The sequence below is a fragment of the Aquarana catesbeiana genome, linkage group LG12, assembly GCF_042186555.1.
Source record: "Aquarana catesbeiana isolate 2022-GZ linkage group LG12, ASM4218655v1, whole genome shotgun sequence".
NCBI lineage: Eukaryota > Metazoa > Chordata > Amphibia > Anura > Ranidae > Aquarana > Aquarana catesbeiana.
The window spans coordinates 78,011,611-78,083,699 of record NC_133335.1 but is presented as its reverse complement, the minus strand read 5'-3'; the positions used below and the strand labels follow the sequence as shown (position 1 = coordinate 78,083,699).

General features: G+C 44.9%; 1 protein-coding gene across 1 annotated transcript; it reads left to right on the top strand.

The window, feature by feature from the left end:
• The first annotated feature begins 33,480 nt into the window (after positions 1-33,480).
• Positions 33,481-66,060, top strand: PGAP3 (post-GPI attachment to proteins phospholipase 3). Its single transcript, XM_073608096.1, has 8 exons — positions 33,481-33,751; positions 45,083-45,180; positions 45,477-45,629; positions 45,711-45,773; positions 45,879-45,940; positions 46,733-46,869; positions 46,961-47,165; positions 57,658-66,060. The coding sequence occupies exons 1-8, from the start codon at positions 33,586-33,588 to the stop codon at positions 57,719-57,721; spliced, it is 948 nt and encodes a 315-aa protein (XP_073464197.1). The 5' UTR covers positions 33,481-33,585; the 3' UTR covers positions 57,722-66,060.
• The last annotated feature ends 6,029 nt before the right edge of the window (positions 66,061-72,089 follow it).

The window sequence follows — 72,089 nt, the reverse complement described above, 5'->3', positions numbered from 1 at the left end:
ATTTAGTGCAGTGCGTCCTGCTCACAGTGTTCAGCTAGATCCGTTCCTGCTATTTACATTTAGTGCAGTGCGTCCTGCTCACAGTGTTCAGCTAGATCCGTTCCTGTTATCTTCTAGACTATTTACATTTAGTGCAGTGCGTCCTGCTCACAGTGTTCAGCTAGATCCGTTCCTGTTATTTACATTTAGTGCAGTGCGTCCTGCTCACAGTGTTCAGCTAGATCCGTTCCTGCTATTTACATTTAGTGCAGTGCGTCCTGCTCACAGTGTTCAGCTAGAGCCGTTCCTGCTATTTACATTTAGTGCAGTGCGTCCTGCTCACAGTGTTCAGCTAGATCCGTTCCTGTTATCTTCTAGACTATTTACATTTAGTGCAGTGCGTCCTGCTCACAGTGTTCAGCTAGATCCGTTCCTGCTATTTACATTTAGTGCAGTGCGTCCTGCTCACAGTGTTCAGCTAGATCCGTTCCTGTTATCTTCTAGACTATTTACATTTAGTGCAGTGCGTCCTGCTCACAGTGTTCAGCTAGATCCGTTCCTGTTATCTTCTAGACTATTTACATTTAGTGCAGTGCGTCCTGCTCACAGTGTTCAGCTAGATCCGTTCCTGTTATCTTCCTACTGACAGGCAGGCTTGTCTGGTTACAGTATATAAAGCTACCTGAAGAAAATTACAGGTGTTCTATTTGATCCTATTAGTACCACGGTCAGGCAGCTAGACTATTTACATTTAGTACAGTGCGTCCTGCTCACAGTGTTCAGCTAGATCCGTTCCTGTTATCTTCCTACTGACAGGCAGGCTTGTCTGGTTACAGTATATAAAGCTACCTGAAGAAAATTACAGGTGTTCTATTTGATCCTATTAGTACCACGGTCAGGCAGCTAGACTATTTACATTTAGTACAGTGCGTCCTGCTCACAGTGTACAGCTAGATCCGTTCCTGTTATCTTCCTACTGACAGGCAGGCTTGTCTGGTTACAGTATATAAAGCTACCTGAAGAAAATTACAGGTGTTCTATTTGATCCTATTAGTACCACGGTCAGGCAGCTAGACTATTTACATTTAGTACAGTGCGTCCTGCTCACAGTGTTCAGCTAGATCCGTTCCTGTTATCTTCCTACTGACAGGCAGGCTTGTCTGGTTACAGTATATAAAGCTACCTGAAGAAAATTACAGGTGTTCTATCCCAGCTTAGTGCAGCTACAGGCCATTAGTATGTCTGGAAGGCCAAGAAGGAGAGGCAGACAGTCACAAGCCAATAAGAGAGGGCAAGCAGGCTCTGTGTCTAGTGCTGGTCGTGGAGACGGTGCATCCTCATCAGCACGTGGCCATGGGACACGCTTGGCCTTTTTTTCGGCAGCTGGCCGTGTTGAGCCGCAACATGCGGAAGACTTGGTCGAGTGGATGACCAAGCCGTCCTCATCCTCCTCATCCTCTCTCACCCATGCCCAGGGTGCTTTGTCTGGCAAAGCAGCGGCCTCTTCCCTCAGCTCAATGTCATCAGTGACTCCTTCCCTAGCTCCACCATGTCCTCATGAGAATTCCCTCGAACTGTTTGACCACAGTGTTGGGTACATGCTCCAGGAGGATGCCCAGCGTTTGGAAGGCTCTGATGACGATACTGAGCTCGATGAAGGCAGTAACATGAGCACGGACAGAGGGGGTGCCCAAGAAGGACAGCAATCTGGCAGTCATGCTCCCCCTGCTGCAGCATACTGCCAGGTTTGCTCCAGTGATGAGGAGGGAGGGGATGATGAGGTCACTGACTCAACGTGGATGCCTGATAGGAGAGAGGAGGAGGAGGAGGAGGAGGCGGCGGCACATCACCAACGAGGCAGGATGCCCTCCAGGTGCCAGCCTAAGGGTAGCACATTGACTGCATCACACCCCAAAGCTCCACATGTGCAGGGCGCTGCAGTCTCTGCGCGTTATTCAAAAAGTTCTTTGGTGTGGGCCTTTTTTGAGACGAGTGCATCAGATCGCACCGCTGCTATTTGCAACATATGTCTCAAGCGTATCTCGCGTGGCCAAAACATCTCCCGCTTGGGTACCACATGCTTGACCAGACATATGTTGACCTGCCATGCAGTTCGTTGGCAAGCGTATCTAAAAGACCCACACCAAAGAACAAAGATGCTCCTCATCAGCTGAGATTTCCAACCCCACTAGACCTTCAGTCCTCTCTGAGACCTGCAGTGAGAGGAATGAAGGTGTAGAATTAGGTGTGTCACAGCCAAGTACTTGTGGGCAATCTGCTTTTGGTACACCGACGTCAGATTGTACCAGGCAAATTTCCCTGCCCCAGCTGCTCACCGCCGAAAGAAGTTTGCTCCCAGCCATCCACATGCCCAGCGGTTGAATGCTAGCTTGGCAAAATTGCTAGCACTTCAACTGCTGCCTTTTCAGTTGGTAGACTCTGCCCCCTTCCGTGAGTTTGTGGAATGTGCGGTTCCTCAGTGGCAGGTACCCAAACGCCACTTTTTCTCACGGAAGGCGATTCCGGCTCTCTACCGGCATGTGGAAGGCAATGTCCATGCCTCGCTGGACAGGGCGGTCAGCGGTAAGGTGCATATTACCGCTGATTCATGGTCCAGCAGGCATGGACAGGGACGTTACCTAAGTTTCACGGCGCATTGGGTGACTCTGCTGGCAGCTGGGAAGGATGCAGGACAAGGTGCAGTAGTATTGGAGGTTGTTCCGCCACCACGCCTCCAAAATGCTGATTGTGACACACCTCTCTCCTCCACCCCCTCCTCTTCTTCTTCCTCCATGGCCTCTTCCTCGGAACCAGCGGTGCTCCGTAGGCGTTCAAGGGGCTACGCAAGTACGCAGGCAAAAAGATGCCATGCGGTGCCTGAGCTGGTGTGCTTGGGGGACAGGAGCCACACTGGGGCAGAGGTTCTGTCAGCTCTGCAGGGGCAGGTTCAGAGGTGGTTGACGCCACGCCAACTTAAGGCAGGAATGGTGGTTTGCGACAATGCAACCAACCTCCTCTCTGCCCTCCGACAGGGACAAATGACCCATGTGCCCTGTTTGGCTCACGTCCTTAACTTGGTGGTGCAGCGGTTCTTGGGCAGGTACCCGGGCTTACAGGATGTCCTGAGGCAGGCCAGGAAAGTCTGTGTGCATTTCCGCCGGTCATATAATGCCAGCGCTCGGCTGACGGACCTCCAAAAGGAGTTTAACCTGCCCAAGAACCGCCTAATCTGTGACATGCCCACCAGGTGGAACTCAACGTTGGCCATGCTGCAGCGGCTGCACACGCAGCAGAGGGCCATCAATGAGTACCTGTGCGACTATGGCACCAGGACAGGGTCAGGGGAGCTTGGTTTTTTTTCCCCATGCCAGTGGGCCATGATCAGGGATGCATGCACTGTCCTGTCACCATTCGAGGAGGCCACGAGGATGGTGAGCAGTGACAGTGCATGCATCAGTGACACTGTCCCCCTTGTCCACCTGTTGGAGCACACGCTGCGTGGAATAATGGACAGGGCACTTGAGGCAGAACAGAGGCAGGAAGAGGAGGACTTCCTTAGCTCTCAAGGCCCCCTTTATCCAGACAGTGTTCCTGCGTGCCCGCCGATCACACAGGAAGAGGAGGAGGAGGAAGATTGTGTCAGTATGGAGGTGGAGCCTGGCACTCAGCATCAGCAGCAGTCTTTAAGGGATCAGTCCCAAGAAACACATGGACTTGTACGTGGCTGGGAGGAGGTGGCTGCGGACCATGTCGTTCTTAGTGACCCAGAGGACTCCGGACCGAATGCCTCAGCAAACCTACGCTGCATGGCCTCCCTGATCCTGCAAAGCCTGCGTAAGGATCCTCGTATTCGTGGTATCAAGGAGAAGGACCAATACTGGCTGGCAACCCTCCTTGATCCACGTTACAAGGGTAAGGTTGCGGACCTTATCTTGCCATCGCAGAGGGAGCAGAGGATGAAACATCTTCGGGAGGCCTTGCAGAAAGGTCTGTGCAACGCGTTCCCAGAGACTGGGAGGTTACAAACTCCTGTTTCTGGACAACGTGTTGCTGAGGCTTCGGTCAGTCAAAGAAGGAGCGGTGGAGAAGGTGGCCGTCTGACCGATGCGTTCAGACAATTTTTTGGTCCGCAGCCCCAAGGTATGATCGGTTCCAGCAACCATCGCCAGCGTCTGTTTTACATGGTGCAGGAATACCTAGGGGCAAGATCAGACTTGGACACCTTTCCCACCGAAAATCCTCTGGGTTACTGGGTCTTGAGGATGGATCACTGGCCAGAGCTTGCACAGTATGCAATTGAGCTACTGGCCTGTCCTGCATCCAGCGTTCTTTCGGAACGCACATTCAGTGCTGCTGGAGGCGTGGTAACCGATCACAGGGTGCGTCTGTCCACCGACTCGGTCGATCGGCTGACCTTCATAAAAATGAATGAGTCTTGGATCACCACCAGCTACCAAGCACCTGATGCTGATGTAACCGAATAATTTTTTTTGAAATCTCAGATCCCTTCAAAGACTGCCTATGCTGATGCTGAGTGACTATCCCTGAGTAATTATCCTCTTCCTCCTCAATCATCACGCTGATAGCTTGTAAGAACATTTTTGGTTCTGGGCGCCACCACCAGTGCCTAAGGCACAATTTTTCAGCCCCTGTTTAACAGGGGCGTGTAATTACAATTTTTGATGTAATACTTTGCAGCAGGGCTCGTTCCTGCATTCCAACTAGAGTGTCTATGAGGGGTTGCAGTGTTGTGGCACCAGCACCAGTGCCTAAGGCCCAATTTTTCTGCCCCTGTCTAACAGGGGCGTGTATTTACAATTTTTGATGCAATACTTTGCAGCAGGGCTCGTTCCTGCGTTCCAACTAGAGTGTCTGTGAGGGGTTGCAGTGTTGTGGCACCAGCACCAGTGCCTAAGGCCCAATTTTTCTGCCCCTGTCTAACAGGGGCGTGTAATTACAATTTTTGAAGCAATACTTTGCAGCAGGGCTCGTTCCTGCGTTCCAACTAGAGTGTCTGTGAGGGGTTGCAGTGTTGTGGCACCAGCACCAGTGCCTAAGGCCTAATTTTTCAGCTCCTGTTCAACAGGGGCATGTAATTACAATTCTTGATCTAATATTTCACAGCAGGGCCCTGTGAGGGCTTACAGTGTTGTGGCCACAGCAACACCTAAGGCCCAAATTTCTGCTGAGTATATAGGGCAGGACCCTACTTTCAAACATCTAACTTACAAACGACTCCTACTTGCAAACGGAAGGAGACAACAGGAAGTGAGATGAAATCTACCCCTAGGAAGGGAAATTCTCTCCTGTAAGAGTTAATATGGGAAAACAATTTCTCCTTTCCACTGATGCTTTCCAATCCTTGTTCCACAAAAAAACCCAAATTTTCAAAAAACATTTTTCATTGGGACAAAAAAGTGAGGTGAAATCTTCTGAAGAGGAGGAAAGACAGCAAAACAAATGTCACAGGGGTGATAACCCTTCCCTATGTTTTCCAAAAAGCTTAGAAAAGATTTTTTGGCTGGAGCTAAACACGTTAAAAATGTTCAAAATTACAAACAGATTCTACTTAACAACAAACCTACAGTCCCTGTCTTGTTTGCACCGCCTGTATACTGTTGTTCAGAGTATATAGGGCCTGGTGGCCCCACACCTTTCCTTATTTTAATTTGGGTGCGGGGTTCCCCTTAATATCCATACAGGACCCAAAGGGCCTGGTAATGGACTGGGGGGTACCCATGCCGTTTGTCTCACTGATTTTCATCCATATTGCCATGACCCGACATGACATTAAACCCGCAAGCAGTTTTAAATGAGATTTTTTCCTTTAAAAATGACATTTGGTGCAGGGACTGTTCTAAACATGGGAAACACGCGTCACTTTACAGGCATACTATAGACACCCCCCAGGTACGATATTTAAAGGAATATTTCACTTTTTTTTTTTTTACTTTAAGCATCATTAAAATCACTGCTCCCGAAAAAACGGCCGTTTTTAAAAGTTTTTTTTGCATTGATACATGTCCCCTGGGGTAGGACCCGGGTCCCCAAACCCTTTTTAGGACAATACCATGCAAATTAGCCTTTAAAATGAGCACTTTTGATTTCGAACGTTCGAGTCCCATAGACGTCAATGGGGTTCTAACGTTCGTGCGAACTTTCGGTCCGTTCGCGGGTTCTGGTGCGAACCGAACTGGGGGGTGTTCGGCTCATCCCTATTCACAATCCTTCACCCAGAGTTGATCCAGAGGAAGGTGACAAACCCACAGAAAAGCATGATCCAATTTGCTCCAGCAGGGGAAAAAATTGCTTCCTGATCCCCTGAGAGGCAATCGGATTTTCCCTGGATCAACGTTACCTATAAATGTCAGTACCCAGTTATATTATGTACATTTAGGAAAGAATCCAGGCCTTTTTTAAAGCAATCTACTGAGCTGGCCAGAACCACCTCTGGAGGGAGTCTATTCCACATTTTCACAGCTCTCACTGTGAAGAAACCTTTCCGTATTTAGAGATTAAATTTTTTTTCCTCCAGACATAAAGAGTGTCCCCTTGTCCTCTGTGATGACCTTAAAGTGAATAACTCAACACCAAGTTCACTATATGGACCACTTATGTATTTGTACACGGTGATCACATCCCACTTTAATCTCCTCTTCTCAAGAGAGTATAAATTCAGTTCCTCTAATCTTTCCTCATAGCGGATCTTCTTCATGCCTCTTATCAGTTTGGTTGCCCTTCTCTGCACTTTCTCCAGTTCCCCGATATCCTTTTTGAGAACTGGAGCCCAAAACTGAGCTGCATATTCCAGATGAGGTCTTACTAATGATTTGTACATGGGCAAAATGATATTTCTCCAGGGCTTTTTTTCTGGCGGAACGCACCACCACCACCTCTGGCAAAGGTAGTGAGAGAGAACTTTTTCTCGTTCTCATTTACCTTACTAGGAAAAGCTGGAAGCCGCATAAGCCGAAACGGCTTCTGTAGCGCCGGCTGCAGCCCTTACAAGAGTGGAAGGCAGAGTGATATCACCTGCACTCCGCCTTTCTCTGCAGACTGGATCGCTTGCTCCTTTTTGTCGCCAATCGCAGCTGTCAGGAAGAGCTGCAGTACAATGTGCTAGCCTGGTAAGTTAATTATTCAGTGTTGCTGGATGGAGGCAGTCTATTAACGCTGCTTGTATATGGTTGCTACCTGGATGTCTCTTTGCTGTATAAGGAATGTCTCATGCTGCATATGGGCTGTCTATTGCTGGATAGGGAATGTCTCATGCTGCATATGGGCTGTCTATTGCTGGATAAGGAATGTCTCATGCTGCATATGGGCTGTCTATTGCTGGATAAGGTATGTCTCTTGCTGGATAAGGGCAGTCTTTTGCTGGATAAGGGCTGTTTATTGCTGAATAAGGGCTGTTTATTGCTGAATAAGGGCTGTCTATTGCTGGATATGGACTGTCTATTGCTGGATATGGACTGTCTATTGCTGGATATGGGCTGTCTATTGCTGGATATGGGCTGTCTATTGCTGGATAAGGGCTGTCCATTGCTGGATAAGGGCTGTCTACTGCTGGATATGGGCTGTCTCTTGCTGGATAAGGAATGTCTCTTGCTGGATAAGGAATGTCTCTTGCTGGATATGGGCTGTCTATTGCTGGATAAGGAATGTCTCCTGCTGGATAAGGAATGTCTCTTGCTGGATATGGGCTGTCTATTGCTGGATAAGGAATGTCTCCTGCTGGATAAGGAATGTCTCTTGCTGGATAAGGGCTGTCTATTGCTGGATAAGGGCTGTCTATTGCTGGATATGGGCTGTCTATTGCTGGATATGGGCTGTCTCTTGCTGGATAAGGATTGTCTCTTGTTGGATAAGGAATGTCTCTTGTTGGATAAGGAATGTCTCTTGCTGGATGAGGGCTGTCTATTGCTGGATGAGGGCTGTGTATGGCTGGATGAGGGCTGTCTATGGCTGGATGAGGGATGTCTATGGCTGGATGAGGGCTGTCTATTGCTGGATATGGGCTGTCTATTGCTGGATATGGGCTGTCTCTTTCTGGATAAGGAATGTCTCTTGCTGGATAAGGGCTGTCTCTTGCTGGATATGGGCTGCCTCTTGCTGGATATGGGATGTCTCTTACTGGATAAGGGCTGTCTCTTGCTGGATAAGGGCTGTCTCTTGCTGGATAAGGGCTGTCTCTTGCTGGATATGGGCTATTGCTGGATTTGGGGTGCTGGATATGGGATGTCTATTGCTGGATATGGGGTGCTGGATATGGGATGTCTCTTGCTGGATATGGGATGTCTCTTGCTGGATAATGGATGTCTCTTGCTGGATAAGGGCCGTCTCTCTCTGGATATGGGATGTCTCTTGCTGGATAAGAGATGTCTTTTTTTGGATAAGGGATTTCTCTTGCTGGATAAGGGCTGTCTCTTTCTGGATATGGGATGTCTCTTGCTGGATAAGGGCTGTCTCCTTCTGGATAAGGGATGTCTTGCTGGATAAGGGCTGTCTCTTTCTGGATAATGGATTTCTCTTGCTCGATAAGGGATGTCTCTTGCTGGATATGGGCTGCCTCTTCCTGGATAAGGGCTGTCTCTTGCTGGATATGGGCTGTCTATTGCTGGATTTGGGGTGCTGGATATGGGCTGTCTCTTGCTGCATAAGGGCTGTCTATTGCTGGATATGGGCTGTCTATTGCTGGATATGGGCTGTCTATTGCTGGATATGGGCTGTCTATTGCTGGATATGGGCTGTCTCTTGCTGGATATGGGCTGTCTCTTGCTGGATATGGGCTGTCTCTTGCTGGATATGGGCTGTCTCTTGCTGGATATGGGCTGTCTCTTTCTGGATAAGGGATGTCTCTTGCTGGATAAGGGATTTCTATTTCTGGATAAGGGATGTCTCTTTCTGGATATGGGATGTCGCTTTCTGGATAAGGTATGTCTCTTGCTGAAAATGGGATTTCTCTTTCTGGAATAGGGATGTCTCTTGCTGGATATGGATATGGGACACTGTTGAAAGTGTCTGCAAGAGCCTTTGAGCTTACTTTGCTAATTGCTGGATATTTCCAATGTTTTGTAAATTTTACTACATTGCTTTTGTATTAACAAATTATATACAAGTTACTTGTATAGCACTCCCCCCCCCCCCCCCCAATATAGTTGGTTCCCTGTTCTCTAAAGGGGGCGGTGCTAGGTGTGTAGGGGTGGAGAAAAGGGGTGGTCCTAGGGGGCGGGTAGGGGCGGAGACAGCCGTGACCTAGGGGAGAAAGGTGAGTTCCTACACCTTTTCTCTGAGAAAAAAAGCCCTGTATCTCTCTCTCGGGAGTCCATGCTTCTCTTAATACAAGAAAGGACTTTGCTCGCTTTGGAAACCGTAGCTTGGCATTGCATTCTATTATTGATCTTATGATCTACCAAAACCCCCAGATCCTCCTCCACCATTGATTCCCCCAGTTGTACTCCCTCTAGTATGTATGATGCATGCATATTCTTAGCCCCCAAGTGCATAACTTTCCATTTATCAACATTAAACCTCATTTGCCACATAGTAGCCCAATTAGACAGTGCACTGAGGCTGGTAAATTGGAGACCTCCTGTAAGGATGTTATTCCACTGCATAGCTTGGTGTCATCTGCAAACACTGAAATGGTACCCTTCTACAGTTAGATACCAAATGGATCCACAATTTAAACACTACCAGATACCCCAGACTTAATGAATACATTTGTTTCAAATCATTTCTTTAATTCATATATCATTGCTGCACTTGTCACATGATGTTACTGTTGTAACAATTCATGTGTCATATTCAAAATTTTTTTTTTGTAATGTTTGATTGACCATGATTGAATTTTGGCTGACCATTGAGTCAGTATGAATATAGTACATGATTCTTTCTTTATTCAGCACTAGTTTTATTGGTCTTTCTCTAATCCCTCTCCTCTATATCGCCATGTAATGTGTCTGGTTGATTGATGCTGTCATCTTTTATGGATTAAACATATTTAACTTAGTTATACCTTTGTGGATGATTCCTATGTAATATTACAAATCACAAGGTTGTTTTCCGTTATCTGATGTTACTGTATATCCTTGATTACGTATCTATCATTATTTTGATTGGAAATCTATGTATAAGCTGTATATACTATTTATTATTTAATTTATAATATTTCTTCATATAATTGTCATGGCCTACGAGATACGTGTCTGTGCCCTCCTATGGTAGGTTCACCCCTGGTAGGGTGCACACTGCCCACGGTACCTGCCTCCAAGGCAAGGTGCCAAGACAGCCCAATGGGCCCAGCAGGACCCATGGTAGGCCCAGCCCTGGGCTCTCTACCTCTGCTCCAGCTCATGGTGCACCTGCCTAGGATTGGCCCTGCAAAGTGGGGACAAAATTGGGCCCAGATTTGGTCCGGGGACAGTGTCCTTAGTCCGGGGACTGTCCCCGGAAATCGGGGACGTCTGGTCACCCTAGGCTGGTGGCCAGCAGATCCAGATGGCCATGGCCAGCAGGACCCACAAGCCAGCAGGACCCACAGGTCAGCGGCCAGCAGGACCCACAGGTCCGTGGGCAGCTCTCAGCAGGACCACAGCCTGTGGGTCCTGCTGGGAGCTGGCTACTAACCTTTGGGTCCTACTGGCCGCTGACCTGTAGGTCCAGCTGGCCGCTGACCTGTGGGTCCTGCTGGCCTGTAGGTTCTGCTGGCCACTGGCCTGAAGGTCCTGCTGGGAGCTGGCCGCTGGCTTGTGGGTCCTACTGGCCGCTGACCTGTGGGTCCAGCTGGCCGCTGACCTGTGGGTCCAGCTGGTTGCTGACCTGTGGGTCCAGCTGGCCTGTAGGTTCTGCTGGCCACTGTCTTGTAGGTCCTGCTGGGAGCTGGCCATGACCATGGCCAGCTCCCAGCAGGTCCTACAGGCCAGTGGCCAGCAGGACCCATAGACAAGCAGGACCCATAGGCTATGGCCAGCTTCCAGCAGGAAAGTGATGAGGGCTATTTTGAGATTACTGGGTGGGCACTGGGGCAGGGTAAATAGGGTATATGGGGGGGGGGAGATAGATGGGATGTGGGGTTCAGCTGGGAGTGTCAGGGTCTCTCACCTCAGCTCAGCAGGTCCTTGCACGGCCTCCTCTAATCCTGGGGGAGTGATGCTGCTATCCTCGGGTTAAGTAAAGTTGCAGCCAAAGCCAGTTCTCTACTCACCCAGAGCTTGGGCACGTGTGGACTACAACTCCCAGAATTCCACAGCATGCGGCTGGCCGCCGTGGCCATGCCCCTGACCAATCCTAGGGACACAGATGGCAGGGTGCAGAAATATTTCTGGCGCCCCCACATGGAAGTGGTCATCTTACTAACTTCTCCCATTTATAAATGTTTCTATGGCCACGACTCCATCTCTCATACATGTGGCTTTTTAGAGTTGTTTTATATTTATACATGGCTAGGAGGCGAAAGACATTCTATGGGTCCCCTTTTTTGACAACAAACAGCAGCATCACTTGGCTCATTAACGTATGTGAACGCATACGTAAGTCGCCCCCGCAAATGTAAACGGTGTTCAAACCACACGTGAGGTATCACCGTGATCGTTAGAGCGAGAGCAATAATTCTAGTACAAGACCTCCTCTGTAACACCAAACGTAACTGTAAAAAAATTTTGGAGATTTTTACCCACTTGCTTACTGGCCACTTAAACCTCCTTCCTGCCCAGGCCAATTTTCAGCTTTCAGGGATGTCGTACTTTGAATGGCAATTGTGTGGTCATGCAACACTGTAAAAATTGGTTTGGAATGATGGACTTTATAGGCATAACACAAAGGATTAAAAAAGAGTTTCAAAATTTATTACAAAAAATGTGATTAGAAAACATGTACATAGACTTACAGATGTTATCCAATGCGGCCAGGTAAAAGCTAGGTCTAAGTTTAGGGCATCCCAAATGGTATACTCCCTGACAGGTGCCTTGGACGCACAAGGTTGAGGAAATCCCTGCTTGGTGACAGCACAAACACCGAGTGTGGACAACTGTTTTGGGATGCCCTAAAGTAACCTAGCTTTTACCTGGCCGCATTGGATAACATTATTCCTGGTACAAACTCATTACCAAATTTCTTGCTGGACTTGGCTGATTTGGACTTGCTGGATCGTATTATCCGATTTGAAGACCTTCTTTTATGGACGCCCATTAAGGTGGAGGCCAGCACATCCCATTCATTTTATCTTATTATTTCCTTTTTATCCCTTTGTGGAAAATAATATGCCCAAAGCTCCTGAGGAAGCGTAATTGAACGCGTAACATGTAGAGCAAGTAGAGCTATTTTTTACACTCCTTTGAAACCTGTTACGATTGAACAAGTAAAATGACTGAATATCTTGTATAAACATATAATATGTAGATGGTGTATTCAATATGCTCCTAGGCAGGGGCGTTGCTAGGTCTGCAAAAGAAAAGATCTGGGGCTAGAGCCCATAGCAGCGGTCACCAACTTTTTTGCATGCCCGCGGGGGGGGCAGTGGTAAGCAATTTTTCAGGGGCGATGGCTGGTGTTGGCGCTTCAATCATCATGGCATAATGGTTGATATGGTGTCAGGGTGATTGAAGTGCATTATTTCTATTGTTACATTCTAATATATAATGAAGTGGTTCAACTCACTATACTGCAGAATCAGTGGGAGCCCTGGGCGTGTCACTTGCCACATCTCCTGCCACCAGATGCAGCGTGTCACTTGCCACCGTCACCTGTCACCAGATGCAGCGTGTTACTTGCCACCGTCACATGCCACTAGATGTGGATTGTCACTTGCCACATCTCCTGCCACCATTTGCAGATTGTCACTTGCCACATCTCTTGCCACCATTAGTAGATTGTCACTTGCCACGTCAACGGCCACCAGATGTGGGTTGTCACTTGCCAACTGATGTGGATTGTCACTTGCCATGCCAGCGCCACCAAATGTGCATTGACGCTGCATTGGTGGCAGGCTGACAGCACTGGTCCATTTAGTAAAAGCAGGAGAGCGGTGATGCGGGTTGGGCAGTGAGAGATGATGTCATCTCAATGCTCCCCACCGCACCTCTGACATTGAAGCAAGGGGGTCTGGCTGCAAAGTGGAGCTCCACGATGACCCTGCTGCGAGGGCAGAAGAGCGCAGATTTGTGGCGGACAGTGAGAGATTATGTCATCTCTCTGCTGCTCGCCGCACCTCACTCCTAAATTTAAAAGGCCCGGCTGTAAAGAGCTCGCTTCTTTCCTCTCCTCCGCCTCTCTCATGCAGCCAGCCCGCCTGCCACAGCAGCTGCAACCCGCTGGTTAGGCAAGGACCCTGCGGCAAGAGACTCGGTGCTATGGGCCCCAGATTTAGGGCTATATCCCCAATAGCCACCCCCTAGCAACGCCCCTGCTCCTAGGTATTATTTGTGAATATATGTAAGTCTATGTACATGTTTTCTAATCACATTTTTGTAATAAATATTGAAACTCTTTTTTAATCCTTTGTGTTATGCCTATAAAGTCCATCATTCCAAACCAATTTTTAATGATTTCTAATATCTAATATCCACAGTACCACTCTGTGGTGATACGATCTCTCCTAGAACATGCATCACTGTAACCATATGAAATGTTTCTTGTTTTTTTTTCACACAAGTAGAGCTTTCTTTTGGTTGTATTTAATCACCCCTGGGTTTTTTTATTTTTTGCTAAACAAACAAAAAAAGACTGAAAATTTTGAAAAAAAAAAAAAAGTTTTCAAAGTTTGTTATAAAATTTTCCAAACAGGTAATTTTTTTCCTTCACTGATGTGTGCTGATGCGGCTGCACTGATATGCACTAGATGCCCCGATAGGCAGCACTGATGAGCACTGGTGGGCACTGCTTAGCAGTGCTGATATGCACTGGGAGGAGGCACTGGTGGTCACAGCTTAGCAGCAGTGGGTCTGGAGTGTGCGGGAATGATGCCCCGTTTACACAAGATGATAATCAGCTTTTTTTTCTCCTCACGCTGTCAGCATGAGGGGGAAAAAAAATCCAATTACCGGTTTCTGTATACATCACATGATCAGCTGTCATTGGCTGACAGCTGATCATGTGGTAAGGGGTCGGGATCTGCCCCTTACTCCGATCTGTGATCAGCCGAGTCTAATAGACTCACTGATCACAGAACATGCCGCGCACGCCCCACATGGGGTATGTAGGCATCACATGCATGGGAGGATGCACATGGACGGCAATTTAGGCCAGTGCTGTAGCCATCTTTCGGCTATAGCACGGGCGACAAGAGGTTAAGTATCGTAGTTTGTCGCCATTCCACGAGTGTGCGCAATTTTAAAGCATGACATGTTAGGTATCTATTTACTCGGCATAATATCACCTTTCACATTATACAAAAAAATTGGGCTAACTTTACTGTTTTGGTTTTTTTAATTGATGAAAGTGTATTTCTTCCAAAAAAATTTCATTTGAAAAACCGCTGCGCAAATAAAGTGTGACATAAATTATTGCAACAATCGCCATTTTATTCTCTGGGGTCTCTGCTAAAAATATATATATATTTATAATGTGTGTATATATATACGGTATATAATGTTTGGGGGTTTTAAGTAATTTTCTAACAAAAATACTGATTTTAACTTGTAAACAAGTGTCAAAATAAGGCATTAAGGGGTTAATAATATCAGCTCCCAGCATGAAACAATGAGAAGGAAGAGAGAAATCTTCATAGTGTAAGACCTTTCTTTTTAATAAAAAAAAACCACATTCACCAAAAAACTTACAATACCTCTGCTCTGTCCTCTCGCCTCATGGAGTGACAGTCCGCTCCCCCCGCAGCCTCTTGTCCGTCCTCCTCTTGTGGGCAGGCTGGAGAGTTTTTGCCCCCAGGGATTGCTATTAGGCCACTGGCGATAGGGACTACATATCCCACGATGCTTTGGAGCTGCTGGAGGTCTGGCTGATGAGCTCCCTCCCCCTACCAATGAGGAAGCAGTGGAGGGAGCAGAGTGGGTGGCCGGGCTCTGCGAGCGGAGCTCACACATGCTGCAGTGTTCGGAGGAGAGGGAGGGTGGAAATCCCCCGTAGGAGCTGACAGGCTGGCTCTAACTCCACTGTCAGTGGATTAGTGTGAGCGCGACTGGCAGGAGGAGCAGGGCCGCGGGTGAGCTATTTAACCGCTTGCTGACTGCCACACACAGATATACATAGGTAGAATGGCACAGGCAGGCAAATGGGCGTACCTGTACGTCCCTTTGAATTTGCTGCCTATCGGGAACTCAATGTTCGCCGGTGGCCCACGATTGCGGTGAGGAGAGGCATAACGGGGAGATGCCTATGTAAACAAGGCATTTCCCTGTTCTGCCTAGTGTCATCGGAAGCAGTGATCGCTGTTATGTCAGCGGTAGCCCATCCCCCCACAGTTAGAACACCTCCCTAGGACACACTTAACCCCTCGATCGCCCCCTAGTGTTTAACCCCTTCCCTGCCAGTGTCATTTACACAGTAATCAGTGCATTTTTATAGCGCTGATTGCTGTATAAATGACAATGGTCCCAAAAATGTGTCAAAAGTGTCCAATGTGTCCGCCATAATGTCCCGATGAAAATCGCAGATCGCCGCCATTACTAGTAAGAAAAAAAATAATAATACAAATGCCATGAATCTGTCCCCTATATTGTAGACGCTATAACTTTTGCGCAAACCAATCAATATACACTTATTGCGATTTTTTTACCAAAAATATGTAGAAGAATACATACTAAACTGAGAAAGAATTTTTTTTATATATATTTTGAGGATATTTATTATAGCAAAAAGTAAAAAAAATTGCTTTTTTTCAAAACTGACGGCCTTCTTTTGTTTATAGCAAAAAAAATAAAAAACGCAGAGGTGACCACCAAAAGAAAACTCTATTTGTGGGGGAAAAAAATCGTCAATTTTGTTTGGTTACAACGTCGCACGACCGCGCAATTGTCAGCTAAAGCGACCCAGTGCGGAAACGCCAAAAAATGCTCTGGTCAGGAAGGGGGTAAAATCTTCCAGGCTGGAGTGGTTAAAAAGTCACAGAAAAGGTGTTAAAAAGGAAAGACCCCAAAAAGAACCTAAAAAATGCAAACACAGCAATCACCAGCAGTCAAAAGCAAAACTGGTTTTCACTCTCCACTCAAAGTTCCCACTCTTCAGCTTCCAACCAGCATATCTGGTTTAAGTACCATAGTTTGTCGCCATTCGATGGACGTGTGCAATTTTAAAGCATGATATGTTAGGTATCTACTGTATTTACTTGGTGTAACATCATCTTTCATATTATAAAAAAATGGGCTAACTTTACTGTCTTGTTTTTTCTTAATTCATTAATTAACCACTTGCCTACTGGACACTTTTACCCCCTTCCTGCCCAGGCCAATTTTTAGCTTTCATGGTTGTCACACTTTGAATGGCAATTGCGCGGTCATGCAACACTGTACACAAATTAAATTTGTATCCCTTTTTTTCACACAAATAGAGCTTTCTTTTGGTGGTATTTAATCACTGCTGGGCTTTTTATTAAAAAAAAAAAGAAAAAAGACAGAAAAAAAAAAAAAATCTTAGTTTCTCTCAGTAAATTTTGTAAATAAGTAATTTTTCTCCGTCATTGATGTATGCTGATGAGGTGGCACTGAAGGACACTGGTTAGGTGGCACTGATGAGGAGGCACTAATATGCCGCACTCCTGAGCACTGATAGGTGGCACTGATAGGCAGCACTTGTGATGGAGTATGCCCTCCGTATACGCTTCCCTTGCCCGGTACCAGCACAATCCAAGGTCGTCCCCCCCCCCCCGTCTACATGCTAGAAGCACATAACACCTCAATACACAGACAATTGCAAGAGACCACCAGTAACAGACTGTCCGGCTCCTACATTGAAGAACAGAGATCAATGGGACCAGCTCTTTCAATGAACATGTATAGTTCAGAAACAAACAAACCAGGAATAGAGGAATAGTCTTCATATATTTCCTGAGGGATATTGTTCAGAAATATTAACGTCCCAAGTGAAAGAGCCTCTTCATTCTTTCAACACAAACCACACATATAGAACCCTGGATAACAGGTGTAAAAGGAAATGCTGAGTCCGATGTGGTTGTACGTCGGCTTAGTGTAGACCCGACTGGGGTTCTTGATCACCCTGTGCCCCCAATAGACACAGGGTGACTTACACATAGGAGGGGCCGAGGGATCTGAACAAGGAGTTTCCTGACCACTCTAAGGTAAGCTGGGTTCCACGGGCCCCCTGCCCAAAGTGAGTGTCACATCACTGATGGGCACTAATAGGTGGCACGGATAGACGGCACTGGTGGGCGGCACTGATGGGCAGTGAAAGGCAGCACTGACTGGCATCACTAATGGGCACTGATTGATGTCACTGATGTGCACTAATTGGTGTCACTGATGGGCACTGCTGGGGTTTTACTGTAATCAAGGCACTGATGATCAGTGCCCTGATTACCTGTCCTGGTCTCCCCTGCGAGGAGATGCCGCTGACTCTGCCAGTGTGAGCCGAGGAGAGCCGATAATAGGCTCTTCCGCATTTACATGTGACTGGCTGTGATTGAACACAGCTGATCACATGGTTAACCACTTCAATACAGGGCACTTATACACCTTCCTGCCCAGACCAATTTTCAGCTTTCAGTGCTGTCGCAGTTTGAATGACAATTGCGCGGTCATCCATCACCGTACCCAAACTAAATTTTTATCATTTTGTTCCCACAAATAGAGCTTTCTTTTGGTGGTATTTGCTAACCTCTGCGGTTTTTAATTTTTGCAAAACAAATAAAAAAAGACCGAAAATTTTGAAAAAAATAAAAGTTTTGCTTTTGTTTCCATTAAAAATTTTTGTAAATAATAAGTTTTCTCTTTCACTGATGGGCACTGATAAGGCGGCACTGACAGTCACTGATAAGGTGGCACAGATGAGATGGCACCAGGGGCGTAACTAGAAATAGCAGGGCCCCATAGCAAAATGTTGTATGGGGCCCCTCTGCAAACAGCCCCCCCCCCACAGCTGCCCTAGTGTCAATGCAGCGTGACCTGTGCCACATATAGCGTGACCTGTGCACAATGCAGCGTGACCTGTGCCCAATGCAGCATGACATGTGTACAATGCAGCGTGACCTGTGCACAATGCAGCGTGACCTGTGCCCCATACAGTATGACCTGTGCCCAATGCAGCGTGACCTGTGCCCCATACAGCGTGACCTGTGCCCCATACAATGTGACCCGTGCCCCATACAGCGTGACCCGTGCCCCATGCAGCGTGACCTGTGCCCCATGCAGCGTGACCTGTGCCCCATGCAGCGTGACCTGTGCCCCATGCAGCGTGACCTGTGCCCCATACAGTGTGACCTGTGCCCCATACAGCGTGACCTGTGCCCAATGCAGCGTGACCTGTGCCCCATACAATGTGACCTGTGCCCAATGCAGCGTGACCTGTGCCCCATACAGCGTGACCTGTGCCCCATGCAGCGTGACCTGTGCCCCATGCAGCGTGACCTGTGCCCAATGCAGCGTGACCTGTGCCCAATGCAGCGTGACCTGTGCCCCATACAATGTGACCTGTGCCCCATGCAGCGTGACCTCTGCCCAATACAGCATTGCCTGTGCCCAATACAGCCTGGTCTGCCTGTGGCCCATACAGCCTCACCTGTGCAGAGGAAGAGGCAAGCCACCCAGATCAGCAGAGAGCAAATTGCCCGCTGTAATAGCTTTCATTTGAATTTCCCGTCTTCCCAGGGCTCATCGTCACATAGCCCCACCTCTTGGCCTGACGCCTTTGATGACGTCACACGTCCCGCATTTGATTGGTGTTCTGTCTATCAAAGGTGCCGGGCCAAGAGGTGGAGCTATGTGACGTGAGCCCCGGGAACACTGGAAGTTCTAATGAAAGCTATTACATCGGGCAATTCAGCTCTCTGCTGACCCGGGTGGCTTGCCTCTTCCTCTGCACAGGTGAGGCTGTATGGGGCACAGGCAGACCAGGCTGTATTGGGCACAGGCAACGCTGTATTGGGCACAGGCAACGCTGTATTGGGCACAGGTCACAGCTTGCCTCTTCCTCTCCTCTCTCTTCCCCTGGCTGGGAGACTGTGCCGGCGGTGCTCTCATCCTCACTGGGCCCCACTTGGCTGCGGGCCCCATAGCGCCCGCATGGGTCGCTATGGTAGTAGTTACACCCCTGGATGGCACCAATGAGCGGGCACTGACGATGGGCACTGATATGCGGCACTGATGGGCACTGGTAGGTGGCACTGATATGCAGCACTGATGGGCATTGATAGGCGGCACTGATGGGCACTCATGGGTGGCACTGGTGGGCACTGATAGGTGACACTGATGGGCACTGAAAGGCTGCAAAGATGGGTTCTTATGGGTGGCACTGCTGGGCACTGATAGGCGGCACTGCTGGGCACTGATAGGCAGCACTGCTGGACACTGATACGTGGCACTGATAGGCATCCCTGGTGGCACTGCCAGTGGTAGGCATTGTGAGTGGGCACTGATTGGCAGCTGCCTGGGCATTGATTGGCAGCTGCCTGGGCACAGATTAGTATTTCCCTGGGGGTCTAGGGGGCATACCTGGTGGTCCAGTGTGGATGGCTTCCCTGGTGGTCCTGGGTGGCTTCCCTGGTGGTCCTGGGCAGCTTCCCTGGTGGTCCTGGGTGGGATCAGAGGGGGGACTGTGCTGACAAACAATCAGCACAGACCCCCCTGTCAGGAGAGCAGCCGATCGGCTCTCCTCTACTCGCGTCTGTCAGACGCGAGTGAGGAAAAGCCGATCACCGGCTCTTCCTATTTACAGCGTGATCAGCCGTGATTGGACATGGCTGATCACGTGGTAAAGAGTCTCCGTCAGAGACTCTTTACCTAGATCGGTGCTGCAGGGTGTCAGACTGACACCCCGCAACAAGGATCGCCGCGATGCGCCCCCGGGGGCGCGCAGCGGCTCAATATCCTGCGGATGTCATATGACGCCCAGTCAGGATATTGAAACCACTTTGCCGCCGTCATTTTGCTATATGGCGGACTGCAAGTGGTTAAAGAGCCGCGTCATCGGCTCTTTACCGAGATCAGGGTCATGCCGTGTCCTAGGAACAGTGTGCCCGTTCTGGGGTGCTGTCATATGACGTCATCCCAGAATGAGAACCACACCACTCCCCCATTATTTGATGGTGGGCGGGTGGCAAGTGGTTAAAGTGTATTTTTTTTGTTATTGCATTTGAAAGAACGCTGCACAAACACAGTGTGACATAAAAAATTGCAACGACTGCCCTTTTATTTTCGAGGGTCTCTGCCAAAAAAAAAAATGTTTTAGGGTTCTAAGTAATTTTCTAGCAAAAAAAATACTGATTTTTACTTGAAAACAAATGTCCGAAAAAGGCCTGGTCTTAAAGTGGCTAGGCCAAAATGATGTCATACTTCCCAGGAGTCTTCATAGACATTTTTTTCTTTCATCTGGAGGAGGGTCTTTCTAAGTGCACCCTTCTGCCTGCATGCCTGAGCTAAGAACAGATGAATTCCAGTAAGTAAATGCTACATGAATCATCTGCCCTTACTCAAGATGGTGATGGCGAGAAATACTAAAGTGGTTGTAAAGGTGTAAATGTGTTTTTCAAAGGGATCTCTCAAATCTCAAAATCCAACTTGGAGACATGGATGGATGGGTGAGTTGGCTCTCAGTATGAAAAAATGAATTAAAGCGGTAGTAAACTCACTACAACTAATCCACTAAAAGCATAACAGTAGAAATAAATGCACTTTGAAACGCATAGGGATAATCCAAAGTATCATGTAACTGTTCTTACAGTTTATTGTGGCGTCCTTCCAAACTTCTGCCCTTCTTGTATGTCAGTGCAGTAATCTTGCACATGCGCCATATAGTTAAACTAAGGAACTGGGAAATGCTCAGCAATCTTGCAGCATGACAATGCTGACGGAGACATGGCACGTAGCTGTATTAATTGATGGTACACTCAGTGTGCTGTCAGTCGGGATAACATGCGCATGTACGAGAGATATAATTGTAACAAGAGTGGGCGATATCTTCTAAACAGTGCACCTGAAAGAACTTTCAAAGGCACCCACTAGTAAGTGTCAGGGCTGGGCTCAGAACTTCCGTCTCAAAGCTGGCCGCCCAGCTGTCAGCTAATTGCCAGCTCCTATCTCTCCACAGTGACTCACCTGTTGATGATATCCTGCTCATTAGTCCTGTCGACCTAAGCCGTCCAGTCCAGATGATCTCTGCCTTCACCTTGGTCACATCTCTAGAGACGCTCTCCTGTGTTCCTTTTAAAGACTTGCTTGGCTGACATTCCTTCTGGTGCCAGATCCTGCTGGCTCTTCTACTACGCTCATCTCTGGCTCCCTGACGTTTTGGCTTGTCTGACTATTCGTTCCGGTTCCTGAACTCTGGCTATGTTTTGACTACGTTTACTCTGTTTAGATTTTTTTTATTATTATTAACCACCGGACCATTTGGCTGGCCAAGGACTAGAGCACTTTTTGCGATTCGGCACTGCGTTGCTTTAACTGACAATTGTGCAGTCGTGCGACGTGGCTTCCAAACAAAATTGATGTCCTTTTTTCCCACAAATAGAGCTTTCTTTTGGTGGCATTTGATCACCTCTGTGGTTTTTTGAAAAAAAAAAAAAATTTTGAAAAAAAAAGCAATATTTTTTACTTTTTGCTATAATAAATATCCCCCAAAAATATATATAAAAAAATTTTTTTCCTCAGTTTAGGCCGATACGTATTCTAAAAAAATCGCAATAAGCGTTTATTGATTGGTTTGCGCAAAAGTTATAGCATCTTCAAAATAGGGGGATAGTTTTATGGCATTTTTATTAATTTTTTTTTTTTTTTACTAGTAATGGCGGCGATCAGCGATTTTTATCGTGACTGCGACATTATGGCGGACAGATCGGACAGTTTTGGCGCTATTTTGGGACCATTCACATTTTTACAGCGATCAGTGCGATTAAAAATGCATTGATTACTGTGTAAATGTGACTGGCAGTGAAGGGGTTAACCACTAGGTGGCACTGTAGGGGTTAAGTGTGTCCTAGGGAGTGATTCTAACTGTGTGTGGGGGGGGGGGCTATGTGTGACACGACACTGATCACCGTTCCCGATCACAGGGAGCTGTGATCAGTGTCAGTGTCAATAGGCAGAACGGGGAAATGCTTGTTTACATTAGCATTTCCCCGTTCTTCCTCTCCGTGAGACGATCGCAGGTATTCCCATGGACATCGAATCCGCGGGACCCGCGATCACACTCACAGAGCTCCTCCTCCCCCCTGCTCATTAAAAAAAAGAATGAGCAGCACCTGCAAAGCGCTTTGGTAGTGGTGTTACACTGGCGGTATTAACCCATTCTTCGGCCGCTAGCGGGGGTTAAAAGTGCCCCGCTAGTGGCTGAAAAGCGCTGCTAAAACGATGGTAAAGTGCCACTAAAACTAGTGGCGCTTTACCGCCGATGCTCTCACCGCCCCAGTGTGAAAGTAGCCTTATTTTTTTTTTTAATAAGTTTTTATTAAAGACAAGAGAAACAATACAGGCATGTTTACATACATTGTTTAGGAGGCCTTTCAACATTACCCTATACTGGATCATGTGCGTCTTTTTGTATTCATTAAAATGCATCGCAATAGGGATTAGGCAAGCATTGTCAATATTACCTAATATCACATCTATTCAGAGTCTTGTCATTTATATGAGCATATATTATGTAGAAATAACAGAAACAAGAAGAAATAGGAAAAAAACAAGTGGAAGAGGAGAAAGAGATGGGGTAAGGGAGGGAGGGGAAGGGGGGGGTCCGTCTCAGATATGTCTCTTAAATCAAAAAGATTCTGACAGTAATATTTTATACATTTGAAGCCATGAGTTCCGCATATGCGGACGTGTATTTAAAGGCTACCCAACAGGACCATATATTCTTTATTAATTCGGTTTTGTTTCTAAGAGAGTAGGTTAAATCTTCCATATAGTATATTTGGTCTACCACCATTAACCATTGGCGCAGTGTAGGTGCCATGGGTTTTTTCCAATACCTTGGTATAAGAGCCTTGAAAGTAGCCTTATAGCAGCATTGAGTGCTCTGGTTAAAGTAATTGTAAACGATCACCATGTAAAACAACCCATTCAGTCTAAAATAGAAATGAAAGAGAAAACATTTTGTATAGATATAAAAAAACATTATACAGTAAATACCTTTTTCCCCTTTTTATTAAGTGATCACATTCCCTCTGTTCTCAGCTGCAGACTCATGCACAATGCATCTCAAAGAAGCGGCTCCTACAGGCTTTTGAGCTTTTTTGAGCTCTCATTTTTTTTCTGCCTGGAAACTCCCCTCCATGTTAGCCAATGTGTCCATGCACACTAGGGCTTTTTCAGGAGTTTACAGGCATACTGTATGCTCTTACAGGCAGAAAAAATCCCACCAAACTCACAATTTTGGGAGGAGCTTTTAAGCAGAAAAGACACCTAAGTGCCCAAAAACGCAGAAAAAAATCGTGAAAAAGCTCAAAAAAAGTGCAAAGAAGCTCGAAAATGCAAAAAAAAAAAAAAAAAAAAAAAAAGAAGATAAAATAAGCTGAGGGGAAGGTTTGTGAAAAAAAAAACCCTTATGCTCAAAGAAGTTCGAAGAAGCTCAATAAAAATGCACAAAAGAACACAAAAAGCACAAGCCTTAAAGTGGTTGTAAACCCTTACAGACCACTTTTACCTACAGGTAAGCCTAGATTAAGACTTACCTGTAGGTGTAAGAAATATCTCCTAAACCTACATGGTTTAGGAGATATTTCCAAAAGACAGGCACTGATGTCTACGGCGCATGCGCCGTAGACAACGGCGCGCAAGCGCACTAAGCGTGCCGTCTCTAATGGCGATCATGCCGTTAGTGGCGGCACTAGCACAGGAGTTACGTCATCGCGGAGCCGCGATACCCGGAAAGAAGATGGGCGCTTCGTAGGAGAAGGGACAGCAGTGACATCGCAGGCTCCCTTGTCAGGTAAGTGACACATAATGGGCTACTATGCGATGCATAGTAGCCCATTATGCTTTACCTTTGCAGGGAAACAAAGAGGAAGTAAACTCATCAGGGTTTACTTCCTCTTTAAGAGCTGGGGGGAGGAGAAGCAACAGCACACTGAGCTTCCCAGTGAATGGCTGTGCAGGGAGGGGTGTGTCAGGACAAGTCTGATCATTGGAGGAGAGCAGGCTGAGTTCTCAGCATAGCTAGAGAACTGACCACACTGTGCTCCTGCTTAGTGTGGTCAGTTTTTAATAGGAAAGCAGAGGGACTGGCAGGAACACCAGGGATTCTACATAAAGGAAACAATACAAAGAGAACAGGATACTTTCAAGTACAAGTACATGGTACAGCAGGCACATAATATGAAGTGTTGAGGTAACAAACGCTTGAAGTTGACAGTGCAGGAATTTGAATCAAATATACAAAGTACATGTAATAAAGTGTGGGGAGGATGGGTGAACTATCTACTGTATCAGGGCGAGAGTTGATTCTCTTTAAAATGCCATTACACTATCTATAAAGACCACAGTACCGTATGTAGTGGTCCGTATTACGAATTGGTGGGGATATCTGATTGTACTGTGTACAAGACCTACTTGTGCAATGTTGTTTTTTCTCTGTATTATAACTGTTGTGGGGAAATTAATTCTATGTGGATATGCTGATTGTTATCATCCGGATATTGCCCTTTGACCCCCACCAGGGCTGTGCTGACCAATTGTGCTGTTGCAAAACTATTTTTGTTTTGTTTGTTTGTTTTTTATGTGTTTTTCTGATGACTGAATTGTCCTGTTTGTAAACCGTTAAAAATGAATAAAAAGAATAGTATAAAAAAACTATATATACAAAGTATTATAAATTGTTTGTCCATTCATAAACCACATTTCTTTTGGGTGCAGATTTCTCTTTAACCACTTCAATACAGGGCACTTACACCCCCTTCCTGCCCAGACCAATTTTCAGCGCTGTAGCACTTTGAATGACAATTGCGCGGTCATGCTACACTGTACCCAAACAAATTTTTTTATCATTTTGTTCTCACAAATAGAGCTTTCTTTTGGTGGTATTTGATCACTGCTGGGGTTTTTATTTTTTGTGCAACAAATATAAAAAGACAGAAAATTTTGAAAAAAAAAGTTTTTCTTTGTTTCTGTTATAAAATTTTGTAAATAAGTAAGTTTTCTCCTTCACTGATGGGCACTGATAAGGTGCCACTGATGAGGTGGCACTGATGGGCTCTGATGATAGGCACTGATATGCAGCACTGATGGGCATTGATAGGCGGCACTGAAAGGCTGCACTGATGGGTACTTATGGGTGGCACTGATGGACACTGATAGATAGCACTGATGGGCATCACTGATGAGGAGACATCTGGCAGGCATTAGTAATGGGCACTGGTTGGCACCATTTGTGGGCACTGATTGGCATATTTTGGGCACTGTGTGGCATCCCTGGTGGCCATACCTGGTCATCCATGTGTGGTGGGCATCCCTGGTGGTCCTGATGGCATGCATGGTGGTCCAGTGTGGGCATCCGCGGGGGGCTGCGCTGATAAACAATCAGCGCAGACCCCCCTGTCAGGAGAGCCGCCGATCGTCTCTCCTCTACTCGCACCTGTCAAAGTGAAGAAAAGCCAATTCACGGCTCTTCCTGTTTCCACTGATTGGACACGGCTGATCACGTGGTAAAGAGCCTCCATCAAAGGCTCTTTACCAAGATCCGTGTGTCAGACTGACATGCCGCAAAACGATCGCCGCTCTGAGCGCCCCCACAGGCTTGTGCCGGCAGTTATCCTGATAGCCAGGATAACTGAACCACTGCCCGGCCATCATTTTGCTATAGGCCGGACTGGAAGGGGTTAAAGTCTCATTAAAAGAGAAGTTTTTTTTTTTTTTAAATAAGAATCATACTTACCTAGGTGGATGCAGCATCTGTCCCCCGCCGGTTCTAACACTGAGAACTGAGTGATCAAACACCGCCGATCGCTCGGTTCTCAGAACTCCCTGAGCAGAGAGCTTAGTAATGTATTGTTTGCATTAGTTTTCTTTTTTAGGCTTTCTTTCCTCTAATTTCATCTGTTGCTCCAGCCAGTAAGTTTTTTTTCAAAAGAACAAGCTACCCCCACGGATGTAGCAGTTAAAGGGTTGAGACAAACCATTTACCACTGACAGGGGTGCTTAAAATGATCAGCTTTTATTTATTTATGTAATAACTTTATCCCACAAGGAAACTGTTTCCCAACTGTTTTCTTTAACTGCTTATAAAGTGTTAGCTGGAGTTAGGCTTCAATCTGTTAGTATATCTAAATCTGCTAGTACATCTAACACGCACCTCTCCTCCAACTGACAATGTTGCTGTCCAAAGGTGCCCCCTGTGCTCATTCATGGTGGGGTCACTCTAATACAGGAGATGTAACTGGCCAGATCCCCAGGTAAAAACAGAGGGGGAAAAAGCCCCCCCCCCCAAAAAAAAGGATGCAGCCACTGCATTGAATGATTGGTAATCTGCAATATATTACAATATTGGTATTGGGTTTAACCACTTGCCAACCACAACTTCTACAGGGTGGCCATTCTGTGCAGGATCACGTATATATACGTGATTCTGCACTTCCGGGTAGGGGGTGCACCACTTTAATCACAGCAGATGCCGATCAGTGGGTGCCGGATAATGGGTGTGCGCTGGCACCTGCTGATCAGCAAGGAGACAGACTGGACAGAGCTCTGTCTATGTAAACAAGGCAGAGCTCTGTCCTGACAGCTGGGATGTGTTGGATTTTGTTTCCCTGCAAGGCATGGAATAAAATCCAGCATGTCCCTTAGTAAAAGCATCATACTGCACACACAAAGACAGTTAACCCTTTGATCGCCCCTGATGTTAACTCCTTCCCAGCCAGTGTCATTAGTACAGTGTATATTTTTAGCACTGACCACTGTATTAGTGTCACTGGTTCCCACAAAGTGTCAAAAGTGTCAGATTGTCCGCCACACTATTGCAGTCCCACTATAAGTCGCCGATCACTGCCATTACTAGCAGTGGCGGCTGATGAAGTTTTAGGATGGGGGGGGGGGGCCTCAGACCCCGCCCTTCCTGTTTGACCCCTCCCACTTCTCATAAGGCCCACTCCTTAAAGAATCCACCCAATCCATCCCCTGTATTCCACCCATAGTGTCAGGAGTATACAGCTCAGCATCACAGGACAGAGTATATAGCCCCAGCATCACAGGACAGAGTATATAGCTCAGCCTCGCAGATCATGGTATATAGCACAGCCTCGCAGATCATGGTATACAGTGCAGCCTCGCAGATCATGGTATATAGCGGAGCCTCGCAGATCATGGTATATAGCGGAGCCTCGCAGATCATGGTATATAGCGCAGCCTCGCAGATCATGGTATATAGCGCAGCCTCGCAGATCATGGTATATAGTGCAGCCCCACAGATCGTGGTATATAGCATAGCCCCACAGATCGTGGTATATAGCACAGCCCCACAGATCATGGTATATAGAGCAGCCTCACAGATCATGAACACTGTGGATGAGATGAGTGGTGTGCCGATCAGATTGCTCCTGTCACCATGCTCATGTCACCCCATCCCGGCAGCTTACAATCAATCTCTCCTGTCCGGATGGATATCCCCCCTGTCCCTGTGCAGAGTTCACCTGGTAAGAGCACACAAGAATTGGTTGGACAGGGGCAGCCGGGGGCTTGCGGCACTGACAGCAACCACCCCCCCCCCACGGGGCTCGCGGTACTCTAAAGGCAACCCCCTCAGAGGTCTGGTCCTTCACTTACCGGGCTGTGGTGTCCTCTCCTCCTGTGTCTCCTGAGGAGTGCAGGCAGCCACGGCAGCGGAGGTGCCCATTCCTCCAGCGCATGCCTCCTCTGCATGTCTCCTCTTCCTAAGCGCTGAGCATCCAATAGGACCACCCGGCGCTTTGGCCAATCGGTAAACAGGTTTCAATTACCTGCCTCCTGATTGGCGGGGAGGCACTGTAGTGTGAAAATAGTGAAAATTCATTTGCTATGGTCACACAATTGGGTGGGATCAGGGCGCATTCTCTGCGCCCCCAGCCCATCCTACTTTGAAGCCTATTAGAGCCTCTGGCTCTAATCAGGTGCTTCAAAAAAAGACATCGCCTCCCACCCCGTCATAGGAGTCCATTCATCCGCCGTCCTGAAAGGGGTCGGGCGCATGGATAGGGAGGGCGGCGGCAGGGATGGGGGGGCGCCGCCCATGCGCCCACAATGCACAGGCCGCAACTGATTACTACTAGTATATTAAAACAAAATTCCAGTATACATACCATCGTTTGTAGACGCTATAACATTTGCGCAAACCAATCAGTATACGCTTTTTGGGATTTTTTTAAACCAAAAATATGTAGCAGAATACATATTGGCCTAAATTTATGAAGAAATTCAATTTTTGACATTTTTTATTGGATATATTTTATAGCAGAAAGTAAAAAATGTAGTTTTTTTTATTTTTTAATAATTGTCGGTCTTTTTTTGTTTATAGCGCAAAAAATATAAAATGCACAGGTGATCAAATGCCACCAAAATAAACCTCTATTTGTGGGGAAAAAATACATCAATTTAATTTATGTACAGAGTCGCATGACCGCGCAATTGTCAGTTAAAGTAACGCAGTGCCATATAGCAAAAAATGGCCTGGTCATGAATCTTTCGGAGGTCAAGTGGTTAATGCCGCTTTAAGCCTCGATCTTCCTGTAACTAACGCCTACCATAAGCTTGCCACTCACAAATAAAAAAAAAAATTGCATCATTGGGGATATTTTTTTTTCGTTTTTGACTTGTACATGCAGGTTGGCAGGATTCTTTCAGGCTGGGTTCACACCTCTGACAGATGCGGCGCACAGCAGGGGGTCCGGTGCATCCCTGTTCTCCATTTCAGGGACAAATCAGGGCCAAATCTTTGCCTGAATTCAGCCCTGAAATGGAGCCAAAGACGCACAGCGTTTCTGTGCAAGCCACTCCGCAGCCGCCATGGAGATTTGTGAACTGGCTCCATAGAGAGCCGGTCACACTCTCCTGTCATGCGAATTGGATGCGGAAAACCCAGATCCAATTCACATAGGTGTGAACCCGGCCTCAATTCCATTCCAAGTTACTCTTAAAATGACAAATGTTTTCCATTTCAAAATGATTTTGTGTATATCATTAAAGAATATGTAAACAAAACACTTCATATTCCTGATATGTGCCTGCTGTACCATGTACTTGCATTAAAAAGTATCCTGTTCTCCTTTGTATTGTTCCTGTGTGTAGAATCCCTGGTGTTCCTTTCAGTCCCTCTGCTTTCCCTATTAAAAACTGACCACACCAAGCAGGAGAGCACACCGTGGTCAGTTCTCTAGCTGTGCTGGGAACTCAGCCTACTCTCCTCCAATGATCAGACTTGTCCTGGCAGGCCTGCCGTCCCCCTGCCATGCCTTTCACTGGAAAGATCAGTGTACTGCTGTTTCTCCTCCCCTAGGTCTTATGCAGCTGAGAACAGAGGGAATATGATCACTTATAAAAAAGGGAAAAAAAGGTATTTAGATTTTCTTTTTATATCTATACACAAATGTTTTTTTTGCTTCCATTTTAAACTGAATGGTTTGTTTTACAAGGTGATCGTTTACAATCACTTTAGGGCCTCGTGCACACTGGACGTTATAATAACGTTATAAAAATGGCAGTAGCTTTGCAGTGAGTTTTTCAACGTTTTTGCAATAGCGTTAGCGTTTTTAAGCGTTCTTTTTTTCAATGGGATCAAAAACGATTAAAAAAAGTTGGTGAGCCGCCGTTTTGAGTGTTTATCGTTGTTTTTTTTTTTTTGTTTTTTTTACGTTAGAGCGTTTTTACAGTTGAAAAACTCCTCTCAGAACGCACTCGTTTTGGGGTTTTTTTACAGCCAAAAAACACCGCAGCCAATATAACAGCCTATGTGTGCATGGTCACATAGGATAACATGCTGGGGAGTTTATTGACTTAGAAAAAAACTTTTACTTTCTGCTATAATACGTAATCAACCCCCCGCCTCCCCCTCCATAAAAAAATATTTAAAAAAAAAATTTCTTTATCAGTTTAGGCCGATATATTTTCTTCTATATATTTTTGGTAAAAAAAAAAAAAAAAAACGCAATAGGCATATATTGATTGGTTTGCGCTAAAGTTATTGCGTCTACAAACTATGGGATAGATTTAGGAATTAAATTACACGCATAGTGCATTTTTATACGCGTTTAGGCGTAAATTATACCTTAACTCATTATTAACCACTTCAGCCCCGGAAGGTTTTACCCCTTAATGAACTGAGCTTTTTTTTTTGCGATACGGCACTGAATCGCTTTAACTGACATCCTTTTTTTCCCCAGAAATAGAGCTTTCTTTTGGTGGTATTTGATCACCACTGCGGTTTTTATTTTTTGCGCTATAAACAAAAAAAATAGGCGCTATAAACAAAAATGTAAAAAAATAATAAAAATTTTTACTTTCTGCTATAATACGTATCCCCCCCAAAAAAATATATAAAAAAAAGTCTTCATCAGTTTAGGCCAATATATTTTCTTCTACATATTTTTGGTAAAAAAAAAACTGAAATAGGCGTATATTGATTGGTTTGCGCTAAAGTTATCTCATCTACAAACTACGGGATAGATTTAGGAATTAAATTACACGCATGCTGATATTTTCAGCCATAATCCCTGTAAACCACTTCAAAGCCACAACATATATATTTATTTTGTGGTCTTGATGTGGTTAAAGAGGTTGTAAACCTGCATGGGGAAATTGTACCTATAGGTAAGCCTAGAATAAGGGAAAAGTAAATATCTCCTAAACATTCGCTGTTCAGGTGATATTTATGTTTACTGCGCCTGTGATGTCATCAGTGCATGCGTTCTGAAGGAACGCCCGTGCCATTTCTTCAGGCGGGTGTGCTGTGACCAATGGCTCCCGCGTGTTAAAACACACAAATCCCGGTTCTGTCAGGGGAGTAGAGACAGATCGTGTGTTCATACTAAGTATGAACACCGATCTCTCTCTCCTCCTAGACAGTACCACCCCCCCCCCCTCCCCACAGTTAGAACACACACTAGGGAACACACAATTAACCCCTTGATCGCGCCCTAGTGTTAACCCCTTCCCTGCCAGTGACATTTATACAGTAATCAGTGCATTTTTGTAGCACTGATCGCTGTATAATTGTCAATGGTTCAAAAAATGTGTCAAAAGTGTCCGATGTGTCCGCCGCAATATCGCAGTCCCGATAATTATCACCGCTATTACCAGTAAAAAAAAAAAAATAATAAAAATGCCATAAATCTTTCCCCTATTTTGTAGAGGCTATAACTTTTGTCCAAACCAATCAATATACACTTATTGTGATTTTTTTTACCAAAAATATGTAGAATACATATCAGCCTAAATTGAGGAAAAAAAATTTTTTTTTGATAAAAAATGTGGGATATTTAAAGCGGGGTTCCACCCAAATTTTGAACAATATCTGTATGTATTCTCTTCCTTGCCTAGATGCTGACATACCGTTTAAAAAAATTTAAATCGCCGTAATTACCTTTTATTTTTCTATTCTTCTTTGCACTTCCTGGTTCTCCTCCCGTGGGAGTAGGCGTGTTTCTAGCCTCTCCCAGACTCCGCACAGTCTCCTGGGAGCTAGTCTCAGGCTTCCCAGGATGCCACTGAGCATGTGCGGGAACGATCGGTGAATGCTGGGAGCACAGCATTCACAGCATCCAGGAAATAAATGCTTGTGGGCTTCAAATGCCCACAATGAAGATGGAAACCGCCTGCAGTGAATAATATAAGTTATTCTTTCCGACGAAATCTGACACAGGCGGACATATTACACACAATATGTGAGTATGTAATGCTGAGAAGAAAAGTTTGTGAATGAACTAAAAAAAAAAAAAAAACGATAGATAGGTGGACCCCCGATTTAATATAGCAAAAAGTAAAAAATATTGTGTTTTTTTTTCAAAATTGCTTCTCTTATTTTGTTTATAGCGCAAAAAATAAAAACTGCAGAGTTGATCAAATACCACCAAAAGAAAGCTCTATTTGTGGGGAAAAAAAGACGTCGATTTTGTTTGGGTACAACGTTGCACGACCGCGCAATTGTCAGTTAAAGCGACGCAGTGCCGTATTGCAAAAAATGGCCTGGTCATTGAGCAGCCAAATCTTCCGGGGCTGAAGTGGTTGTAAAGTCTCAAGGTTTTTCACCTTTATACATTCTATGCATTAAGGAAAAAAAACCTTCTGTGCTGCAGCTCCCCCCCCCCTGACCCCCCCTTCTTCTTACCTGAGCCGGATCTGATCCAACGATATGCAGGAGCGCAGCAGCTCCAGCCACTGTCGCTCTTCTCATTGAGCAGATTGATAGCAAGGGGAACCATTGGCTCCCCCTGCTGTCAATCAAAAGCTGTGACACGGGAGCAGGGAGCCAGGTCCTGCTGTCCCTTTCAATGGATGCAGCAGTGGGACTTGGGAACAAGCCTGCACAGGTACCTCCAGGGAGAATGGCTTTCCATGGAGGGGCACCTGATGAAGAGGAGGGGCCTGGAGTGCCGGCGGGAGACCCCAGAAGAAGAGGATCGGGGCTGCTCTGTGCAAAGATAGCAGGTAAGTATAGACAAGTTTGTTATTTTAATTATAAAATAAAAAATTGAGGGTTTACAACCCCCTTAAGAATAGTCAGTATTATTAGTACACACGATACAAAAATCAGAAGTAAAATTTCATCCGATGAACGATCTGCCGATTTTTGGATCGTTAGTACGGCGCTTTCGACAGCCGATTTTGCTTTTTCGCCAGACAAAAGCTGAATATGCAGACTATAACATTTTTGTCAGATGTGAACACAATGTCCGATTATCGTTTAATTAGTATGGTTTTCGTCTGAAAAAAAAATCATAAGAGCAAGACTACGCATGCTCAGGAACGAAAGAATACATACAAAACTATTCAACACATTATGTCACTTCTGACGTTGTATTCGGTTGAATTTTCATATGGTAGGTAACCTCTTCACGTTCGATATGAGACTAGCATGCAAAAAAAAACCCAAAAACAAACGTTCTTCTGAAAATCTGATTGTGTGTATGAGGCTTTAGGCAGGAAATGCACTCCCAGTATGTCCTCAGTCTTCTGGGTGAAATGATAGCAGGCGATATTCCACCTGGAAGAATGAGGACATCTTGTGGTGAAAAGGTGATACTACTTGGGACTGCATTGTGGAGTATTGCAGTCTAACTTGTTATGTTTCCTTTTTTTTTTTATGTCTTTAGGATATTATAAAAGGAATCAATATCTCACAGATTCAAGTCAAAATGCGCCTCTGCTGCTGTGGTTGGTGTGTGGAGCCGTCTAGGTGAACATCGAGTCCTGACACGGGAGGTCGGACGGAACCATTGAGCGTGCGCCCCGTTCCTGCGGGGAAGGTGTTGGTGAACGGACACAGGGCGGAAGCGGCAGCCAAGAAGGCGGAAGTCCCGGCTCCCCGGTCATGGCACCGCTCCTTGTACTGCTCCTGGCCGGGGTGGTGAGTGCATCCCGCGGGGACCGGGAGCCGGTGTACCGGGAGTGTGTGAGCGCCTGTGAGCAGAGGAACTGTACCGGGATCCGGTTGCTGGACTTCCGGGCTGAGCAGCCCCTCTACATGAGACTGACAGGTGAGGGGGCCCCCTAGTGACAGCTCCGCACAGGTGGATGTGGTGCAGTCAGGGACCGCTGCTGGACGGTTATTCCACTCATAATGCCCCCATCCCCAATGTCTGAAGACTGCTGGCCTCCCTGAGGTTTACCCTCTTCCTGGCTGGCTGTAAAGGGAAAACATTTCTTCCCTTTAACCACTTCAGCCCTGGAAGGTTTTACCCCCTTAATGACCAGGCCATTTTTTTGCGATTCGGCACTGCGTCGCTTTAACTGACAATTGCGCGGTCGTGCCACGTTGTACCCAAACAAAATTGACGTCCTTTTTTCCCCACAAATAGAGCTTTTCTTTTGGTGGTATTTGATCATCTCTGCGGTTTTTATTTTTTGCATTATAAATGAAAAAAGAGCGACAATTTTGAAAATATTAATATTTTTTGCAATATTAAATATCCCAAAAAAAAATGTCTTCCTCAGTTTAGGCTGATATGTATTCTACATATTTTTGGTAAAAAAAAAAAATCGCAATAAGCGTAAATTGATTGGTTTGCGTAAAAGTTATAGCGACTACAAAATAGGGGATAGATTTATGGCATTTTTATTATTATTATATTTTTTTTATTAGTAATGGTGATGGTCTGCAATTTAATTTTTTTTTATCGGGACTGCGGCGGACAGATCGGACACTTTTGACACATTTTTGGGACCATTGTCATTTATACAGTGATCAGAGCTAAAAATTGCCACAGAGACTGATTACTATATAAATGTCACTGGTAGGGAAGGGGTTAAAGTGACACCAAAGTTTAATTTTTTTTTTTAAATAATAAACGTCATACTTGCCTTCACTGTGCAGCTCGTTTTACACAGAGTGGCCCCGAACATCCTCTTCTGGGGTCCCTCGGTGGCTCTCGCGGCTCCTCCCCACATTTGATAACCCCCTGGGAGAAGCACTCTCCTGGGGGGTTACCTTGCAGGCGCGCTCCCAAGGGCAGCATTCTGCCCCACCAACATACACCTACGGCTTTTCTCCCAGGAGAGCCAACCTGCCTTAAGCAGTTAATACATTCCCTGCACTGAGGTAAAAAATATCTCAGTATTTGTCCCCCCCCAATGTACCTGAGATAGATCTGGATCCAGTGATGTGCCCGTCTGCAGCCGCTCTCTGCTAGTAGGGGCAGCTGTGGGAACCATTGGCTTCTGCTGCCGTCAATCAAATCCTGTGAGGAGGGGGGCGGGGCTGAGCCACACTCTCCATGTCTATAGACTGGCATGTGCGCCCTCATAAAAAGCAGCTTCCTATGGTGGTGCATGGAGAAGAGGAGCCAGGAGCGCTGGCGGGGAACCCTAAAAAAGGAGGTTCGGGGCTGCTCTGTGCACTACCATTACACACAGCAGATAAGTATAAACCTGTTTATTACTTTAACCACTTGCTGACCCTCCAGAGTACATATACTGCAGCAGGTTGGCACGTGCAGGCACAATCACATACGTCATGTGCCTGCAATGGGTTCAGTGTCAGAGACAGCGGATTTGGGATCCTGGTACTCGGAGGGGCCGATCACAATGTCAACAAAGCTGTTATGAATGTGCTCAATCATGACGGCTGTGTTGACTAAGCTGTGATTGGCCCACAGTTATCACATGGTACCTGGGCCAATCACAGTATCATGTGATTAGCTGTAGCCAAACACTAGCGATCACAACTGTCTTGAATAGTTAACCTATTAATGACAGTTGAAAACTTTGTTACAGTGATATTCAAAATGTAAAAAAAAAAAGTCCCTGATCACCCTCCCTGATGAGGTGGCACTGATAAGTGACACCAATGGTATTTGATAGGCGGCATTGATAGGTGACACTGATTGGCGGCACTGTTGGGACTGCACTGATAATCAGGACACTAGAGCTGCACAATTAATAGTTAAAGCATATCCTCGTTTGAGTGCAGAGAGTTCCCTGCTCAAGCCGAACGCTGTAAAAAAAAACAGGCAGCCTGCTAAGTTTCTCAGAACATTGCTTAGGCGGAGATAAATAGAAACATTGTAACATTTCATTCTTTTAGATCAAAGGGATGAACTTCAGTTTGTAGATGAGGGCAGTTTAAGCACTTAAAGGTAAAGCCTTTTTCTGACACTTGTTGCTTACAAGTTAGAATCAGTATTTTTTGCTAGAAACCTCCAAACATTATATATATATATATATATATATATATATATATATATATATATATATATATGTATATATATATATAAATTCCCCTTTTTAAGACCGTTGGGTGGAAGTGACATTTGACGTCGCTTCTGCCATCCAATGCTATGGAGCCGAGCGGGGGTCATCTTCCCCTCACTCAGCATCCAGCCTGTGAGGGGAGCAGCCACGATAGTCTCCGCCAATACCGACGGCTCCGGTAAGTGGCGGAGACGGCCGCAGTGCGGCGGGAGGTGGACCCTCTCCCACCCCCGATTAAAAGTGATCTTGTGGCGAATCCGCGGCTGAGACCACTTTTATCTGAAAACGGACCGCCCGCTGAAGAAGAAGTTACCGGGGTTATGGCAGCTAGCTGCTGCCATAAGAACAGTACTCCTCTTCAAACAGCCGACGTATAATGACGGCGGGCGGTCGGCAGGTGGTTAATGAAATTTAAAAAAATGAAACAAAGCCCAATTTTTGTTTTGTATAATGTGAAAGATGATGTTACGCCGCAAGAATCGTGAGAGAATCGTAATCTATTATTTTAAGCAAAAAAATTGCGATTCTCATTTTAGCCAGAATCGTGCAGCTCTACAGCACACTGATTATCAGAGCCGATGTCCCTTTAACAGAAGCTGGTTATCGGCTCTCTTCTTCTCTCCTCATGCTGTCAGGAAAAATAACTGGCTTGTGTTTACACCTTGTGATGAGCTGTCATTGGCTGACAGCTGATCACGTGGTAAAGGGCCGCTGTGATTTGGCCCTTTACCCCGAACTGTGATCAGCTGAGACTCCAGGAGTGCGATCATGGGAGGATGTCCATGTAAGCGACCATCTGACCATGAATAAACTTCTAGATCCCCTCCAGTCCGGTTTTCGCCCTCAACACTCCACGGAAACTGCTCTCCTTAAACTCTCAAATGACCTACTAATGGCTAAAGCCAATGGACACTATTCGGTACTACTTCTCCTGGATCTCTCTACTGCCTTTGACACAGTGGACCACCCCCTCCTCCTCAAAAAACTCCACTCCTTTGGTCTCCGTGACTGTACTCTTCGCTGGTTCTCATCCTACCTATCACACCGCTCCTTCAGTGTCACTTACAACTCTACTTCCTCCTCTCCTCTTCCTTTTTCCGTTGGGGTCCCCCAAGGTTCTGTTCTTGGACCTCTCCTTTTCTCAATCTACACCACCTCCTTGGGTCAGTTGATTGCCTCCCTCTCATGGCTTTCAATATCATCTCTATGCTGATGACACCCAAATCTATCTCTCCACCCCCCAGCTCTCTCCATCTGTCTCCTCACGCATTACCAACTTACTAGCAGACATATCAGCCTGGATGTCACATCACTACCTCAAACTCAACCTATCCAAAACCGAGCTCATGATATTTCCTCCCTCAGGTGCCACTTCCCCTGCTTTCCCTGTCAATATCAACGGCTCAACTATCAACCCATCTCCCCACGCCAGGGTCCTAGGTGTAATCCTGGACTCTGGACTACCCTTTCGACCCCACATTCTATCACTATCCAAAGCTTGCCGCCTCAATCTCCGCAACATCTCCAAGATACGCCCCTTCCTAACCAATGTCACCACAAAGCTTCTAATCCACTCCCTGGTCATCTCCCACCTCGACTACTGCAACTCCCTCCTCATTGGTTTACCTCTAAATAGGCTTATCCCCACTTCAGTCCATCATGAAGACTGCTGCCAGGCTCATCCACCACACAAACCGCTCAGCGTCTGCTACACCCCTCTGCCAATCCCTCCATTGGCTGCCACTCAATCACCGAATTAAATTCAAGATACTAACTATAACTTACAAAGCCATCCACAACCTGGCCCCCCCAGCTACATCTCTAACCTAGTCACAAAATACCAACCTAATCGTTCTCTTCGCTCCTCCCAAGACCTCCTGCTCTCAAACTCCCTTGTCACCTCATCCCATGCTCGCCTTCAGGACTTCTCCAGAGCCTCCCCCATCCTCTGGAATGCTCTACCCCAATCCGTCCGTTTTTCTCCTACTTTATCCACTTTCAGACGATCCCTGAAAACTCATCTCTTCAGAGAAGCCTATCTGGCCCCCACCTAACAACTGTACATTTATCTTCTCAATCAGCACATCACCCACAGTTATTACCGCTTGTATCTTTTGACCTTCCCTCTTAGATTGTAAGCTCTAAGGAGCAGGGCCCTCTGATTCCTACTGTATCAAAGCGTATTGTATTTGTACTGTCTACCCTCAAGTTGTAAAGCGCTACGTAAACTGTTGGCGCTATATAAATCCTGTGTAATAATAATAATAATAATAATAATGTATGCCCTCTCGGCAAAGTGAATCCAGGCTGTAGCCCTCTTTCGGCTATAGTGCAGGCATGAAGTGGTTAAAGTAGACCTAATGGCAAACCTTTTTTTTTTAAATTTTGAATAAAGTAAGGGAGGGTTTTTTTGTCATCTGTGTCCCATTGAGGAGATTTCCCTCACTTCCTGTCCTGTAGCCAAAACAGGAAGTGGGAGGAAATCCCTCCAAAGTGAAGGAATTGACGGTTGTCACTAGGTATGAGCTCAGGCATGTTCAGATTCTAGGCATTCCTCTTCCCACAGCCATGTGTGTACCAGCCCCTTGTACATAAGGGGCGAAGATAGCTTAAGATGCTTATTATTGGCTCAGTACAGTGACTGCTTCCTGGTGGGATCACTCAGGTGGTTTTAGACTGTGATTCAAATATGCCTAGGCTTATCCCTAGTTGTAATCACAATCGCCAGAACTAGTGTCCCCCATTGGAAGATTTCCCCTCTATTCCTGTTCTGTAAACTGGGCAGAGAGGGAGAATCTCCCGAATGGGGACACCGACAGCAATAAAAACCTGACAGGGATTCTCTGCAGTAAAAAAAAAGTTTTGCCTTTACTGTAGGGCTCTACACACTAGCAGTGCTTTCTGACAAGCGACCTGGGTTCGGAACGCTCTTCAGAAATCATTTGACAGGCTCTCACCACCAGTTTTCCAGCGTGGCCCCATTCACTTGAATGGGTTGCGTTCAGTGGGCAATGGTGCGTTCCGAACGCGGTGGGATAACTCCTGCCACGTCCATGAAGCAAAGCATCGTGGCTGCACCATGTGTACACCCCGGCCTTCCCAGCTAAAGGGGGAGTGGTTGCAGGGTGACAAAAATGCAGCGATCAGCTGCAGGGCTTTGTTTCTCGATGCTGCATACCCATTCACCTTTAAAGGACCTTTTCACCTAGCTGCTGTACATTCGATCTGCAGAGGAACCCTGAACAGATCCCCTGCTGATTCGGAGCACAACAGAATGGAGGTCACTTTTGTGTCATCTGCCGCTCTTCAGTTTGTTGTTGGAGCTTCCCAGACTTATATTAGATCTATGCATGGTTGGATGTCCTTTTTACATCATACTACCTCCGATCTGTCACATTTTAGGTTTGAAAAAGCACGCAGATCTTTCCCATTTTTCTCTTTCTGGACCTGGATAGACTCAGAGGGGACTGGATGAACATCTGCCTGCCTATAGACTTACATGGAGCTTCTGATCAGGTTCACACATGGATGTCATTTGACCACCTAGGCGAAACTGTACATATTTTGGGCCCCCAGAGCTCTTTCTGTAATGATTCAAGGATGCACAACTCCTTTTGACTAGAGATGTGCAGTTCGAAACATTACGAATCGAAATTTGGAAACATTATTCATTATTTGGATACATCACGTATTGCAATAGTAACGAATTTAAATAAATCCAAAATAACAAAACTAAGTTCAGCTGAAATTCGAATTTGAAAACCAGAAAAGAATAAAAAAGAAATAAAATAGAAAAGAATAGAGTAAAACAGAAAAGAATAGAAAATAATAGAATAGAAAGGAATAGAGTAAAACAGAATAGAAAATAAAAGAATAGCATTATATAGAATAGAAAATAAGGCAATAGAATAGAGTAAAACAGAAAATAATAGAACAGAAAAAACAATAAAATATAACCGTCTTTCAAATAGGATGAATTTGAATAGAATAGATTGGAATATAAAAGAATGAAATAGAAAAAAAACAATTCGATATAACTGTCTTCCTAAATTCAAATTTAGAATAGAACAAATTTGAATAGAATAGAGAATAGAATATAACGTCATTTGAATAGAATTGAAAAGAAACAATGGAATAGTACAATTAGAATAAATATAACTGTCTTCTGAAATTCGAATTTTGAATAGAATAAATTTGAATGCCAATTCGAATTTGATTAGAATTTTCCAAATTCAGTTGAATTGAATTCAATTTGACCGAATTTGGAAAATTTGAATCAAATTAGAAAATGAATTAAGAAAATAGATTAAACAAATTTACCTTAACTAAATTATTTAAATACCGAATAGAAATGAAACATTTATTCGTTCTGCACATGTCTACTTATGACAGACTTTCAATGCTTACTCCTCCAACACTGCTCCCCTCTTCTCCCGGTCTTCCAGGTCTGGAGTCTTCCATCTTCTCCACTGGGCATACACAGTAGAGTTGTTTTGTTCCACTACCCGGCTCTGACTCTGGGGTTGTACACTGTGTTGTAAGGTTAGAAAGATCAGGCAGGGGAAGAGCTTTTATGGCAGAAGGTCTTTCCTACCATAAAAAAAAAACACTACCTGCTAGACCACCCTTTCTCAACCTTTCTACCACTAAGGAGCCCTTGAAATAGTTTTCAGGTCTCAGTGGGGCCCCTGCTAAAATTATTAGATTGACAGCCTGTGGTACATTTTGTGTGATCTGTAGGTTTCATAGAGTTTTAACCACTTCAGTACCCGCATATAGTCAAATGACGGCCGCAGATGGGATCTCCCATCCTGGGTGGCAGTCATATGACATCCTGGGCTTCCTGGCCATCTAGGGGGTGCGCGCGCACGCGCCCGCCGTGATGCTCGGGACCCGGTGCATTTGCCCGTTAACCAAGCAGGCAGTAAACACACAGATCCACGTCCTGTCAGGTGAGAGGAGACCGATCTGTGTTCCCAGTACAGAGGAACACCGATCAGTCTCCTCCCCTTGTGTGTCCCCTCCCCCTACAGTTAGAATCACTCCCCTAGGAAACATTTAACCCCTTGTCTCCCCCTAGTGGTTAACCCCTTCGTTGCCTGTCACATTTATACAGTAATCAATGCAATTTTATAGCATTGATCGCTGTATAAATGTGAATGGTCCCAAAAATGTATCAAAAGTGTCCGATCTGTCCGCCACAATATTGCAGTCACGAAAAAAATCGCAGATAGCCACCATTACTAGTAAAAAAAAATAAAATTTTTTTTTAAATGCCATAAATCTATCCCGTATTTTGTAGACGCTATAAATTTTGCGCAAACCAATCAATATACGCTTATTGCGATTTTTTTTTTTTTTTTTTTTTTACCAAACATATGAAGAAGAATATGTATCGGCCTAAACTGAGGAAAAAAAATGTTTTTTTGTTTTTTTTTAAATTGGGATATTTATTATAGCAAAAAGTATAAAATAATGTGTTTTTTTTCAAAATTGTCGCTCTTTTTTTGTTTATAGCGCAAAAAAAAAAAAACGCAGAGGTGATCAAATACCACCAAAAGAAAAGCTCTATTTGTGGGGAAAAAGGATGTAAATTTTGTTTGGGTACAACGTCGCACAACCGCGCAATTGTCGTTTAAAGTGCGACAGCGCTGAAAACTAAAAATTAGTCTGGGAAGGAAGGGGGTGAAAATGCCCGGTATTGAACCGGTTAAATAAAAGTATAAAGAATTAAAGGGGGTCTTTAATCATAAAAAGCATAATAGTAATGGCTATAAATGAACCCAGACTGTGAAAATTGTAGTGCTCACTAATGTTCATAGGCAGGAGGAGATCCATCCACCACTGCTCTCCTCTCAAGGGACCCCTAGCAACTTCCTGTTCCATTTTTGAAAGACAACGGCCCAGTAAATTCTTACAAAACCTTCTATGCCCCAGCATGGCAGCGATGAATGGGTAGATCGCAAATCGCCTTCCCTACCCAATCCTTAAAAAAAAAAAAAATAAAATAAAAAAGGCTTTGGGCTGTAAATTCACTTTAAATCCATAACTTATCTTCATAAGAAGCTATAAGACTGATCCATTAAAACTGAGCACATCGCACATGATTGTAGTTGCATCCCGCAGCAACCAATCAGAATTGTTGTTTGATTGGTTCCTATTAGTCACAACGATGGCTCTTTGCTTATTTTCTATTCTCAGTTTTCGATGCCGCTCCTCTAAACTGAAGCCGGTCGTGTGACCGGACTAGAGCAGCTTCAGAATAGGTAAGTATAGACATCTTTTCTTTTACAGTGTAGATAGAATAGTGTTAGAATGGGGATGGGAGTAGATTTAGGCTTTGTTGGGGTTTGACTGGAATTACATTTTAAGTGTGGACACTTGTGAAAGTTAAGGGCCCCATCACTGGCAGACTCCTATCTGTACCTCCACTGGCCCGTTTGCTAGTTAGAGCCTTTCAAATGTAGCCACGCTATACTGTTGATTGTCTCCTTTAGCGCTCTCCTTAGAGCAGGGGTGTCCAACCTTTTTGACCTTCCTGGGCCACATTGGAAGAAGAGAGATTGTGTTGGGCCGCACATAAAATACACTAACAATAGGGATAGCTGATGAGCAGTTTCTCCTGCGGCTCTTAAAGGGTCGGCCTTGTTCACTATAATGACATGTCACTGGGGGGCAACACCTATTCATGGGTTCTACACAGCTAGAGATTACCTGCAATGATTGCTACTGGACGCAGGCAAGTGCATAGGGGTGCACTGAATAGAAATTTTTGTGCCTAAACCGATAATGTAGGATGCACTTGGCCGAAAATGACAGATTTTAAAAAATATTTTAAAATGAATATGATTTTATCAGCCATTATTAGCACCGTTGGCGCAAGAAAAGCTTAAAGTGATTGTAAAGGCTCGTTCTTTATTTTTTTTTATTTATTTTTTTTTTAATAATAAACATGTTATATTTACCTCCTCTGTGCAGTTGGTTTTGCACAGAGCAGCCTGGATCCTCCTCTTCTCAGGTCCCTCTTTGCTGCTCCTAGTCCCTCCCTCCTTTTGAGTGCCCTTCAGCCAGCAGATTGCTACAGGGGTCATCCAAGCTGAGTCAGAGCTCCGTGTATCCATTTAGATAGGGAGCCCGACCTGGCCCCGTCCCCTCTCTCCCCTGATTGGCTGACTGACTTTGTTTGACAGCTGTGGGAGCCAATAGCGCCGCTGCTCTGTCACAGCCAAACAGGAGTGTACTGGATGGCTGAGGGGATTGTAGACATTGCTGGAGATAGAAGCAGCTCAGGTAGGTAATTAGGGGGGTGCTGGGGGGGGGGGGGGGGGTGCTGCTACATTCAGGTTTTTTTATCTTAATGCATGGAATGCATTAAGATAAAAAAACCTTCTGCCTTTACAATTTCTGTAAGAAAAAGGTATCCTTTAAATATGATGTATGTCTGCACACTGGTCCATCGCGCTTCCGTTGTGGTGTTAAAAATCTTTCTTGCTGCATTTTGGCCAGTTAAGCCCTCTTTCACATTTGAGCAAATCGCATGACAAGTCACCACTTAATCGCTACACCGGTTTGCAAAAGTACTTCCTGCACTACTTTCGCCGATTTTGGGTGCGACTTCAATAGACATCTGTGCAAGAAGCCGCACAGATGTCTTTGAAGTAGCACCTGAAATTGCGCTGACCTGCTACTTTGAGATCATGCTACTTCGTGTGACGTAGCATGATTTCAAAGTAGCATCATTGTGAACCAGGGCTAAAAAAATGCACCAATAATGCACTTACCTGTTGAGCTGCATTGAAAATGCAGCAAGAACGCATCAGTAATGCACTAGTGTCACATTTCTGGTGCGGGTTTTAAGTTGCATGACCTATGAAAAACAAACCATAAGCACAGAAAAATCGCTGCGAATTTGAGTCAAGATTGTGGCAAAATCACACGTGTTTTCTGCACCATTATTGCCATCTTTTTCGCCCAATATGTTTCGGTGGCCGAAAGTTCATTGCATCTCTTAAAGTGCGTCCAGGGGAAACTGCCACTACAATCGCTGGTGTGAATGTAGCCTTTTTATGTGCTGTGAGGGGGGGGTTGTGGGTGGGACACAAAATTTGAAATCATTTTGGTGGGGGTGGGGCGGGGCGGGGCGTGCAACCCAACCCAGCACCCCCTTAGATTCGGCCATGCAGCATTTACTTACCTGGCGCCCCTGTATTCCCTGCGTTAGGTGCTATTGCAAACATCGCAGCCCTGGCATCCCTCCAGGTGTGCATTTGCCTGGCTTGTCAATGTAGGCTGCTGCAGCTGCTATGTTTGCACGGCATCCCTACAGTAGGGCCCGGACCGCATGCTAAACTCTCTGGGGCCGCGAGTGGCCCGCTGCTTGGACACCCCTGCTTTAGAGCATTTATTTTGACCAAGAAAAAGACAGGGTGAACATCCAATCAGGCTAATCAAGGTACAACATATCATCTTCCTCGATATTTGTCTCATGATAGGTCTTTCAAGAAATAGGGAGGTGTTTTCTACATTTTATTCAGTAGAATAAGAACTCCGGTTATATAACTGCTACATAAAACTCACTACAGTGCAACATAGGTACATTCAAAATTCCTGTGCAAACAGCCCCTTTGTGAATGGGTTGTATATTACATTGTAATTCGAGTATTAACATATTTCCTTTCTTTTTTTTTTTTCTTCATTTTTGAATAGTGTGTGGATAGGATTGGAGCCTCTGATAGATGGTAACTGTTGTCTGTGTTCCTGTTTGAGGGATTTGTCCTGACTTTCTATCCAGCTGACTATTGTCATTGAACTCTCTCTTCCTTGTCAAAGTTATGTTGAGGTAGCGAATGGTAGGTCCATGAGCCAATATGGATGTAGGGAGTATTGATCGATAGCAAAGAACAAAGGACTGTTTTCAGTTATTTAGGTGCTTATATAGGCTGAAGGTATAAATGACTGCTGTAGATGGTTCAAAGTACAAAGAATCACTTTTCCACAACTGTTTATATTGCAATAGATGATATATTTATGACTAATTTTACAAATGTCTAACACATACATCAAGTGGAATGTTTACTAGTATCATCATGTGTTTTTGCATCTGGCTTCTCTTTCTCTAGGCTGGGTATGCTTGGACGACTGTCGCTACCAGTGTATGTGGGACACAGTTTCCCTTTATGTTAAAGAAGGATATTCTGTCCCCCAATTTCACGGCAAGGTAAGTTCTAATACTTGAGTTTCACTCCACTAAGTTATTTTACTTTAGCTGTTTTAATATTTAAAGATTTCTTTGCTGCATGTTGTACATCTATCTGATAAAGCTTGGAAGTTTAAATGATTTGCCTCCTGATCCGTTATTTTGAATTAATTTTACATGATATTTCTCAATTAGCATAGTTAAACTTGTATGGAGAGATCATAGACAAGTAGTTCCTTACCTTAACCCTTTTTTTTTTTTTTTTTTTCTTTTTTTTTTTTTTTCCTGGTCTGCCTTGCCTACTTGACCTGTGGCAGTGGCCATTTTCCCGATTCCTGTTCTTTCAGGAGCCAGCATCTGCCTTGGCCTCTTTTCTCAATGGCCTTGCCAACCTAATGATGCTACAGCGTTACCGCGCCTCTGTTCCTGCTTCCTGTCCTATGTACCACACCTGCCTCACCTTTGCCATGGTATGTACAACTTGTCTGTATGTGTGTGTTTTGACCTTTTCTGTTCATATGGATTAACTTAATTTTGACTGGATTGTTCAGGTCTCCATAAATGCCTGGTTCTGGTCCACAATTTTTCACACGAGAGACACGACGATTACTGAGGTAATAAGTTGAAGAACATGGATTTGCTTGCACTTGTTTGTGCATTGCATGTGTGCAGTGTTCTGTCAGTCTGCATCCTGCCACATTCACTGTCTGTCCCTGCAGAAAATGGACTACTTCTGTGCCTCGGCAGTCATTCTGCACTCTATCTACCTGTGCTGTATGAGGTGAGTGAAGAGGAGGGGAAAATCCTAAACTGGTAATATATTGGCATTTTATAAATGTAGGGAAAAAAAACACCTTATCTGTGTTCAGAAGTGTAGTGTTTTAATATTGCAAGCACTCTCATCGTTTCTCAATCAGGAGCTCTCTGTTGCCTTCCCTACTGTAGACATCCATCTTTGCCACCCTATTGTAAGTGCTTTCCCTAGTCTGCCCTGATGCAGGCATTTTCCCCCTTTTTGTCATGCTGCAGGTATTCCCACTAGCCCTTTCTACCATTTTGCAGGTACCCCATATGGTAGGCCTCCCCCCTTGTCATATAGTTGCTCTCTCCTAACCTCCAATATTGCCAGCACTCTCCCCTCACCTCCAGTGTTTTACGGGTACACTCCCATTGCCCCCAGCGTCAACACCCTCCCCTTGCCTCTAGTGTTGCAAGTTCCCTCCCCTTGCCTCTAGTGTTGCAAGTTCCCTCCCCTTGCCTCTAGTGTTGCATTTCCCGCTCCCTCCACTTCGCCTCCAGCGTTTCCTGCTCCCTCCACTTCGCCTCCAGCGTTTCCCGCTCCCTCCACTTCGCCTCCAGCGTTTCCCGCTCCCTCCCCTTGCATCTGCTGTTGCCTGCATCCTCCCCTTGCAACTGCTGTTGCCTATGGTCTCCCTGTGCCTCCACTTATTGCTGACACACGTCTCTCACCCTTGTTGTGGCTAGTGTCCTCCCCTCACTTTCTCTCTCTAACTTTTTTTTAATCCTTTAATAAATTGTCAACATATTATTCAGTATATTTATTACAATTTAGGACTTTGGGTCTTCGATATCCTTCTTTTGCCACTGCTTTTGGTGCTGTCCTGGTGGTACTTTTTGCATGCCACGTGTCTTACCTAACCCTGGGACGCTTTGACTACAGCTACAACATGCTAGCAAATGCCAGCTTCGGTAAGTCCTCCTGCTGCTAGCATTACCTTCCTCTGTTTTTTGTTTTGTCCTCCTGCCTCTAACCATATCTTTTTTTTCTGTTTTGCACTAGGCATGATTAATCTGGGATGGTGGTTGGCATGGTGTTTGAAGAGACGCTCCCACCAGCCATACTTGTGGAAGTGTGTTCTGGTGGTGGTCCTACTACAGAGCCTAGCTTTGCTAGAGCTGCTTGATTTCCCACCTGTCTGTTGGGTGCTGGATGCCCATGCCCTCTGGCACTTTAGCACCATCCCTTTGAATGTTCTCTTCTATAGGTGAGTGACAGTTATTAGTCAGTGCAGTAGCCTTAAGTATTGTAAGGTATGTACATGCTTGAGTTTCATTTACGAATTCTACAGGCAAGGTTCTACTGAACCCACTGCAAAATGTGCTTAATTAATACAGGAAAGGGATGCTTACATATTTTATGTCTTGATGGTATTGTGGATGGTGGTCATTTTATAGGGTAATATTGTAGTTTTGGTGTTTTTATTATTATTACAAATCATAACAATGATAATAATGTCCTCATTATGTTAATTACTATTTAAAGCGGTAATAAACCCAAAAGCAAAAATGTAATATCTTGCAGCTTACCAGTTCTTAGATGTGGTCGATGCAATAGTGTCCTTTTTTTAGTCTTTTTTCCTTTATTTTCACTAGGTAATCCAGCCAGTAAAGCTGGCCATAGATTGAAATTTCTCCAGTTCAGTAGGGACCAGCCGTATTTTGATCCATCTATAGCTGTCCCCACACTAGATAAGTCGTTTTAACAATTGGCTTATCTTGAATGGGACTGTTAGAAAATTTTCCCTCGATAAGCGTATGCAGCCAAACAGCTGCAGTGCTGATCATTGTATTCTGACAACCAAGAAGTCCTGCTGTCAAAATACTGTACAATAGCGCAGGATTCCCCCATCAACCTTGAATGTGTGGTCTCTTTTTTTTTTTTTTTTTTTTTTTTTTTTAACAAAACATTAATTTACAACCGGCTTAAAGCGGAGCTCCACCAAAAAAGGGAAGCTCCGCTTGTCTGCCCCACTTTATGCTGCCACATTTGGCACCTTTCGGGGGGGGAGCGGGTACCTGGTTTTGACAGGTACCCGCTCTCACATCTGGCTGAGTTTGCCACGGCAAAGTGTGGCGAAAGTTTGCCCCCTCCTTCCCCCTGCAGTTGGCTCATTCACAGAACGCAGCGCAATTCATACTTGTCCCTTGGCCAAGATGGTCGGCGTCAGCACCTGAGAGCCGATTCAAGAATTGGTTCAGATGATAACACCGCTTGATCCCTGGACAGGTAAGTGATCTAATAGTAAAAGTCAGCAGCTACAGTATTTGTAGCTGCTGACTTTTAATTTTTTTGGGGGGGGGAGGGCGGAACTCCTCTTTAAGTCTTAATCATTTACTACTGACAGGTGTGCTTACAATGATCTCCTTTTGTTTATTCATGTAAAACCTTCATCCCAAAAGGAAAGAAAAGTTGCTGTAACCACTACAATGTTAGTTGGGGTTTACCTTTAATCTGTTCTCCAAATCCAATCTAAATCTTCTAGTGCATCTAATGGTACCCTCTCTCCAGACTGACAATACTTCAAAGATGTCCCCTGACACCCTAATACAGGAAGAGTATTACTAGCTGGATGACCAGGTGGAAAGAAACTTAAAGTGTAACTAAAGGCAAAACTTTTTTTTTTTTTTTTTTAGTTTTGGCTAGAAGAGTGGAGAGGAATTAGAAAATCTGTCAGTTTTTATTGCTGTCTGTGCCCCTGTTAGAGAGATTCACCCTTTGTCCTGTTTACCATTATCATTGAAAGTAAAAGAAAAAAGCCCAAATTCTGTGGTTGTGCCCAGAAATGTAATAGAGGAGAAATCTTCCAATGGAGACACTAGTTCTGGTGATCTGGGGGTTCCCAAAGAATTCTCTTAATTTTGCAGGGATTTCCTCTCGCTTCCTGTTTGGCTAAGGGACAGGAATTTAAAGAAAATCTCCACAATGGCACACAGATGACAAAAAAAAAAATCTAACAGATATAACCCTTCCTAGCCCTATCCAAAATGGGGAAAAATAAGTTTTGCCTATAGTTCTACTTTAGAGAGGCTTGAGAGATTTGCTTTGAATCTAGGAGCCAGGTAAAAGTTAGGAGCCTTTTTTTTTTTTTTTTTTAAACTAACAAAGCTTTATTCTCAACGACAAAATCATTACTGTCCTCAGCCCCGCCTCAATTAAAATGTTTGTAACCCTAAAAAAAATTCTGTTCCTTTAAAGCATGTAATACAGCACAGTGCTTGTGCTGTTTAATTTGGCCCCCGTATCACCTGAAATACCTGGCTGATCCTGCCTGGTTCTGCCCTCCCCCCGTAAACTGACCATGGTTTATAATGGCTACTGAGCCCTGACAACTGTGGTCAGTTTACATGCCTCCAACATCCGCAGCTATGTTCTCTCCGCCCTTTTTGCCCTCCCTACCTGGCTGCCTGTCAGCTCCTGTGTCTGTGAGCTGTCTCCCCCCCCTCCTGCCGCTATTAGTAATAAAGTAAATCTTAAAATGGCACTGCCAGCCCCTCGTTTATGCAGCCGTAACACAGAGTGTAAATATTTGTGGAAAACAAAGCCCCTAAATACAGTTTTTCAGAGATCTTCAGGCCCGTCAACGTGACTCGTCTCCTCCCCCATCTAAGAGCTACAGCGAGAGGGGTTGAGCGGCCAGCACAGTGGTCACGTGACCTCAGTGACCCCATTACTGTCCTCAGCCCCCCTCCTCCATTACTTTCCTCAGTGACACCATTACTGTCCTCAGCCCCCATTAGTGTACTCATTCCCCTCCATTAATGTCCTCAGTGGCCCCATTACAGTCCTAGGGGCCCCTCCCCCCAATTACTGTCCTCACCTCCCACCCCATTAATGTCCTAAGCCCCACCTCCATTACTGTTCTCAGCTCCCCCCCATTAAAGTCTTCAACCCCCTCTCTATGTCCTCAGCCCCCCCCCCATTAATGTCCTCAGCCCCCCCCTCATTAATGTCCTCGGCCCCCCCCTCATTAATGTCCTCGGCCCCCCCCTCATTAATGTCCTCGGGCCCCCCCCTCATTAATGTCCTCGGGCCCCCCCCTCATTAATGTCCTCGGGCCCCCCCCTCATTAATGTCCTCGGCCCCCCCCTCATTAATGTCCTCGGCCCCCCCCTCATTAATGTCCTCGGCCCCCCCCTCATTAATGTCCTCGGCCCCCCCCATTAATGTCCTCGGCCCCCCCCCATTAATGTCCTCGGCCCCCCCCATTAATGTCCTCGGCCCCCCCCCCATTAATGTCCTCGGGCCCCCCCCATTAATGTCCTCGGGCCCCCCCCATTAATGTCCTCGGCCCCCCCCCATTAATGTCCTCGGCCCCCCCCATTAATGTCCTCGGCCCCCCCCATTAATGTCCTCGGCCCCCCCCATTAATGTCCTCGGCCCCCCCCCATTAATGTCCTCGGCCCCCCCCCCCCCCCCCATTAATGTCCTCAACTCTCCCAACCACATCGCCCCCTCATTGCTTCCTCCTCCTATCTTACCTTACACAGTGCGGAGGCACAGCACGTCTGGACAGAGGGCTGGGCGATGCAAGCTGGTGATTGGTTGCTAGGACCGCCCTGCATCCTAACAGGCAATCACATGCTTGTTAACACGGGGCAGCCCCTGCCCTCCATCCAGAGCCGTCCTGCCTTTAGCAGACGGCTCCAAGGGAATGACAGCAGCAGCGGCTCACCATGATGCCTGGTATAACAAGGAGGCCCGCCCAGGCCCCTAGAACAGGGACGCGGTCGCAGCTTCGACCCTCTGATACTACACCAGTGCAACAGTGAATGGGCTAACAAAAGCCCAGGTGCCAGGACGCAATTTTTAGTCACCATGGTGACCTGGGATTTGTCAAGCCCTGATTTAAAACCTAAAGAAAATTAATGCAGCTATTACATCTAAGAATTGGTAACCTGCAATATATAACATTTTTGTTTTTGGGTTTAATAACGCTTTAACGTAGTGGGCTCTCCCACCGCACCACATTATTCTCAGACGATGGTATATTGCAACGTAATCTCGCCAGACCCTCATATATGCCTAGATATTATCACCAGGCCATGACATTTTAATTGCGGGTAGCAGGAGGGACAGTGTCTCATAGGTTAGGTAAGGCTGAGGCTGGGACAGGCTTACTTAGTGCTCTTCAGCAGTGTAAAAGTTTTTGTTTTTTTGTTTTTTTTTGTTTGTTTTATTTCTCATGGAACAATCAGATCTTTGTCATCTTAGGTCTATGACCAGCTCTAGCCACAGGAAAAGATACAATTTTGTTCCCAGAATAAACATACATGCAGGTGTTTAGGCATTAGGAATTGTAGATGATGCCTGTCAGCCAGTAATATCTCAGGTTTTAGACCCCTCGCTTCTCAGCCACAGTTAACATTTGAAGTCACACTTTTCTGTTTATAAACTCTTTAGATTCACTGAAAGGAGAGATGTTTGCACAGAGCGGGTAAAGACTCTTGATCTCTGTGATCCTTGCATGTATATTGTAAATACATAGTCCAGTTCCTCTAGGCCAGTGGTTCTCAACTCCTGTTTTCAGGACCCACTAATAGGCCAGGTTTGCAAGATAACTGAAATACATCACAGGTGATATAATTTGATTGCAGAATTCTAGTCTGCATCTCCACAAGGTAATACAGTACTTAAAATCTGGCCTGTTAGTGGGTCCTGAGGACAGGAGTTGAAAACCACTGCTCTAGGCACATCCCTAGGCTCTTTCCTAACATACATTGTGTAAACTAGGGAAGGGTGGGGGGTGCACTGACCTTTTGGCTCAAAGGAAAAAATGTCCAGCATGTCAATGACTTCTCACCACAATTTTTTTTAATGTCTCTAATTTTATACAGTATGTTCTTCATACACTCTAAACCTATGCACCATTTTAAAATCCAATTTTAAGCTCTAATCAACTTTGTTTTTAGAATTTAAAAAAGGAAGTCTCTGGACAGAAAAGACTTAAAACTGAACCCCAGAGTTAGCTTTACTAAATACCTTGGACTGTCTACATTTAAAAAGGGGGTCATTTGGGGGATATCTGTACTGTCCTGACATTTTTGGGCCTCATGAAATGAGATAGGCCGTCACTACTTCAGGACTGATCAATTTTCAGATAGATTGTGGACTATAACTTTCCTACAGACTAATTAATAAACACTGATTTGGGTTATTTTCACCAAAGAAATGTAGCAGAATACATTTTGGCCTAAATTTATGAAAAAAGATTACTTGCAAAATTGTATAACAGAAATTTAAAAAAAAAACGTGTTTTTTTCCCAATTATTCAGCCTTTTTTTTTGTTTAGCAAAAAATAAAAAATCCAGTGGGGATTAAAGCGGAGTTCCATCCATAAAATCAACTTTGCAGAAATCAACAGCATTGTGCATCAGCAAAAACATTTGGAAATGTATTTATTTATTTTTACTCACCCCTTCAGCACTGTTGCTATGGGGTTCTTTGTATTCTGCCACTTCCTCTCCACAGCGCCTAACGTCATTTCCCTCGGCGCCTGTTCTCGCTATTGCTCCTGGGAGATGCTTGTCATCATTTCCTAGGAGTCAGTGGGCAGCGCCGAGGGCTTCGTTGCCATCACAATGGGGCGGGCACTTTCGACGACAAACGCCTGTTGTGATGGCAACGTCTGCGAGCCGTTCCTCCTGTGCATGCTGGTCGCTCGGCTGCACTCGATCCCAGAAGATAGTGCTTGTGGGCTACACATGCCCATAAGCAATAGGGAAATTGCCAGGAAAGAGGAATATAACATATATTCCTCTATGAAATTGGCAATTCATCACAGAAACGTGAGTGCTATAAATAAGCGTTTTAAACAAAAGATATTCATCCAAAAAAAAAAAAATTTAACAGTTGGAACTCCGCTTTAAATACCACCAAAAGAAAGCTCTACTTGTGTGAAGAAAATGATAAAAATTTAGTTTCTCATTTGTTCATTGACAGCGCTTCTTTATTCAGAACCATAGGGTTATATCGCCCCCTACATGAGTAGGACACTAGGCAGAAAAGACTTGGCTATGCCCATGGGCAGTCCTAGGTAATATACACCCCCCCCCCCCTCTGCTATAGGCCTTCATTTTTTTTCTGCCTTGTCAGGAGTAAGGACCTAGTTCCCTGCTGGGATCTCTAGTTCTGGCAATTTTTTTTTTTTTTTTTTTTGCTGGATTTTTTCCAGTGAGGTCTGCAATCAACTGCCGGACTGGGTGACGGGCTGGACGTTTGATACAGTTGTTTCCCTAGTCTGGCCAGCAAACGCATGCAGACCCCAGCTACGCGCTAGGTTGGCCACGACATAGCCCCACTGGACTGGGGGCTGGCCCTGCGAGTTAAACGTCTCGTGAGGTCGCATACGACCGGGTCTCGGCTTGAGTCGCAGCGTCCCTCATGGCCGACAGCCCCCACTTCGGTGGCGAGGAGGTTCTGTCTGGAGCGGTGTCATCTTGGTATGGTGAGTAAATGTCCCCCGTCTCCCCTTGGTGGGTTTGCGGTGGATGCGGGCCCCTCCCAAGGTCGGTCAGTCCTGCGGGTTTCCGGCCTTGCACCCTCTCTTCCTGGGGTGGATGCCCCCGGAGGTCCTCTGGTAGCCCCCTTTCCCCCTCCCTCCTCTATATGGGGTAGTGTGGTGCCATGGTCACTCCTGGGGGTCCGTGCCCGGATTCTTTTTGCTAGTCAGAGGCTGACAAGCAAAAAGCGCCCCCCACCTTACCCTGCTTCATCTGTCTCGTCAGATCTTGAAACTGATTCGAAAGAATAGAGGCTCCCATCATATCATATAGAAATAAAAGTGGTTTGCCCCCTTAGTTTGGACTTTGCATGGACCACCAACTCAAAAAATGTGTAAAAAATATTCTTTAATATAATAGATTAAATACATCGAACAACACATATGATAAGGATGCACAACATGTGCTACATGAAAAATCGACCAATATATGTATGATAGCATACAAAATGAATGCCCATTTGGGCATTCATTTTGTATGCTATCATACATAGATTTTTCATGTAGCACATGTTGTGCATCCTTATCATATGTGTTGTTCTATGTATTTAATCTATTATATTAAAGAATCATTTTTACACATTTTTTGAGTTGGTGGTCCATGCAAAGTCCCAACTAAGGGGGCAAACCACTTTCATTTCATTGAATCTGATTCGTTTCCGTGGACAGGGCCCACCCTGCGGGGTCTGCAGCCGCACGCCTAGATTTTTCAGACAGTGAGGATGATTCCTCAGCCCCGGTGGCTGCGCACGAGAAGGTGCTGGTGGACGCACTGATTGCATCTGTGCGGCAAACTTTAAAAATGGAGGATGCGGTGGAGGTGGAGGTGCCGCTTCCTTTTGGCACTCGTAAACCGTCTCGTGCGGCAAGTGTTCCATTATCCCTCCGTTTTTGATAAGTTTGTCTATAAGGAATAGAAGCGTCCAAAATGTCCCTTTGCGGTCCCAAAGTGCTTCGCTGTGCATTATCCTTTTGAGGAGAGTCTTCTCAAGAAGTGGAAAAAGATCCGGCTGACAGGAAGGCAGAGTCTCTGAGCCTCACTCTGTTCACTATTGCTGGTTCTGCGCTTTGGCCAGTCCTGGCCATTGCCCTGGTGTCTCTGACGCTGACAGTGTTGGCGAAGCTGTTGTGCTGTGACCTGGAGAGTGATCAGTTTCCTTCTGCCTTCACTGAATTGGCAGACCAGCTGGTCCAGGGGCTGCAGTTTGTCTGCGATGCCTCTTTGGACGCAGCTCCCTTGCTTTCTAAGCTGTCTGTTTCAGGGGTAGTGCTTCGGCGAAAATTGTGGCTGAAGTATTGGACTGCGGACCAGGCCTCTAAAAAAAAAAAAAAAAAAAAAAAAAAAGCCCTAGCTGATTTGCTATTTCAAGGCGATTGTTTGTTTGGGGCCACTCTGGATGATATCATTAAGAGTGTCACAGGGGGGAAGAGTACTTTTCTTCCACAGTCAAAAAAGGGGAAGGAGCCATGTCGCAAGCATGGTCCTTCTTTCTCGGCACAAAGAAATATATTTATTTGTCCCTCAGGGTCCACTGATAAAGGTTCAAAGTCTTTCAAGCCCCCCTCGGGAGGTTCCAAGTGACCCTGGTCGGGCAAACAGAGAGCGGAGTTCTCCAGACAAGGCTCCTTCAGCATGAAGGGGGCACCCTCACCCGCAGCGCGGGTGGGGGATGTCTTCGCTGGTTTCCGAGCCTGTGGACCTCTCTGATAAACGACATGTGGGTCCACAAAGTGATTGTCTGGTTACCAGATCGATGTCCGGTCTTCTCCCCCAAGCAGATTTTTTCCGTCCAATTTGCGTCTGTCTCTGGACTGCTTTTTAGCCCTCCGGGGCAGGGTGCAAGGCCTGTTGCTTCAAGGGGTGATTGTCCCAGTTCCGGTGTCGGAACATTTCCAGGGTTTTTATTCGAACCTAAAAAGATGTTACGGTACGTCCGATTCTGGACCTCAAGGCCCTGAACCACTTGGTGCGGGAGTTCAGAAGGGAGTCCATTCGCTCTGTGGTGGCATCTCTTCATCAGGTGGACTTTCTTGCCTCCATTGACATCAAGGATGCCTACCAATATGTGCACACCAGCGGTTCCTCCGCTTTGCTGTGAAAGAGGAGCATTATCAGTTTGTAGTGTTACCCTTTGGTCTTGCCTCCGCTCCTCAGGTCTTCACCAAGGTTTTGGCCCCCGGTTCTGTCGCTGCTGTGCCAGTGGGGAATTGCTGTTCTGGGCTACCTGGACGACCTGCTTTGAGCAGAGTCCCCAGCGACCCATAGGGGCAACTGGAGATCACTATTCAGACTCCGGCAGATTTTGGGTGGCTGATAAATTACCAAAAGTCTGCGTGATTCCAGTTCAGAAATTGGTTTATCTGGGTCTGAATCTGGATTCCGCTCTGGCCAGAGTGTTCCTTCCGCAGGACATACTCCAGAAGTTACAGGTGGCAACCCGCTTACTGCTGTCCAGCAGGTGGGTCTCCCAGCTGACTTGCATGCGGGTGCTAGGCCTGATTGTGTCTACATTCAAGGCAGTCCTGTTTGCTCAGTTCCATACATGACCCCTGCAAAAGGAGATCCTGTTAAAATGGGACAAATGTCCAGGATCTCTGGACAGTCACATTCAGCTAAGCCTAGGAGCCAAAGGGTCCCTGATCTGGTGGCTTTGTTCCCCGGCTCTTTGGCAGGGGAAATCCTTTCTCCCTCTGTACTGGACGGTGGTCACCACTGATGCCAGTCTGTCCGGTTGGGGAGGAGTCCTGGGCCTGAGCTCGGCTCAGGGTCGCTGGACGCTGGAGGAATCCAGGCTACCTATAAACTGACACTGACACTGCTTGTGACAAAACTGAAGGCCTATAGCAGAGAAGGGGGGTGTATATCACCTAGGACTGCCCATGGGCATAGCCAAGTCTTTTTTTTCTGCCTATTGTCTTACTCCTATAGGGGGGCGATATAACCCTATGGTTCTGAATAAGGAAGGGCTGTGTCTGTCAATGAACTCAGAAAAACTGATTTTACGGTAAGTAAAAAATTCTATTTTGGGTACAGTGTTGCATGACCATGCAATTGTCAGTAAAAGTGTGACAGCGCTGAAAATTGGTCTGGGCAGGAAGGGAGTAAAAGTGCCCTGTATTGAAGTGGTTAAAGCTGCAGCAGCTATTTTAAGCCCACCTTTATTTCCTGTCTGATTTAAAACGGTCATCAATACCCTCTAATCTTGATCTGTATTGTCGTGACCTGCCTCTCACAGCTTGCTCTGCCAGCAATCATTTTGTTCCCTAACATTATATGTACAGATATGTCTGCTGTTGTTTGCTCCAAGTTTTGGTGGTAGGGGCATGTAAGGCTCCTGTAAATGTCGCAACACTCTTCCCATGAATCTTCTTTCAAGAGCATTATATGACAGGACACATACCCGGGGATCTTTTGCCAGCAGGGAGTAGAATGCACATCCAAAGAGGCCCCGTGTATGTGTTTTTTTTATACAATGCTCTTGAAAGAAGATTCGTAGGAGAGTACTGTGACATTCACAGGGACCTGTCGGCCCCTCCCTCCAAACGTGGAGCAAAAACAAAATTATTTAATTGAAATATTTTAATTGCATGTTATTTGGGGAGAAGGGGACAAGGGAATGTATTATAGGTGTACACTTCAGCTTTAATACTTACCTGTCCCTCCATTCATGCTGCTGATCTTTACTGTCTGGAAGAGCTACGGTGACTGAAGAATTTTCAACATCTGAAACAATTCGAGATGTGTCAAATGCCTGCTCCCCCCAATGAGCACTGCGGTTCAGTCCGCCAGTCTCTTCACAATTGTGTCCTATAATGACATAGGGGTTTGCGAAAGAAACCAAACAGCACAGAGGGGAACCAGGTGCCCGATAGTTCTGGAAGTGTCGCATGCTGAAGATTCTTCAACAAGCTTTGCTCTTCAAGGGAGCAAACCTGAACAGAGCAGACAGTGGAATAGGTAAATCTTTTCTTTACAGTGACCACTTTTTTTAAATTTTTTTATTTTTTTTTTTTTATTTTAGTGACAGACACACTTTAAAAGCAAGCCTGTATCAAATTCTGCATATATTCACAAAAGGGTGTTTTTTCCAGTTGCAATATTGTTATGTAACATGCCCATTTTAAATTAAAACCCTGCATTGCATTTACTTGTTGTTGTTGTTTTAATATGATGATTATTATTATTTTTTTAATATAGCTTTCTGAAGGATGACAGCCTGTACCTGCTTAAGGTGAACTCCATTGTATTAAAAGTGGACTAGTCATAGAAGAACTCATGCCTGGGTGTGGATTTTGCACTGGTTTGCCCTACACTCTGAAGTTGATGCCCAGGAGGCTTTTATGAACCATATTAATTCCCTCTTACAGCGTGAGGGTCTCTTAAGTGCCTTAGTCTTATTAATATAAGTGACTGTGTACAAAATACCTTCCTTCATTTGGTTGGATCCATATGCTTAGCTTTCTGTATTATAGATACCTTGTGGCTATTATTGGTGCATATATTATACGCTGCTGTGACAGGTCTCAAACCAGTCTCTATGGGACCACTAATGGGTAATGTGCATATGTGTGTGTTGTGTCAGATAGCTTGTGTTTGACACACAAGGTCTTACATTGCCAAATACTAGCAATGTTCATATATGTTTAGCTATGCGTACACTGTATTAAAGGAGCCATGATATATTGTCAAACCCAGTTATGGGGTGGCCAAAATAATTTTGCGTTCCAGAGCTAGATAGCCTGGTCTAGAATCCGGCATGCACTCATAAGTAGCCACAGGAACAAAAAGCCTTGTTTGGTGGGGGGGGGGGATAGGGCTAGGAGCTGTCTTTTTAATGTTTTCAGACACATAGACTAATTGGCTCTTGAAATTCATCCAGCTCTGTCTATCGGCTTTCCTCATAGAAGATATAATAACCACGGAATTAAAACATAACTGGAATTTTTCATTATTTGGAATGCTAAAGATTTTATTAGCTTGCATATGATTGCGCGCACACACACACATTATATCTTGTCAGCTTGTGATTAGAGCTTACATGTCAGCAGCTGCCCTAATAAAGGCAAGTCACTTTGCTTTTGGGGCAGGGGTCTTCAAACTTCCCAAACAAAAGGGCCAATCTACTGTCCTTCAAGCTTTAGGAGGGCCAGACTGCTGCCAATGGGAATGGAAAAATACCCCGGCCTCATGGCAGTAAACAATGTCTCATCATTGGTGTCAGTGTGAGGCATAGTGCTCCATCATTGGTATCAGTGAGAGGAATAGTGCCCCAAGGATCAAATAAAGGCAAGTAAAGGGCCGAATCTGACCCCCTGGGCCACAGTTTGGAGACCACTGTTCTAGGGCATTTTTTGCCAATGAGCTCGCAGTAATTATACATTTGCAAAAGAAGGAGCCTGAAATGGAGCTAAAATGTCCTGTGATCTGATAGGATTCGGACAACCTTTTATAATAGAAGGCCTTTACACGTCACCATTTGTATCCCAAACCCAAAAAATATAGGAGTTTTAATAATTTAAGGATACTAGGCAGGTGTCATGTAAAGTATTCATTTATGCCTTTACTTTATGCCTTTATGTGTTACTTTACAATTTACAGTGAAATAAATTGGAAGCCAAATTTCTATGGGGTAGGTAGGGAGACCAATCAAATGATTAGAATGGCCTCACTGTCAAAGTTTATTTCAGTTTATGACTGAAGTGGGTAAGGTTTGATTGACCTACTATATATTTTTATTGTCCATTGCTCTGATGGGAGAGCCTTAAGCAGGTCATAGACAGTTCGAATCTTGGCTGGTTCAGCAGGAACCGGCTGAGATTCAAACCATGTATGGGCAGGCTTAATATACCCTAGTTGATCGATCAACTTTGGTACAACCAACCTGTCAGATTTTACATGTGATTATTGCTATATTTTATTATAGCCGCAAGCCATAATCACTGTGTTCCCCTGTGGATGCAGGAAAGAAAATAGCTTTTTCTATGGCCTGCCTTACTCTACCTATTACTAGTCTAGCTAAGACAGTCATGGCTCTGTTTTGAACTCACTGTTCTTCTCTGATTATATATACCTGTGTGGAATCCAACAGCAGCTTAGTGACCTTCTGCAAGCATTGTCTTACATTTTTGTGTAGTTCACTAAAGATATGGAAAACGTACTTCAGAGGGGGGAACTGATCAGTGTGGGTCAAGTATTAGGGTCCTTTCACACGGGCTGGCCAATCAGATCCACCTGTCAGTTTTTCAGGCGGACCTGACCGGACCTTGCAGTCTCCTATGGAGCTGCAAATGTCAGCAGACACATGTCCGCTGACACCCGCTGCTATCCAATCCGATCCTGCCCGCAAAATCCAGACGGATGGTTGCCCTATTTACCACCCTTTTGGCGGATAGGGTTGGATGAAAATGGACAGGCAGTCCGTTTCCACCCAAATTCCCCATAGAGGAGAATGGACTGTGTCCGTTCTGCATAGCAGAGCGGACAGGACCTGTCGTCATCTGCCTGCTCAGCGTGAATCAGTGGAGCAATCCCCCTGCTGAGCAAGCGGAATCCGCAAGATGAAGGCGCCCGTGTGAAATGGACCTTAGCTGTCACTTTTAAACAGATTGGAGGATAGTGGAGAGGAGAATTATAGACAACAGAAACCAAATCTTTCACCCATTCCATCGAAAGTTTAAAAAAAACTTTCATTCCGGTATAGAAATTGTATTGCCAGGAAGCAGTAATAGATTCATAAAATTTAATGTTCAGATGGGGAAACAATAGAACATGACTTGCAACAGGAAAGGCTAGATTTTACTTTAATGTACCAGTTTTTTTACCATGATTAAAAATTGGTATTAATAAAATATACCTACTCTGAAGCAGTAGGTAGTCTTGGAACAGGTATTTTATTTGGAGATGGGCTTTAGGTATGCTTCCTGTCGGAGTTCTGCGCCTTCATTTATGCTATTCCTTTACTTTTTTTTTTTTTTTCCAGCAACCTGACTTCCTGTAAGATTTATATTTAAAGCACTCAATAGCCCATCTGCTTTATTGAAAATCAAATCTATTCTGATCTGTAAGATACTGTTGTCTCCTGGCTCTTTAGAACATTAACCATTGTGCTGGGAAGCAAAGGTGAACAGCCTGTTTATGGTGTAGGCCTGATATTTGTTGTAATTTTCCACTGTTTGGGGACTATCCAAGTGTGTTTCTCAAAAGAATCCTATCAAATTAATATCACGGATGTACAACACCGGATTGAAGGCCATGTGTTTCCACTACTAGGATTTCACTTTTTAGTGAATGTTGCCATGTTCTAGCACATATTGATAGCTTTCTAAAGATGTCTCTTCTCATGTTCTAGAATTAGCTTTTGAAGTGCCAATCCACCACTGCTATTTTAGTTATAGGAAGATTCTAGCTGGCTGAATTACTCATTTGTCATATTCTAGGGCTCTGGTGATGGGATCTCTGTATGCAGGATAACTGTTTGGCCATCCACTGGAGTTTTCTGAACACACTGACAGTGCTTTTAATCTGTATTGTAATGAGGAATATATTTAATTTCATCGTCATGGTATCTTCAGGCTGGTAGATACCTGAGGAAGCTGTTAAAAAAAAAAAAAATACATATTATATACATTCAATATTATAAAGCTTTACCTCCTTGGCATTATGTTTCCTCCAGGAAAACCAATTGGAAAAAGTTGCATTTAGAATGCATTGCATGTTAAACTGCACTTTTTAACCCCTTTTGTGCTGGCCACCTCCCAGCCCTTTAAGGGTTCTAAATGATGGCAGGCGTGCACTTGGGTCATGTGGCCGCCGTGATTGGCTGTTACATCGGTCACACGATCAGGAAGCTCCCAATGGCTAGTATGCATTGGGAGCTTTCCAGTAACCGCCGGCTATTGTGCTGGGAGAATGCTCTCAGCACGATAAATGTTTTAAACAGGGCCGCATATATGTGGCCACTCAGCATGAAGGCCCACATGCCGAGAAGCTGCATATGTGCGTTCAGCCGGTGTGAAGGGGTTAAAGTGGTTGTAAACCCTATTAATGAAATTTGACCTAGGCACATATATCTGTAGTGTTTACTTATCTCTCTCCAAAGCTTTAAGTGCAGTTTCTCTCAGCATGAGTCACTTCTAACAAGATCTGCGACACATGAGATAACAGCAGCTGAAAATTTGTGTCAGAGAGGGTGCTTACGCTTTCCAAAGAGTGTAGAAAGGGGAAGACCGCGGATATACATGTAAAACTTATCTAGGGAGATTTGTTTCATCTCCTGTGTATCATCTGAGGCTACTCACTTCACTGGGTATATTTGAGGATTTACATCCACTTTAAGCCTGAAAAATATTTAAAACATTATATATTTTCTGAAAGCAGAGAGCCTGTAGAATAAAAAGATGGTAGTTGCTAAATTTGTAGACATATTTTGCAACATATTTTCAGGGTCGGTTCACACGACAATTTCTGCGTTTCTGCATGTGCGTTTTTGATGCATTCTGATGGGTATTTGATGCATTTTGGTGCTTGTTTTTTTTTTTCTTTTTTTTCCCCTCTTTATTTTTTTCATTACCATTTAGGACATGTGCTTTCCGGTGGGTTTTTGCTGCAATTCAGATGCGTTTCATACAGAGAAAATGCAGCATGTTCTACTTTTGTTGACTGCACTGGAACGTACTGCACTGGTGTGAATTGGGCCATTGGAATACATGAAAAACACCATGCATGCATTTTTGATACAGATTAAAAATGCTCTGGACTGCATCTGGTGTGAACCAGCCCTCAAACAAAAAATACATCAAAATTTGTGCACACAACCAATATAATTCCCATTTTTTGGTTAAATGTAGAAGACCGAGCTTAGTTTAGTAAATGGGTACAACATAAATGTCAAGTTTTAAAATGAGTGAAACATTTAAAAACCTTCACGGCTTATCAGTTTAGAGTTTAGAAATAACCACCCTAGAATTATTTTTCTCACTCCGGTATATGCAGCAATACCCAGTATGTTAATTGATCGCTGTTCACTTACAAATGGCCTAATGAATGGGGAAGGTGAGGGTTTTTTGTTTTGTTTTTTCTACTTTATCTTCTTTGATTTCATTTTATATTATTTTTGTACTTTTTCCACTTTGCTTTATTACTATCACAAGGAGGTTGAAAAGCCTTCATGCAATTAGTATGTTTTATGTAACATACTCTTTCTATGAAGAAGACATCAGGGGTCTATTAGACTCCTAATGTCTCCTCTGCACTGTTTGCAAACGGAGTACTGAGATGACTCGATTTGTTTACATTCCTGACCACCACCAGCAAGAATTTCACAGCCATGAAGTTGGAAGTGCTCAGAACAGAGTGCTTCTGGGTTCACAACAAAGTGGGAAGTTCAAAAAAAGTATTTACCAACCTCCCTCCGTTTGCCATCCTGAAGAAACCCAATCCCATTTGTGTTACCTTCAGCTTTACTCTGACTCATGGTACTATGTAAAAATGGTTATGCAGAGTAACGCTTAGGATTAACCATTTTTACTTAGAATTCCAAGCCCAAGTAATGTTCAATGGTAATGCTAAGGGGGATAAAATGTAATTCCACTTTTGTTGAGGAAAAAAAAAAAACAGTCCCCTCTGGGTGATCTGTGTACATTGCAAGGATTTTGACAAACTGTGTTGCAGTGTCGTAACTTTTTTTCTGTTGTGAAGAAATAGTCATTTGTTTAACCATGTCCTTTCCAGACTGGTTCCTTAATGGGAGGGTCTGCCTGCATTTTTATCACCTGAGGAAAATCTTGGTGTTTTACTGAAGAAAGCTGCAGTGTCAGCATCCCTTCAGTAGTAAGTAAGCCTTAGGGCTCGTTTTACACTTGCTTCAAAACAAGGCTTCGGACACACTTTTTTTTAAAGCTCTCTGGATGCCAGTCAAAGCTCCTGTCACTATATAAAATGATTAGCTTACAGTCCTGTTCACACCTTGCGTTTGCTTTGGCTTTGCTTCAAAAATGATACCACATGTCGCTTTATTGGTGCTTCAAAGCGTCTTCAAAACCTCCATAGAAGTCTATGGCAAAGCTCGATTGAAGCACCTGCAGCTTTTGAGAGGCTTTAGTTCAGCTTTAGTTTTGTTTTGGAGAAATTGCAGGTATGAGATCTCAACACACGGCATCTGTCAAGCTTTATTAACACTTTAACAAAGCATCATCGAAGCACCATAGAAACATCAAAAAAGCATGTTGAAGCGGTAGGCGCTTTAGTGTTGATGTCGAAGCAAGTGTAAATGAGCCTAGGGAGTATCTTGCCAAAAATAAAACTCCTTTTGCAGGGGATGCTTAAATGTTACTTGTATCTTAGTGCACACTTTTGAGAAAAGCAGTGAGCTAATCACACAAGCAGGGAATTACATTTCTTGGGGGTTTTTGTACACCAAATGTGAACAGAACGCCTCCAGGTTTTGGCTGCAGATTAAAATGGAAAAGTAATTTTTAATAACAATAAATTTACGAAATGGCTCGTGTAACAATTTTATATGTTTTTTTTTTTGAACAAAAAATTGAGTTTTCCTTTCAAATAAGGAGGGCGCAAAAAAAAAACTTCTGAGAATAATTCAGACTTGGCTATTGCTGATAATACTGCTCATACTACTTATCCCAAAAGGAAAAAAATGTTTCTGTAACTGCTTTAAAAGTGTTAGCTGAAGTTAGGCTTTAATATGTAGGTCATTATTTAAAGTCTATCTAACTTAGTCTATCTCATGATAGTGCTGCTATCCAAGAGTGTCTCCATTGCTTCTCTTTAGGTGAGCCACCCTAAGAAAGGAAGTGGACAATTCACTAGTGTGTATTGCATGTGACTTATTTGCATAAGTTATCACGTGATAATTTAAGAGGCAATTAATTACAAAAAAAATATTGAATATGAAATATCAACAAAGCTTCATTAAAGTCAATTCACTACAAAAAAAAAAAGAAAGAAAACCATGTATCCGTGTGAGAATGCAATCTTGTTGGCTCAGTGATGTAAATAATTTGTAACCCTGAATCAGGGGAAGAATATTCTGTCAATGAAAGCACACTTTTTATAGAAGTACAGGCCATACATGGAGGAAATTTCTTTCCTGGAACTCAATTCCCCCATCAACACAGACAGTGTTGACAGGGAAATCCCTCCCGCTGAGCCATTGTATTCTACTCCGGAAGGGGAAGCTGTCCCTGCTGGAAGAAGAAAGTGATTATTGCTAGCGGCTATATCAGCTGCTAGCGATAATGGGATGTAAAATCCAGTAGGTTGGTTGTACCTAAGTTGATCGATCTATCAACTTGGTACATTCAGCTTGCCCATACATGGTTCGAATCTCAGCCGGTTCCAGCTGAACTGGCTGAGATTTGACCCATCTATGGCCAGCATAAGGCTGGGTGGGCTCTGTTGGAATTCACTTGCTCAGTGGGGAATCTGTCCACTGATCCTCTCTGAGCAGGCGGATGGCTGATCCATGTCTGCTCCGCTTATGCAGAGCAGACACAGACCTCTTTCGTCTGAGTGGTCAGATGTAAATGGACTGCCTGACCTCCGATTTGCCAGATGGATGGGGAACTGATCCTCCTCTGTATGTTTTTAGTGGGTAGGATAAGATTGAATGTGTCCATTGACACCCGCCGCTCCATGGAGGAGACTGGATGGTCCGATTTGGTCTGCTGAAAAATTGACAAGCGGACACGATCAGTCACCCATGTGAAAGGGCCCTTAGAATGTTTTCATAATTTCACAATTCTTAGTGCGTCTTCATTGATCTCACTCTGGTGAAGTGTTACAGCCTGTAAAAAAAAATGAAGAATAAAAAAAATTGTTGCGGAAACATTTAACTAATTTGTGTAATAAAGCATGCTTTTAGTGAATTGACAATACACGCAATATTTAATTCTTGGTGAATTGAGCCCAAAGTATGTTGCTGGCCGAATCACCAGATGAAAATAAAAACCTAATTCCACCACATCTAGAGATTGGTAAGCTGCAGAAAATGAACACTTTGTTTTTGGATTTAGATGCACTTTAAGTCACTGTATGTGAACAAGTATGCAGATGTGTTCCCTAGGCTAGCTATTAGATAACTGTGTGGGGATATTATAAGATTAAGCAATCCTTGCATAGAAAGATGCTGACTATTGAGTGGACCTTTTTCGTCCTGGTTTTAGCACCACATTTATGTGGATATTGTTAGTGATTTTGCTGCACATAATACATTCCATTGTGTGTGTGTCCATATACTCTGCTCTTTGCACATGGATTGGTTAGCTTGAAATCCATGTATTAGAAATCAAAATGATTTGCACTATTTGTATTATTTTAATAGGCGGTCAGATTGGGCCTTCAAGCTACAAGAAAAGTATGTGACGTAGCAGTGTTGTGGGCCCTCCTGTCAAAGGTGGAACTGCTGAAGGGAATAATACTGGGGTTCTGTTCAGGTGCCAGGCGTTGTTCTTTAAACTTTTGTTCTGATTATTTTCAGGCTTTCAATCAGTGCTTTGGTGTGGGGAGGGGGTTGCATGTTGTGCCTTACTGTCTGTCAATCATTGTTCATGCTGCTGTGTAAAATAAAATTGCTTATTGTTTAAATGCTGTGTCTTAAGACTAAATTTATTTTCTCTCTGAAAGGGTTGGAAAAGCCCAAAATAGGAGAACAGTAACACAGTTGCAACTACCTAAAGAACACATTTATTATAATGAAAGCCTGATGTCACTTGCAAAATATTTGTTTAAATTGAAAACCTGCGTTTTGAGAAAGCTTGGGGAATCCTGTACAAAATGTTTCGACTGTTCAGATTGCATCCTGCTGTCACTGCTTCTTATGTGTCACGTTGGTGTGTTCTGTGGAGTTTATTATCTCTTACCAATAACGCATTAAGCGGAACCTGTAAACAGAAATATGAAGGCTACCCTCTTCTTCTGATATTACTCGTTTCCAGCTGTCATAGTAATCTGGTAGCCTCTGTATTTTCCAAGTCACTGATTTAAAACACTCATGCAGGTGAGGAGTCGTGAGTTTCCAGATATGCACACTTATTCCAGGTTAGCATCTCACTGTTTCAAAAATTCATTTTAGGAGGAGAAAAGGGGTTGTAATGGGTTCCAATGTCACCCCATCATTTGCAGGGGAAGTTATGGAGCAATCTGTGCACAGATTCTTGTATTCCCATGAAGTATTCATCAGCTACTGTTAAGTTTGATCGTACTTCATTGATGATGTCTTTTGTGTTGTGGCGGGGTGACATTGGACCACTATTTTCCTTTAATAACTTCAGCTCCAGAAGGTTTATCCCCCCCCTTATGACCAGGCCATTTTTTGCGATACGGTCCTGCGTTACTTTAACTGACAATTGCGCTGTTGTGCAAATAAAATGTATGTCCTTTTTTTCCCACAAATAGAGCTTTCTTTTGGTGTTATTTCTTTATCGTACATCACCGGACACAGAGCCACAGTAATTACTGTATGGGTTATATGGCACCTTTAGGTGATGGACACTGGCACACCCTAGACAGGAAGTTTAGCTCCCTATATAACCCCTCCCCTTACTAGGAGTACCTCAGTTTTTTCAGCAGTGTCTTAGGTGTTGGTCACATGTAAAGATGTGCTGAGCTCCACTGGAATATTCCTTTGCTGGGACAAGCTATGCAACCGGATCCATTCAAAGTGTCTTTTTAGACCGAATTGAATGGTAGTTGCTAATAGCCACTATTGCTAGTAAAAAAAAATTAAAAATTCAATAACTCTATCCCATAGTTTGTAGATGCTAGAACTTTTGCACAAACCAATCAATATGCTTATTGGGATTTTTTTTACCAAAAATATGTAGCAGAATACATATTGGCCTAAATTGATAAAGAAATTAAATTGTTTCCATTTCTTTATTTGATATGTTTTATAGCAGAAAGTAAAAAAAAAAAATGTCCCCAAATTGTCAGTCTTTTTTGTTTATAGCACAAAAAAAAAATAGGGTTTTTATAACAGCTACCTGTAAAATCATTTTCTTGGAGTACATCACGGGACACAGCCATGGTAATTACTGTATGGGTTATATAGGCACCTTTTAGGTGATGGACACTGGCACACCCTAGACAGGAAGTTTAGCTCCCTATATAACCCCTCCCCTTATAAGGAGTACCTCAGGTTTTTTCGCCAGTGTCTTGGGTGTTGGTCACGTGTAAAGATGCGCTGAGCTCCACTGGAATATTCCTTTGCTGGGGCAAGCTATGCAACCGGATCCATTCAAAGTGTCTTTTTAGGCCAAATTGAATGGTACCCGGGCCTCGTGTTGGAAGAAACAAGGTTTTGCCTGTAACACTTCTCTTTTTAGAGAGCTGGACTCCGGGATCCAGTTCTCGGTTTTTTTCAGCCATATCTCCTGGCGGGGTGCTTTACGGGTCCAGGGGTGTGGATCCTTCAATAAAAAGGGGGCCCCGATCCCTGAAGGTTTTCTAAACGGAGCCCACTGTCAGTAAAGAAGATTGGGTCTGTCTGGTTTTACCACAGAACAAGTGGCACGTATCCTCCAGCCAAAGTCCCAGGTAAGATGTTGGAAGGGGTTTTTTTCTTTTAGAATCCCCCACCTGGACTGTTTTTCTTCTCTCCAGGAGGCCGAGGGAACATGGGTCAGTCGGTGGTATGCTGCGCCTCCACCAAAGCCCCCCCCCCCCCCCCCATGCCAATCCAGTCTGATCAGAGCCCCACTTGCACGGGAAAGCGGTCCTTTTTGAAAAAAGTGAGGGGAGGCACGGTGGGAAGTCGGAGAATGGGGGCAGGGCTTAACATGGCGCTGACGTGCTTCAACATTCACAGATGCAGGGGCTGTGTAGGCTATAAGTACACCTTTTGCAGGTACATTCAGCTGATGGAGGGATACAGAGAAGATGGGGGCATGTGAGTGTTGGTGACACAGGCATTCCCAGGACACGTTTACTTAAGCATCAGCCTGAGCCTTGATAGCAGCGGCAGTTGCTGGACTATTTGCTCAGCAGTGGGTGCATTTTCTGGTAATACCTCTGCATTTGTGCTTTGCACTATGGGCAGAAGGGGAGGTACAAATACCCCAGATAACAGGGGCTCAAAGGAATCTCCTTCAAGCTCTGAGGACCCTCCCTCTGCAATGCCACCCCCCCCCCCCCCGAAAGGCCTAGGGAGGCTGGTCAGAGCAAGCCATTGGGGTTGTCAGGGGTTGCAACTGCTTCTGGCATTTCAGCCCCTGTATATATTACTGAGGAGGTTTTCTCCTCAGCCATGATTGGATTAGAGGAAAGATTAGCGGCTTTAATCGCATCTTCACAGAGTGGAAGAAAACGCATTAGGTCCCCTTCTACCACCCAGGACCCTCAAACAGAGGAACAGTGGGGGAGGGAAGATGATTCTCCCTCAGGGGACCATGAAGGGACTGATGACTCCTCTTCTGAGGGATCAAGTGGGGAAGGACCTTCTTCAGCTTCACAGGCTAAGAAATTGCTGGTGCAATCTCTTACTGAAATGGTCCGCTCCACATTTAAGCTACCCTTAACTGAGTCGGTTAAAAAGCCCACTTCCTGTTTGGGTTCGCTGAAGCCTCCTCAAGCTTTCTGTGCCTTTCCTGTCCATTCATTGCTGGAAAGGCTTATGTATTCTGAGTGGGATCGCCCAGATAAGCACTTTTTCCCTCCTAAAAAGTTTTCAGCGCTTTATCCTATGGAGAAAAAATTTGCAAAGATGTGGGGTATACCAGCAATTGACGCAGCTATATCCTCTGTAAATAAAAGTTTGACTTGTCCTGTCGACAATGCTCAAATGCTTAGGGATCCAACCGATAAAAAGTTGGAATTCCTGTCCATTTTTTCTTTGGCAGGTTCAGTAGCTTAACCTGTAGTGGCGGCAATTGGGGTGTGTCAATCCTTGAGAGACCACTTGAAACAGGTGCTCGAGGTTTTCCCTGAACAGCAGGCCCAGGATTTAGCCGAGCTGCTAACGGCTTTGTGCTTTGCAATTGACGCAATCAGAGATTCTGTTCTTCAGACCTCTCGCCTTACACTTGGGTTGGTGCATATGCGTAGAATCTTATGGTTGAAAAATTGGTCAGCCGAAGCGCCATGCAAAAAGCTCCTGGCTGGGTTTCCTTTCCGCGGTGAAAGGCTGTTTGGGGATGATTTGGACAAATATATCCAAAAGATATCAAGTGAAAAAGGAGTAAACATCCCTCATTTAAATGGCTCTTTCTCCAGTGCCAGGGGCATCAGCCTCCAGGCAGTCTCGACGGCCTCCACCGTCAGGTTCAAGAGGTAAACCTCAGAGTCAACCCCAGGGACAAAAGAAGTCCTGGGGGAGGAAACCTACAAGACAGAACGCTAAAGCCTCTTTATAAAGGTGTGCCCCTGCTCGCTCGAGTGGGGGGGAAGACTGCTACAGTTCTTAGGGGTCTGGCAAGAGGATTTTCAAGACAGATGGGTGGTCTCCACAATAGCTCTAGGTTACAAACTAGAGTTCCGAGAATTCTCGTTTCTTCAGGTCAAATGTTCCCAAAGATCCAGAGAAAAAGAAGTCTCTCCTTCAAGCGTTAGACCGACTTTTGAAGCAAAAAGTGATCATGGTGGTCCCCGTGGAATAGCAGGGGTTGGGGTTTTATTCAAACCTTTTCACGGTTCCAAAACCCAAAGGAGATGTCAGACCCATTCTAGATCTCAAAGATCTAAATCGGTTCCTGAAAATTCGCTCTTTTCGTATCAATTCGATCAATAGTCTCCATGCTACAAGGAGGAGATCTTCTGGCATCAATCGACATCAAGGATGCATACATGCATGTACCTATCTTCCCTGCTCATCAGAAATATCTTCGTTTCGAAGTGGAAAGCCTTAATTTTCAGTTTGTAGCTCTGGCTTTCGGTCTAGCTACTGCACCTCTGGTGTTTACAAAGGTCCTGGCCCCTCCTCTGGCCAGATTAAGGGCCCAAGGTATAACGATTATAGCTTACCTAGAGGACCTGCTCTTCATAGATCAGTCGGTAGTCCACTTAGACCAAAGCATGGTCATCACAGTCAACTACCTGCAATACCTAGGTTGGGTCCTCAACCTAGAGAAATCTTCTTTAAAACCAGTAAGAAGACTAGAGTGCTTGGGGCTGGTTATAGATACAACCCAGAAGAGGGTGTTTTTACCCCAGGCAAAGATCAGTGCCATAAAGGAGCTGGTTCAGGTGGTCAGGGTGAAGAAGGATCCTTCTATTCGCCTTTGCATGAGATTGTTGGGAAAGATGGTGGCTTCTTTCAAATCGGTTCCCTATGCTCAGTTTCATTCGAGACTGCTGCAAAACAGTATCCTGTCTGCCTGGAACATGAAGGTCCAAGCGCTAGATTTTCCAATGCGTTTGCCGTCAAAAGTGCGCCAGAGCCTCAGTTGGTGGTTGATACCCGAGAATCTGGCGAAGGGGTAATCCTTCTTACCAGTTACCTGGAAGGTGGTAACAGACGCCAGCCTTTCGGGTTGGGAGCAGTCCTGGAAGAGACAACTGTCCAAGGGAAATGGTCCAGAACCGAAAGGACCTTGCCCATCAACATTCTAGAGATTCGGGCAGCGTACCTAGCCCTAAAGGCCTGGACATTCAGGTTGCGGATTTGTCCTGTCAGGATCCAATCCGACAATGCCACAGCAGTGACTTTTATCAATCACCAAGGGGGCACCAGAAGTCGTGCAGCCTAGGGAGAGGTAAACCATATCCTAGCTTGGGCAGAAAAGCATGGGCCGTGCATGTCGGCAATCTTCATTCCAGCAGTAGAGAATTGGCAGACAGACTTCTTAAGTCGCCAGCAGTTGTTTCCAGGGGAATGGTCTCTTCACCCCGACATCTTCCGGGCTATATGCCAAAGGTGGGGAATCTTGGACGTAGATCTATTTGCGTCCAGGTTCAACTACAAAGTCGACAACTTTGTGTCAAGAACAAGGGATCCACTCGCATATGGAACAGATGCGTTGGTGACTCTGTGGGATCAGTTCTCACTGATTTATGCATTCCCTCCTATTCTGCTGCTACCCTGACTTCTTCGCAGGATCAAGCAGGAAAGGAAGTCGGTAGTTCTTGCGGCCCCAGCATGGCCCAGAAGATCTTGGTATGCAGAGATCGTAAAAACAGTGGTAGGGGCCCCATGGACCCTACCACCACGTCCAGACCTGCTATCACAGGGACCAGTGTTCCATCCTACCTTACAAACGCTAAATTTAACGGTTTGGCTATTGAAACCCACATTCTGAAGAATAGTGGGCTTTCAGGCTCAGTGCTATCTACCTTGATTAATGCAAGGAAGCCAGCTTCCAGAGTCATTTTATTATAGAGTCTGGAAGGCATATGTTTCCTGGGGTGAATCCAGGGGTTGGCATCCCAGAAAGTATGTCATAGGTAGAATCCTTGCCTTTCTGAAAATGCGGTTAGAGATGAAGCCGGCCTTGAGTACCATCAAAGGCCAGGTCTCGGCCTTATTGATTTTGTTTCAACGACCACTTGCTTTGCATTCTTTGGTCCAAAGCTTTATACAGGGGGTAACGTGGCTTAATCCACCAGTTAGAGTACCCCCCAACCCTTGAGACTTGAATTTAGTTCTGTCGGCATTACAGAAACAGCCTTTTGAGCCGATACAA

Coding starts and splice junctions, on each gene's coding strand:
- PGAP3 (XM_073608096.1), top strand. CDS start 33,586: ATGGCACCGCTCCTTGTACTGCTCCTGGCCGGGGTGGTGAGTGCATCC. Junction 45,181..45,476: donor TCCCCCAATTTCACGGCAAG/GTAAGTTCTAAT, acceptor GACCTGTGGCAG/TGGCCATTTTCCCGATTCCT. Junction 45,630..45,710: donor CCTGCCTCACCTTTGCCATG/GTATGTACAACT, acceptor TGGATTGTTCAG/GTCTCCATAAATGCCTGGTT.